Source organism: Vigna radiata, chromosome 5, assembly GCF_000741045.1.
Source record: "Vigna radiata var. radiata cultivar VC1973A chromosome 5, Vradiata_ver6, whole genome shotgun sequence".
Classification (NCBI taxonomy): domain Eukaryota; kingdom Viridiplantae; phylum Streptophyta; class Magnoliopsida; order Fabales; family Fabaceae; genus Vigna; species Vigna radiata.
Window position 1 is genome coordinate 826,897 of NC_028355.1, and position 52,018 is coordinate 878,914.

Genomic DNA, 52,018 nt, shown 5'->3' on the forward strand with positions numbered 1-52,018 from the left:
CTTTAGTAAAGGAAAACAAGTTAATGAATTTCTACCAAAAAAAATTAAATGGTCACGGAGCAAAGTTACGTAATAGTCTCAGAATCTCAGAATGTAAAGGAATGTAAAGGAAGGATGCTTATAAGTCTTGGTGCAAGTTGTGTCCGTTGGNTGTAATATATATAGTGAAGATAATGAAATTAAAGAGATTTTGAATGAACTTTTTTCGAAAGGTGAATATGACTCAACCCTTTACAAAAGTAAATCGTTTAATAATGAATGTTTTTTTAGTTGGGGCTAGTGCAGAGATGACAGAGAAAATGTTTGAGTGAGAGAGATGAAGGAGAAAGGGTTGAGAGGAATGAATGAGGTGAGTAAGGGTTTGGGGTTTTCTTTTTTTAGTTTTGAGAATGAAAATTATTAAAATAAGACAAGTGTTTCTGATTTTTTTTCAATTCGAACTAGAGTAGAAAATGACAGAGAAAAGGTTGGAGTGAAAGAGAAATGGTTGAGAGGAATCAGAGAGATTGGTAAGGATTTGGGGGTTTCTTTTCTTATTTTTTTAATTTTGAGAATGAAAATTATTAAAATACCCTTAACCTTAAAACTTAGAATTCATGATATATAGGGGTGTTTTTGTCTACTAAAACCCGGTACACATTGCTAAAATGTACCAACTGAAAAACAGACGTACGCAAGTTAGCAAACCCATATATATATATATATATATATATATATATATATATATATGAACAATATTTTAGAATTTATTATTTTCGCATTTTTAAAGTACTAAATACAAAAATATAAAATGAAGTGTACAATAATAGATATATTGAAATAGTTATTTAAGTGTTTATTATACGAAAATATTTTTTAATATACTTTGGACAGTGTAAAAGAATATATCGAAATGAAACTATTTTATTCTTTGTCATATTTAAGTATACATAAATGTTTTAATCAATAAATAATAGATACACGAAGATCATATATAGAATATATGATTGTACATTTATCAAACTTACTTGTAAAACATAGGGTAAATTACATGATTTTATTGAAGAAGGTAAGGCAAATTTAATAAAAAATTATTATGTAAATAGATGGTGTGTTTAATTATATGCATATTCAATCAACTATTTAATACAATTCAAAATCTATAATAAAAATCAACTCGAACAGATTTTAAAAGAAAATTTCATTACTTAAATATTATAATCCGAATATTGGCAGGTGTTTTATCCTATTTACTGTTTTAAACTTTTTTTTAATGAATACCCAGAAAAATCAAACTTAAACTAATTTTGTGGGCTTCCCTCCCCTATCTAATAAATTAATTAAAATACTAATACCAAAATAAAGTATAGAAATAATATAAATAAAATATATCTTAATAATATAAAATTAATATTAGTAATAAATAATAATAATAAAAAAATTATATTATATTTTCTCCAAATATAAAATAATAATTATATATATTTTTTTTAAATCTATCATACTTATCTTATTACAAACTTTCACAAATTTTTATCTCAAATCACAATATCTTTTCTTTAAATCAAAGATTTATTCACTTCATTTTCTTTTCAAATATATTCAAATTCACTTTTCTAAATATATTTTCAAATCCAAACACACTCTTAATAAAAGATAAATGTGACTTCATATATATTAAAGAGGAACAAGGAAGAAACATGGATAATTTGAAAAAAAAAATGATTTTGAGGTTGATTAGTATACATAACAAGAGCAACCTAGTAAGCAATAATTATATTATGTGGTAGCATCAACACCTACTTTTTTTTATAGCTACAACATAAAGAGAATCTAAGCAGTATCATAGCTCATACAAATCCACAATGAACATGTGTATTTAGTACAGAATGACTTGAAATTTTTGAAGGTAGAATCATGACGGCTGATAAGGAAATTTATTCTGCGATCTGACCTCAAACACTGGTGAGTCATACTTAGCTTCTCTCTTGTGATTCTGCACAAGATTTCGTGTATCAAAGCACCAACATGTCTCCAGATTGTGATGAACATGATCTCTGAGATGAGGATATCCTTGGTACAAGTATTTCATTGGATTGAAAACAGGAACTTCTCTCTCAACTTTATGCAGGAATCTGCTTCCATGTCTGTAATCTGCAGGATTGTACAGTGGAGACTCTTTCTTTGACATTAAATTTGCTCGCAGACACTTCTCTATAACCTTAGCCTCCTCCTTTAACATTTCTCTCATCTCTTTAATATTTCTCCGAACTTTGTAAGATCGTGTCGACCCATTGGAATTGCCAGGGAAAGGGACCTTTTTAGATGTACATGGAATTCTATTGCACTCAAAGCAGAAATTTTTAGATCTTTTTGAGTCAAAACCTTTCCTTTTTGCAGCATCAGACAGACACATATATGCCTACAGAAATTATCCAATCCTATCAGCGTTTAATTAACCTCTTTACTCAAGAACACTGTGTATCAGAAACTGACCTCAGATATAAGTTTGAAAGCAATTTCAGCCTTTGGATGTTTGTTCTTGTCCGGATGAAGTTGCAGGGCTGAATCAAAAACAACAGTTCTTGTTATGCAGGAGAAAAAAACCATAAAAAAAGAAGAAAAAAATGAGTTAATTAAGCCTACCAAGTTTATGGTATTGCTGGCGGATGGTGACCAACCCTGCATTTTCTTCCACCTATATGGAGAGATTAATTAGCATGATATCATATAAAAGAAGAGAGAAAAGTGGTAGTGTAGTATGTATGAAATACTCACTCCAAGAATGCAATACCAATCTATGAAAGGTGGCTTAGAAGGGTGGTTTGAGAGAAGTGTATGAACACAGCCAAGTGAACGTGTGGAAATGGAGCAAATCTCCAACACTAACTGGGTTTTGTGATCTGATTCTTGTCCCATTCTGGTGTGATCTGAAGTGAAGAGGAAGAAAGGGATTAGATATAGAGAAAGGTGATGTTTGTTTTCAATGTCAGTATAATAACGAACATGCATTACGGAATAGATTTTTTTTGAAGTAGATCAGTTGGTGGGAACAACAAACAGGTAGAAAGAGATGGAGAGATTAACGTTAATCTCTCCATATGGCAACATTTCACACATCAAGGCCTGTTTTTTAATTTATTATTATTATTAAGGCCTATGTTATGGTATTCAATTCAAAATCATTTCTGTTTCAACCAATAACACATCCTGCATATGAAAATAGATATTGTTAAATGTTATTTTGATTATGCATGCAATATGAATAAACGTATTTAAAGCTTCATTGTGATTTAAATTAATGTAAATATACGTTTAATGAATTGATTTTATAACTAACATAAACGTTTTAAGTTTTGATTTTACAAAATTAGGTCAAAGGCTAAGTTTAGCAGAGACTTCAACAGCTAAAGCATAACAACCCTTATATGAAACTTCTGGTTGTAGGTAGATGCCTATATTGCTTTTTACTGTTTGGTTAATTTGAGAAACTAAAAACCCTATTCAAGAGATTTATAATTCTTTTAATTTTTAACTCAACAAAAAAATATAATATAGACTACCTATGATTAATTATTGAAGAAGAAGTGAGTCTGATTTGGTAATATTAGATATAATGGTTGGTAGCATCCTAAGGTAAAAGTTTGACCTACACTTTGAATGCATTAAGAATGGTCTGTTCAACAACACTTCATGACTTTTTCAAAGTATCCAAGGTGAATTTAATGAAAAGGAAAATGTTTCAAGTGTAAAAATCGAAACTATATTTTAATTTGAGTAATTTTTTATATATATTTTTTTTAAATTAATATCAAATAAATGTATCTTAAAGTATATTTTTCTTTTTATTTACATTTTTATTAATATTAACATATTGTTAGTAGGTTGTTTTTAACTATCTTTGAATCACATTGATGAATATTTTCTAAACAATAAAATGTTGATGAAAATAAATAATGTTATTAATAATTAAACAATCATAGCCCAACACATATAAACTATTGAAATGAATCATTGATTCTAATACAACTCCCCTTTCTTGAATTCAGAAAAACTTTTAAATTATGAATTATTTGTATCTTAAATGTTTCAAATTGAGGATATGTTTGCCACGATTTTTCCGTTAGGTTCTTAACTCTCTTTTTTTCTTAATTGAAAAACCTTTTTTTCGTTAGGGTAAAGAGTTTTTTTTTTTATAATAATTTTAGAGATGTTTGTAATATTTTAAAAAATTGAACCAATCATTGAAGCAAGACATTGATTCAAGGTTTAATAATTCGATTGTGTTTGAGTTTTGATTGAATCAATTTTAATAAATAATAATTAACTAATATATATAAAAGATCATTTGATTTTATTTGTATCACACAAAATAAATACAATAGTCTACTAAAATGTATCATAATAAGCATATTAATTGATAAATTATAATAACTTACTTTAGAAAAACAATTTTATGAAGAAAACAATTGATGACATATTATATATATATATATATATATATATATATATATATATATATATATATATAATTTATTAAACAAATTTAATTTATATTTGAATTTTTTTAAAAAGAAAACATTAAATCACCAATACAATCAACGTATTGGTTTTCATCATTGGTTTTCACCAATTACATCTTTTATTATTTCCCATTAGGTATGACCGGGAAGTCTCATTATCTAATATTTATTTCTCAAAAATATATTTATCTTTATCTTTATACTTATATTTAACTAATATAATTTTCTTGTTATATTTTCGTCCTTACACACATTACTTATTAATCTTTACATACATCATATTATTATTTTCTTTTACTGTTTTAATATCAATTAATTGATTTTTATAAAAAAAAAATTTATGATAAATGAAATATAATATTATTGAATATTCAATATTAAAATAACGTATAGTAATTTCTTTAATATCAAATATTTAAAATAACATAATTGGATATATTTTAAATTATAGTACAAAATAAAAGTTCATGACAAAGAAAATATGGATTAAATTTACAAATTTATTGAAAATATGGATAAAATTAAAAATAGTTTTAAAAAATTATAAAAAATAAAAAAGTATTCAATTTTAAAATTATTTTTAATATTATTTTACATTCTTATTCTAAATTGTAATGAAATATTTTTTTATACAATAATAAATATTGTAATATACCATTGAACAAAAACTACATAAAAAAAATTAAACTAATAATAATATAAATTTAGGATATATATTTCATCTTTTGGAACTTTGATCTATAAAGGTGATAAATAAAAATTATAAAAATAATATTAAACTACTATATTATAATAAATGGAATATATTTCTACAATTATAGTGATAAAATTATATTTAGATAATATATAATTAAATGTATGATGAGATGAAAATATATATTAAATATCGAATGAAACCCTTTAGATATCAATCTAGTTAAATTATTGATAAATTATCAAAAATACTTTAAAAAAATAAAAGTTATTCAAATTTGAAACAAAAATTAAGAATAAAAAAATTAAAAAAGTAAGTAAATAAAATAAAAAAGTATGTTTTTTTTATTATTTGAGAATCAAAAAATAGACAATAAATAAAAATATTAAGAAAATTAATAATATTTAATGTGAGATATAAAAAATATTTAATTTATTATAATATACCAAAGTTAGTTATTATAATAGAAAAAGTACAAGTGAATTTTGTAAATATAAAATATATTTTAAAAAGAAAGGTCAATCGCAACACTAGTATTGTACTATGATATCACTTATGGGTTTTGTGGAAAAGGATTACCAAAAAAAATACAATAATAATGAGAGTCTAACCTACATATATAGAATTATATAGGATTGATACTCATTTTAATAAAAAAATTTAAAACAAATAAATTTATGGTCTTCTTATTGTCTTAATTTTTTCATTTTTAAAAGAGTTAATCTCATTAATTTCCAACATTAAATTCAATTTATAATATTTAACTATTTTCAGTTTTTCTTCAATATTTTGTTCTCATACTATTAATTGTTATTAATTATTAATTATGTTAACCTAATTAATCATTTTATGTTTTCATGTGGCATCTTATTTTTTTAATTATTTTTTCCTGCACACCGACACAGTATCAAACTAGTACATACCAAAATTAAGGTACTCGTAGGTAAATACGTATGTACACATTTGAATACACATTTGAAAATAGTATTTTATGTCCTTGTCCCAATTTTACATTCAGATTTGCATACAGAAGTTTAAGACAAAAATATCTCTGTCATTCCCAACTTCAGATAGATTTAATTATAAGAAAAATAAGAAAAAACAATTTCATCAAGCATATTATATTTTCAGTGTCCTTTAACTTTTATCACTAAGATTGATATTATGTTTAAATTAAAATATTTTTATGCATTACCAACCATTCAATTACTTAATATTTGCACAAAAAGATACTTGTTTTTGTAAAAAGAATTAAATTTTATTAATTTTATATAATTAAAATGATTAAGTGCTAAAAATATATAACAGTGGTTTAATTATTTTATTATAGTTTTTCACTAAAACAAAAATTGAAAGTAATTGTTTAAATATAATGTAACATTTTAATATAAAAAACAACTAATGTAATTTTTTGTGGATGAATTATTTAGTTCCATACACATCAAAAACACCAATCATTTTCAGCTTGCAGTGATTTCCAACCACAAAATGAGACATCCACCTTTTTTGTTTCTTTAATCTTATCCTATATATAGTCACATGATGTTATGAGAAACAAAACCATATTATAAATATAATAAACACCAAATTGGGATATAATTTTTTTTTTTGCATATTTTATTTATTTCATAGAAAGTGCTAATACTAATATTAATATTAATGATAAGAGTAACAGTAAAATGATATATATATTTACATTTATTTGATAATATTAATTATAAAAATAAAATAATTACAAAAAAATAAATCTATATTTTTAAAAAAGAAAAATAAAAAATAAAAAACTAATATTAAATAAATGTAAAAAATTTATCTATCAAACAGTGACCCACTTGAAATTATTTTATGATGCAGTGATTGTTGGGTTGGATCCAACAACCAACCAATTTATTCATATTGCACCGCTTATTTCTTGTCTCCTTCCTTTTCTATGTTCTATTAGTTATGCAATTTTACATTAATAACCTTAGAAAACAAATAAAAAAGAAAAGTGAGTAACAATTTCAAATAAAAACAATATTGAAATCAAACTGAACTTAGCATTAACTCTTCTGATAATAATAGACATTGACAAAAATCAAACTCAACGGTTTTAACATATTTGCACTGGAAGCAAATGATAATTCACCATAATGTCAAATATACCCTTGCAAAATGCACAAATATTCGAAATAAACAAAGGACATTATAGTAATAATGTCCAAACAGTATGCGAAGCTTGTTGTTTCAGATGATGTGTTCCCAGTGGGTAACCTTCCCCATAAAGAGAAAGAACACCCAATAGTCTATTTTTTCTGTCACGATTCTCATTTCACAACCCAAACCCCAAATTTATAATCTTTTTCCAAACCCCATTGTTTCCCCTAAAAAAATCCCCCCTAATTCCGCTCATTTGTCGCGTTTTTTCGATTCTTGAAGGGGTTTACTCGGCGCGTGGCCGATCTCCGTCAGCTCATGGCGGCGGGGACAATGGCGACGGCGGCCGGGGCGGCGGTGATGCTGTTTTATGTGCTGAGCCGGCGGCTGTCACGGAAGGTGGAAGAGGACAGCGAGGATCACGGAGGGGGCGGCGATGTCTCGAAATCTAGCAGATCGGTGCGCCGGAGAAGGCTTTCGAGGCGGCCGGCGCAGGCTCCGGCGACGCTGCTGGAGTCGATCGGAACGCTGTCGGAGACTTTGAGGTTCACGTATTCCGAGACCTTCGGGAAGTGGCCAATCGGCGATTTGGCCTTCGGAATCAACTACTTCATGCGCAAGCAGGTAAATTTTATGAGATTCTGATTAAGATTGAAAGTTTTAAGTGAAATTGAGTGGTTTCTGTTTCTGGGCATGTAGAAAGGTGCAGGCTTTTGGGGGGATTCTGACTTTGGGAATAATGGGCGCGTGTGTGTAATGGTTTGCATTTTGCAGGGTAATTTGGCAGTTGCAAGTGTCTATGCTGGGAGTGATTCTGTGCAGCTCAAAGGGGATGAGATAATTGTGGAGCTGTACGAGTTGTTGAGGCTTTTGACTCTGTGTATGCTTTTCTCTAAGAAGCCATTTCCTGTGTTTTTAGACTCTGCTGGGTTTTCCCTTGATGATGTGCTCATTCAGAAACCGAAAGCTGGGGTATGTTTTGTCCTTATCCACTCTCTCTCTCTCTCTCTCTCTCTCTGCTCTATTACTTTCTGTTTGTGTATTTTATAATTTTGAGGTGAGTGGTGGAGGGGAGTAGAACAGACCACACGCTCTCACAGAGAGTCTGACTCAGCCACTCAGATGAGTTTAGAGATAGTGGCATCATTCTCACCATTGTTTAGAAGAAACGACAACGAATTGAATCCACAGATCATTGTATTTATATATTGATCCTCACTGTAAATATTTTATATACTAAAAGAAAACTATTACCACAAAAACACAAGTTTTTCTTAGGGTCCTTTGTAGGTGACAAAAAGTGCTCTTACGTTTCCCATTTAATCTTTGTCCCCATATTTGGTTTTATATGGGAAAGTTTTGTTGACTCTTTGAGATAATAGGGAGCTATAGTTTGGATTACCTGTGGTGTAATGGGCATTTTGAAAATTTTTTACACTATTTTTTTCTTGTTTTTTTTAAACATTAAGAGATTAAGAGATAAGAGACTCCTTGTGGCTTGAGGAGATAGAGAGACAAGAAACCTACACACGGTTCAACATGTCACATTAGAGAATCCTTTCCCCTTGCCGTATTATTATCTATATGTAAAACTTATGTTTTGTAGTGGAAATGTGCATGTTCTGATAAAACACGGTGTACTTTAACAAATTTAAATCCCTAGAGATTGAAGACAAAATGAGTATACAAAGCCAGGCTACCTTTTTCAGATTACTATAATTTTCAACTGCTATTCTATTGTAAACAGTCAGTATTTAGAGACGTCTGGAATGTTGGCTTATCATATAGAGTAATCTGTTAAAGCAATCATAAGTTTGTTGTTGATGTCCAAAATAATCCGTTAGGGAGACTTGTGTTGTACGAAGCTGTGATGTTATAAATTCCCTGTAAGAAAAAGTGAGGTAGGTATGTTTTTGTTAGTATGAGATGATGGTTATTGGTTTCTAGAGAAACACACACAAAAAGGTGTAGACTTGAGTTTAAATTCTGAAAATATTTGTGACTCCATCACCTATTTTAGTCATTAATTTTACAAAATATGATCTACATTGTCTTCTACTATTACCTTGTGTGTGTGTGTTACTGTGATCTTTTTTAATATTTCCTCACGTTTTCCCAATCTTTTCTCAATTTGATGATCTGTGGCATGATATATTTTGCAGCTTCTGAAGCCTGCATTTACGATTATATGTGATACACAATCAAAATGTTTACTTCTACTGATCCGGGGTACTCATAGCATAAAGGACACCCTGACAGCTGCAACTGGTGCTGTAGTCCCTTTTCACCATTCAGTTTTAAATGACGGTGGGATCAGCAACTTGGTTTTGGGATATGCACATTGTGGCATGGTTGCTGCTGCTAGATGGATTGCAAAGCTTTGCACTCCTACCCTACTTAAGGCTCTTGAGGAATTTCCAGACTTCAAAGTCAAGGTATTGTTTTAAAGCATTTGATTTGGAAAAACTATCATTACATTAGTGAACTGAATTGATGATCCACTGGTAATGGGTTTGATATAGGATCCTATTTTTTTCTCTCATTTCTTTGTTCCTTACACTATTCCTTTTTTCAATATTTTTAAATTGTATTTCACTTTTTAATTTTATCTAATAACTATTGCATGTACACATGTATAAGTATCTTTATTAAACCGTAATCTTATTTTATGGTTCTATAGATTGTTGGGCACTCACTTGGCGGTGGTACTGCTGCACTATTGACCTATATTCTTAGAGAGCAGAAAGAGTTCTCTTCAAGCACATGTGTCACTTTTGCTCCAGGCATGTACTGACGAAGTTTTCATTCAACTAAGATATTAGATTATTTATAAGTTTCTGCAGTTTTGTAACCACATCTCATTATCTTGATTGGGAATGTGCGTGCTAGACTACAAGTTCACTGAACTTTTTGTGGAAATGAGAGATTTCCAATTACTTCAGTTCATTATTATTGTTCATCATAAGATGTACTATATGTACATGGTTTGTATTTTTCTTATGATTTGTTTGTTCACAGAGTTAATGGTTGTGTTACAGTTTTAGCACTTAATAGCAAACATGCCTATTTTGCATTAGAATGTAATAGTGTCTAGTTACTTCTTCAAATAAACACTAAAGCAGGGATGAGTGAAGAATGTAAACATCTCATGATGTTCATTTGTTTTGAAAATCCTTATTCACTGAAATTGTTGTCTATGATCTTGTTTGATTACTTTTCTTGCTCAATTTTCTTTAGAAATTGAATTTTCTATAACACCGGATCCTTTCCCATCTCATCATACAGCCATTACTAATTTTTTTTGTATCATGATTGTCTCTTTTGCAGCTGCCTGTATGACATGGGAGTTAGCAGAATCAGGAAAACACTTTATTACAACCATTATAAATGGTTCTGATTTGGTGCCAACATTTTCAACTTCATCCATTGATGATCTCCGATCTGAGGTGAGCTAGCTAGGACTTTAGATGGTTTTGACAAACTAGTTTTATCTAAACATTAGATTCAATTTGTGATGTAATCTTGCTTCTGCATCTTACTCGAGTTGGTTTGTTACTAGGTCACTGCATCATCTTGGTTGAATGATTTACGGGATCAGGTTGAACATACGAAGGTCCTGAATGTTGTCTACCGATCTGCAACTGCACTTGGATCTCGCTTACCATCTATTTCCAGTGCAAAAGCTAGGGTGGCTGGTGCTGGTGCTATTCTATGGCCAGTAACCAGTGGCACACAGGTAACTTCGACTTCAAGCTCTGCCATATCCAATTAACAGCTAGCACATAGTGCTATTTGGGATCTAGTTTTCAATATGGGATTCCCCATCAGTTGGTCAATTTTGTAGTTAGCTATCTGTACTTAATAACATGGACCATCCTTAATCTGATGTAGATCGTGTTTTATATTGCAGGTTGTGATGAGGCGTGCACAGAGTGTTGCTGAGGCTGTTGTCAGAACTCGGTCATCACTGTCATCATGGTCTTGCATGAGTGCACGCCGCAGAAATGTGGGTCAATCAGTAAACTCTAAATCAGAGGATTTAACTGAAGCATCTCTAATATCTGCAAGGAACACAGAATCTGTTATGACTGAAGAGGTAGTAGTAGAACCTATGCTTAAGGATGAAAATACATCCTCAAGTGGAGGATCTGGCCATGATGACACAGATGAAGAAGAGCCTCTCATTCCTGCTAATCAAGACATCACTGCAACAGCTGTTGAGGAATTAACAGAAGGCCAGTTATGGTATGAGCTAGAGAAGGAGCTTCAAAAGCAGGATAATGTTATGAACATTCATGCTCAAGAAGAAGAGGCCGCAGCAGCAAAAGAGATTACAGAAGAAGAGAGTCAACTTGTTGATGCTGCTGCAGAATGCAGTAGCAGTTCAATCACTACATCAGACAACTTGGACAGCCATCGATTTTATCCCCCTGGCAGGATCATGCATATTGTTCCTGTACCTTCATCGGATGAATCAAATTCAAATTCTGATGACCCTATAGAAGAACATGTCTGCTTATATGAAACTCCCAGAGAGCTGTACAGCAAGCTCAGACTTTCAAGAACCATGATAAATGATCATTACATGCCAATGTATAAGAAGATGATGGAACTATTAATACGAGAACTAGAGAAAGATAGCAACTGTAATATCTTGAATTAAAGGAAAAAAAATAGCAATTGCAAAATTGTTAGTGGACTGAGTACATACATATTTCAGTTCTTTTTTTATCCTTGCTGGCTACTGCCATGCTGTAGAAAATTTTGGTTGTATGAATTTGATTCTTTTATGGTAGGTACATGTATAAAATGAGAAATTAAAGATGTATTTATTGTTCATTTTATGAGGTTGTACATCTAACAAACGGGAAATGCAGTTTTTTTGTCCAATGCATTCATTCGTTTTGGAGGAGGAAAATTAACTTAAATACTGGTATTAGGCCTGTCAGGACCTCAGCTGATTAGTACACAGTGATGCTCAGGTATTCACGGTTTACGATGTACATGCATTATGTGGTCAACTTCGTATTCAAGCTTGATTATCTCTTGATGTAAAATTACTTAATGCATATTTTTCTAGGACAACTTAGGGATCGCGTTATCTTAAATATAATATTTAACTAAAATCTAACAACCATTGAGGATTAGCAATAAAATCATGATGGAAGATGGAGCTTACAATAAACTAATATTTTCTAGTTCATCCATGCCTTAAGGCTCCGTTCGTTTGAACAGATTATACTGTTTAAACGGATTGGAAAGCGAGAAAATAAAAAATAATGGTGTTCGCATTAACAGATTTGGAGGGAATGTATTATGCTGATTTGTGGAATAAAGTATTTTTTCTCATCCCAGCAATATAAAGAGATTTGAAGGTAAATGTAGTAAAATATCTTTTTTACCCCTGATACAAAATGCACAATTTCTCCTCCACTTTCCTGATGTCTACCTCTCTTTCTTCCACGTGTCGATATTTGTCCAAGCCCCAGCCTCAACTTTTTTTCATCTCCTTACTTTTATTTCTTCCTAATTTTTATTATTCAAATAAAACTTTTACTTTATTTCTCTTCTACTTCCATTTATTATATATCTTTTGCTTGTATACTTTACTAATAATAATAGTAATAATAATAATAATTAAGTTTAATTTTTTATTTTTTATAAACATTTTTACATTTATATAACATTAAAAAATTACATTTTATATTACTTTAATAATTAGGGGTATTTTGGTAATTTTCAATTTTTACCAATTAAACTAATTTTTTTAAATCTATCACATCAATCAAATCTTACACTAATTTTCACAAACTTTACCCTCAAATCCACTCTCAATTACCCACAAATCCACTTAAAAAAACAACAAAAAAATTACCCTTAAATCCACTCAAATTCATTCAAATCATCTCTCCCAAATCATCTCCCCCAAATCTTCACAAAAGAACACAGCCTAAGTTCTTAAGTCATACCACATGTATACTGCAGTACCGGGCTGAAGTAAATTGGTACTCATCACAATGAAAATGAGAAGTTGAAGCACATGGTTTCTGAAACAAAAACACGTTTGGATCTTGGGCGCTAAAGAATAATGTGCTCAACCAAGGAAACAATTAAACGATACTCAGAAATAAAGTTCTTTTAAACACATGCTAAGGTCAGTTGTATTAATACTGTTCTTAGACTTGATATTCAGCACCAAATCGGAAGAGTGAATATCGTGAATCATCAATTATTAAAGAGTGTACAGTTTTTATATTGAAGAATCAAGCTCATCAGCCCATCTGCCATCACTTTACATGATATATTCATTGCAGCTAAAATTATCAACCGCCATAGCGGTGCTTGAGGGATTCAGGGGGCTGCTCTTCCATGATACCAGAACCTGTTGTTGCCAAGTACTCGCGAATGGATGTTTTCCGGTCAGCAAGATAAGTGTGATCCAGAAAGTTGTTGTAGGCTGTTTCACCAAGATTCTTTGCTGCTAGAACACTACAAAAAATTTCACTAATACTGTCAATTTACAGGGAATCTAACTCTAGACTGGGTTTAAATAGTGGAAAGCTTTGTTCACCAATACTATTGTCAATTTCACTAATACTATTATGGTTTTGAGGAAACTAATAATTTCTTGTTTCTCACATTGAAAGAAATTTGAAAAGGGATATGTGAAAACTTGACAAGTAGACAGAAACTATAATGAGGAGAATTGTTGCCCGTGAATTTGTGACCTGTGTGAACAGGCAATCCAATTCACACAATAGGTATCGTCATTAGGAAGTAAATTGCTGTCAGTTGCATAAATGAATATGTAGAGTACATCTGACAGCGAGGTTAGATGATTAGAAATTTAGATGAAACGTGGTGATTCTATACTACAGAGAATGCTAACAAGAGTCCTTGAGACATTGGTTAAGAAATAAGAAAATAGAATGCTTTTACCCTTGTACTCTCCACTGTGATTTCCCACTGAACTCTTTTAAAGATTAAATCTTTGACTGGTGCCTTAGTTAGCATAACCCTTGTACTATTTCCCCTGTTGAACATCTATTAAAAAAATGACAAATGGGTTTTCACCCGGTGCTTACCAGTGTCTAAGATAAACCCGACAAGGTAAGACATCATCTCTCCAAATTTTATCTATATTCCACCGTCCATATTGCTGAAAATAGATTTCCTTGTTTCCTGAATTCAACTGTAATGTAAGAATGCATAGATGAAGACAAAAGACGAGAAATACAGAGAAACAATCTATGTATGACAAAAGGCATGCATAAATAGACAGTCCGGTTTTTTTTTTACGTAAAATATATAAATCACCTAGAGCTCTATGATTGGAGGAAAATCAAATTTAGTGAATTATCGCACCCTTCTTTCTGCCTAGCCAGAAAGGTATGAAATAGTGAAGAATGTCTAGTAATATTTTGATTACTGTAAACATCCCACCGAGCAGAATATAGAAAACTGGTATTGTTATAAATAATTCAGTTAGTATTGTATATTCGTTATGCAGTTAGTAGGCTGTTATTTAACCGCTTGTTATTCCACAATAAATAGTAATATGATGTATTACTATACATGGACGTGTGAGAAATAAAATTTTAGATTCAGTACTCAAATCTGTGTGTGTGTGGATAACACTTGAGACTTCATAAAATAAGTAGATTTTCTATTTTGATCATCTAAGTCCTCACGAGTTTTTCCACAAATACAACTCTATTCAATTCACAAGAAATTAGTTGGTAATCTCCCTAATCAGATTCTGGGTTAGATTTAAGAATAGAAGATACTCTTTAGTATGCCGGACACAAACATGAAAAAATAATTTGGAAAAACCAGCCTTTCAAGTTTCCAAAACACTACATGCCTCTTGCTCTTAAAAAGCACCACGCCAATGAAAAATTACCTTTACATCTAATGTTGAAAAATTCCTCATCACTGTAACGGGCACAAAGGACCTGAAAAAATTTTGCCACATCGAATGACCAATTTGCTAATGAAATGACCAACATTCCTTATGAGCAGGACAATTCATGTTTTGCCATAACAGTCATCACATACCGCTGGAAAATCAAAAGCATGGCCATCAAGCGTTTCAGGAAGAACCTACCACACAAGCAACAAAAGATCTCAAGCCACCACATACAAAATATATCAGAAGACTCAAAATATAAAAGCAGCAAGCTAAAAATCTGCATCTAGATGCTTACAGCAAGAAACCGAAACTCAACCTCCCTCTTGATGAAATCCGGAATCTAAAAATTCATCCACAGAAAATATTAGCTCCAGTGCTCAAACTAACAAAAAACCGGCACAAGCTAAATCTGAAACTGCCAGATTCCTGTATTTTCGGCGCATTACGCAGTCAGCAAATCATACCATTAAACAAAGATTAGACAACTCATTCCATCTTGGTAGATAGAACTTAAACCACTCATTCGAGATCAAAGCCGTCTAATCTTCATCCAATTAATGGCTACAATTCTCTGATTACGTGATGCATGGAAAGTTCGACCGCAGCAAATCCAGAATTTAAAATATTCAGTACAGTACCTCAGATTTTCTGATCTCAAATACTGTTATTACAAGAGTTTCTCCTTCACATGGCTCCACACTCAAGCTCGAAATCTCCTAATAACATTTTCATCACACACAGCATAAGCATGACAGTTCCAACGTCCCTTCCAATTTTTCCTTATTTTCAATTTCACAATAAAACAAATAAAAATGGGCACAATTGTTCTTCCCACACTAGTAAGAGTTCCGGTGTTGTCAGAACGAACCATGGTCTCGGGCTTTGCAATGCCGCGCTCGAAGAAAACCGGAGCGACGTGCGCGAAGACCCGCCGGAAGCTTTTCAACTGTGCGGTTCGGAAGTTCGCCAAATCGGGGAAAGTGCTTCGTGCGCTTCTCTCTGCGAAACAAGGAACGGTTACGTCGATGAAGAGGAACAGTAATAGTAGGGAAAGTGCACGTGGTAGTAATGATAGTTTACCGGAGAGGAGAGAGCCGAAGCCGCATATGGAGATGTAACCGTCGGGAGAGAGGAGAGATTCGAAGTCGGACTCATCGTTGAGTTCGGCGGGGACTGGAGTGGATGATCGGAGAGCAGCGGAGGCCATAGCGGTTTTGGAGACAGAACGAGGAGCAAAAGAAAGTGAGAAAGTGGCGCGTTGGTGGGACGGGCGAAAGGCGAGTGATGAGAGTTGGAAGGGGAAGTTTATGGAGACTATGTTCATCGTCTAACAGCGACTGTTATGACTTTTGTAATTTAAAATTATGTAGTTTGTCACTACATTTGTCGCTAAATGAAGCCTGCAAATTGGCATGGGACACCATACCACTGGTGGTGAGATTATTTTCTGATGGTTAACTAAACAATTACAAAGTCATGCTAGGATGGCTATATAATAACCAGAAAGAGAAAAAAGGATTGCTGCATAATGAGTATTGGACAGCTTGACGATTGGAACACCGCAACACCTAAGGACAGATATGTGATTTAGCATATCCTTACCAAGTGTTGTCAGTTTGTATGTAGTGTACATCTTAGTAAACTGGCGAAGAATAGGGTTGGTAAAAACAAGAAAAAGGAGGAAAAATATCTGAAAGTAAATGTCTGCGAATATTATTGAACAGATTTTTTATAAAAATTAAATTGATATAATTTTTACAGTGAACAGTTACAGATTACATTCTCTACAAGAATATCGTTGATTATACCGTGTCTCCGAACCCCCCCACCCCCCTTTTCTTTTTCTCACTGGCAGAATTGTAATAAAAAGAATTCTGCAGGTATTAAATTACAAACCCCCTATATAAAAATTGAAAAAGAAAACCCAAAATGTGTTATGTACTGGGAGACATCGTACTCAATGGAAAACTTGAGTGGCGTAGTATTCGCTTTCATTAAAAGCAGGTCTCAGACTTTCCTGACACATGAACTCCAAGGGAAAAGAGACCAGGTGACCCTTCACTGCTGCTAATCTCTCCAAGGGATCGGTGTTCTTAATGCCTCCATCACGATAGGATTCCAAATTTTCTGGGGCTATTCCTAAATCAATGGTCGTGTGACCAATCCTTTCTTTCCAAAAAAGCACGCTTTGTCTGAAGGCATGTCTGCAAAAACATAGGATTCAAATAAATGTTAGGGACTGACAACGGAGAAGTTTCATCAAAATACGATGGGCAAAATTATTACTGACATACCTGGTGTGTATCAGATCATTAGGTACGCAAGAAAAGACATCCTGGTAAATTGTAGTATTTGTCTGTAAAACGTATCCAAGGATAATTATCAGTTTTATTATTGAAAAAATTTCTCATTAAGCTATTCAGAATCATTATAAGATCTCCAAGAGGAACTCAAATCACCTAGAAAAACAAGTGCATGTTTGTTTTTGTGTTTTGTGTCCGCAATGTTACGAGGCTGACCGTTTAAAACCGAAAATATATAATCATAAATATCTTGTACAACTAAATAGTAATGCAACCTAAATAACTTCCCACGGGCTTTGGTGCATTGCAGTGTAAAAGGACTCTGGAAGAGTCAACGGTTAGGTGCAAAACTTTCATGCCATAAAGTTCAAGCACATACTATAGATCTGTGTCCTTTAGGCAGATCACAGATGTCATATCCAGTATTGTCCGTTATCCCCCACACTGAGATTAGAAGTTAAACTGACACGAACTGACCATGTTAGATATTTTGACAAAACCTTTTTTTAATATAGTTGGCCACATGAATCAAACAATATCATCATTTACTTGTCATAAAATCAAATCCTCAGCAACTTCATTAGGTTTCATGTCCTTTTTAATGATTTCAACAAGATTTTTCTTAGTTTACCTTTGCTTCCAACTTGCAAGGGTATTCTCCATTATATCCAACTTAAACAAAATTAAAGTTGAAGTAGGCAATTTGCTATTTAGCCAAAAAGATATTCAAAAGAAAAGGAAAGAAACCACAAAACATACACAAAATGAACAAGCAAATATGTATCAGCTATCATCAATTCCGGTCTTCAATAATTAACTAAATGGATGGGCAATTATATAATGAAGAAAGCAGAGGCCACTTTAAAGGATAACTATTTATGCGAAAAATACTTTTAGAAGAATAAATTTATGCATGAATATTTCCATATAACACTAGTAAGTTTATAAGAATATATCACTTAAAATACCATTATTCATATCAAAAGAGGTGAAATTAGCAACGAATATCAACATTCTATTGTTTTTACTACCTTTGCCGTAGCCATCCAAATATCCTTGTAAGTCGATTCAACAACTGGGTCCATTATTTGATTGTCCTGAGGAAAAGATATTAAAATAACCATTACAAATCAGGCACATGAAACAACTACTTACTAAGAATGTAAAATTAACAACCTCTCCTGTAGGGAGACCCAAGTGCTCGGACCATAAGGACAATCGAAGGGTCAAGGAAAACTTTCCAGCTTTCCAAGGTTTTCCATCCATATAAGAACCAATCAACTCTCTGTCTTCTATAACTACGGCAATCTGAAATCCAGTGAGAAGATTCAAGGAACAGAAAGGGGTTCAGTAATTATGCATTAACAGATAACTTAAACCAAAAAATAAGAATATAAAAAAAGTACATGGTAAGCAGACCAATTTATTTATTCAATACACAATTTTAAAGGTGACTAAAAGGGGGTTTGCAATAAGACAGACCTGCCAGTTGAAATTATTCATTCATTAGTTACATATTTTATTTTAGGGAGTTCCCTGAATTTGTTAATACGTTAAACTATAAAAATAAAGAGTAACATTGAACTGAAAACGTATGCTTTTGTGACAGCACGGATGGTTTGTTTATATTTATAAACAGAAATCAATAAAATAGAGGAGATTTTATATCCTCCACTAATAAAGATACGATCCTAGAATGATCTTGATATTTCTGATTATAAAGATATAATCATGATATCTATAAAGATACGATTCTTATTTCTGTAATTATCACAAACATTTGTCAAACTAAGGATTTTAAGAAAATTCAAAGTTTATCAAGGCTGAGAATTAGATTTGCAGTCTACACGCTCCCAATAAAATGTATACACACGACAAGATAACTAAATATCAGTTGCATTAGGAATCAAATGATACATTAATATATCCTGATAAAATGCACTTAGTGTTCGCGGGAATTAGTAAGTAGGCAGTTGCAGTCAATTAATGAGTCCAAGAAATAATCTCCCCTAAGACTACCAAGAGTCTACCGATATGAATGCTATGTATAATCTATGTACACATGCACATTCTCTGGAATAATAAAGTATTCTCATTCTCAATTCTCTCTTAAACATTTATTTCTATATTTCTCCTTTCCCCTCCAAATTCAACAATTGCAACTAACTTGTTTCTATAATGAAATTTAGCACGGATGAAAATTATTTCGATGAGTGTGCATGAAATGAGAGACAGAGAACTTAGTACAAGTTAATTTGAAGCCCTAGTCAAACATGTGCAGCATATAAAGTGAAAAGGGCATGGAACTGTACCTCAGAATCTCTGGAGCCAAGTAAGCTCCTATCATTAATATTAGCAGACCCAATCAAAGTTATACAATCATCAACAATCATGATTTTACTGTGAACATAAACCTGCAAAAGAGTTTATGCCATTAAGCTGACTGAAACAAACTCTGTACATAACCATAGATGTATAAGAATACCTGGCTGGTTGCCACAGGGCCCCCATTAAGTCTACCATAAGACCTTAGACCATAGAAGGAGATGTAGTCGTGTATTTTAGGACCAAGAAGTTCATAAAGATTATGCAAGATAGAATTCGGTCCCCTGCAAATGGTTCGATACTGCCAGTGCATTATGGCTCTTACAGATGCTGCACCACTATCATCAAGACCCCCCTAGATAACAGAAAAGTCAGTCTAACATTTATGCAAAAGCAATATTTACAGTGTTCAAATAAAAACAATAATAAAATTGATAGGAACCTGGAAGCCAGGCAGCAGTGGTATGACAATTATAACCCTGAAAGTTTTTTTGTCATTGTAAGCTCGCATAATTCGTCGGTATAAAGCTTCTAACACACGATTCCGTATCATCTCATCCCCAGAAAGACCTGAGATAAAAAACTGATTCTGGAATATGTGCCCAAGAATGAATTACAACAGTCAGAGAAAGATCCAGAACACAGTAAGGATGCAATAAAATATTACAACCACTGCTCCTTTAAATTTGAAAAGATGAAGAGAGGAAGCAGAATATATAATATTGCTTCATCAGTTCAAGAATCCATAAAACCTATCACACTATATATTTCTTAGAATATATATTAGCATATATTAGAATACAGATAAATAATTTTCTTTCATTCTAATATATGGTAATATATTCTAATGTAAAAGGAGGGAGTTTATTTAATACCTCAATGTAGATGAAGTATTCAGCTTTCTCAATAAGAGAACAATAAGCACTATGGATGCTCTCTTCAGTTTGACTTGTTCCTGCAGACCATTGACTCACGCTCCTAATAACCTATCAATTAAAAGGTTTATTGAGAAAAATATCCAACAAATGTTGAAAAATTAAAAGGATATTAAGACAAGAGAAAAAGGAATAAAACAGTGTTTAATACACGCCTGTAAAATTTAATAATTCCAGCAATATAGTTTACTCTTTATGTTGCAAAAAATGGATAAAAGCCAAGTGTTAAAAATATCTGACTTTTCTCAATAAATAATAGTTAACTATTAAGTAGGTCATGAGAACAACGCACTTGGCAACGGCAGGAAGCAAGAGGACCAACTTGTCCTGATTCTTCAGGAAAACCTCCCTGGTCACCCCGTTCTTGCGTCTCCCACCATTCTGGATCTGTATTCTGCAAGTCAGAATGGGCCACTCTATCTAGAGACATTTTCTCACGATCATGCTCAGAATCCAGATCATCTACAAAGCCCTTCATTGGTGTGTCTGAACCAAGTGCTACAATTTTAGCCTTGCGAAATGAAAAGGGAAGACCAGTGCTGATCCTTCTTGGCTTGTCCAGGCAATGTGAAGAGGAGATTACACCATTCAACTTTTGGTCTCCTTCATGAGCATCTGACCCATCAGACTCCTGGGGCAAAAGTAGAGGAATATCTTGGTCTTGGGAAGATGAGGAAAAAGAATCTTCTCTTTTAAGAACTGTTTGATTGTCTATGTTCCCACTTTGAATCTGTATCTCTCGGCTTCTTCCCAAGTAATGTGGAATAACCATATGATGCTGAGGCATTAGTAATGGTATTGCTTCCTCATATAAAGCTTTGTTCCTCTGATTTGAACAAAATCAAGATTATTTCCTATTGGGAATATAGGAATAGAACTAGAATAATTCAAGGCATCCAATGGTAAAATATGACAAACCTTTGCATAATTCCATCGCTGAACAAAGTGCCTAGCAATGTCACGGCAAGGTGGTCCCCAAAGGGCACAATGAACATCGTGCCAAGGCATACGAGGATATTTCTCACGATCCAATTCATCTTTCATTGTATCTTCCCATGAATTTGGTTCAGATTCTCTGTCAAAATTGAAAATAAAATGACTTGTGTTCAACAGGTAAGAGCTAGTCTCTAATCAATCAAAGATGAATGACATATTGTAACACATTCCAAGATCGACCTTGCCAATAATTTTCTTTGGAATTTCCATAGATATTTATTGGGGCACATCATATATTATATATGTAAAATGTTAGGACCAATCTTAGGAACTGATATAGAATTGTATACTTGTATAATTAGGAATACATATTTTGCGACCAATACTAACACAACTAATACATATAGGGTTCAACTGTGGACACTCTGCATAAAATATTGTCTCAGCTAGAACAAAGCTTAATAGTGTTTAAAGTATTGAAGAGAATTTGAATTGCTATGGGAAATGCACTAAATGAAACATTAACAATATTCTGCACTTAAACACACAGTTGTAAACAACTATTAGTTTTAGGGGGTCTTTCTTTTTTACCAAAAAAAATAGCAGGTGTACAGAGAAGGGTAAGACTAGGTGTAAATGAAGCATTTTCCATGAAATGTACAAGTTCGACATGAATAGCTTTATGAGAATATTGAGGTATTACTATGTTCTTTGTCATCCCAACTGTGTTGCCACAACAAACAACATCAATCATATGCAGCACCTTAAAATATCGTAAAGAAAGAAGAAAATGCAAAAAATGAGGGGGACCAAACCTGACCCACTACTCCCTAATACTACAAACGGTAAAATAAATCTATCCCTAAAAAGCTCAAGAGAAATAAAGCTAGGAACATTATCCCACCAAGTATAACCCTGAGATCTACTACCAAACTAAGATCTTATGAACTTATAATTTTTAGAATTACTTTCTAAAACCATTTCTATATAAAAAATTATTGGAACGAAACATTTTAGTTAAAAAATGCCTTTTCTCCCAATTTCTGAGTTTGCTCTTCAGAGTGCAAGTGGACAGCAGATATTAGGGGCCAAGATCCCTCTCTCCCATTTGTGCCTCCCTTCCAATATAGGATGTATATGTAGAGAAAGAGAAATGATTTATATGTTTTGGACTGTCTTGACTATATTGACCTATGATTTTATTTTACTTCCACACCCCACGTAAACCAAACAAGGGACCCTCCCCTCTCCTCCTTTGAACCAAACCATGCATAATATAAGCATCATTTTTTTAATACTCTATAACAGATTTTGAGCTACTGCTGCTGCATATAAACACTCCCATTGTCTAAACATTTTTCAAGTAATTAAAGTGTTTTCCCTAGAATAAAATAAGAATCTTACAATCTCACAGCATGCTAAGCAAAATCTTACAATGTCCCTTCGTGATTATAAACTCTATTCACAAAACTTACCTTGGGTTATAATAGTCTTTTCCCGGCCAGATTAGAGGAGGGAAATCTCCCACTTTATGCTCAGATGTGTCATAACGACCAAAGCATAAATCCAGTCCTCCAATAAAGCAAATATGGTTATCAATAATGACAAGTTTTTCATGGTGTGACCTGTATGTAATAATCACAAACAAATAAGAAACCAAAAACGTGTAGTATAAATGATCTTTTCTTGGAAAAAATATAAGTTTGTTATAAGACCATATAGACTAAACACCAAGTTTTCGGTAATTCCATACCACAGGTAAACACCAGTAGAAAAGTGGTCAGGATAGCGTAATACCCTCACATTCTCATGAATGCCAAGAAGCTTTTTCTTGCTATAAACACTGTTGATTTTCAGAGCAAGAGCCACCTCTTTGTAGAGAAGAATGTAAATCTGCATTAAAATAATTCAAGCAAATCTCAACACTTCCATGGAAATTAAACCAGGTGGCATACAACACAGATGAGTACCTTTGCAACTACGTTTTGATAGTATACACTGTACTGATCAGCTATTAAGTTATAAAACCAATTCATCTACTCCTCTCCATTATGACATTAAAATCATTTATAAAAAAATACAGTTCTATATGTGGTATGAACATTCAGCCAGAACAACACCATTCATAGAACAAACAATAAAGCAAATTGTGGACCTACTTGTTCTACCAAGAGAGGGGAGATCAATAACAAAGTTTTACTGAGTCATTTTCAGAAATATCCTAGCACTATACAAGACAATTCAAAGACAACAAGCAATCATCCCTACCTACCTAATCACGTAAAATGCATGGATTTTGGCTCACATACGACAAAAAGCAGAAGCATGGACACTCACAAAATTATTTGACAGGTTTTAATACATTGCTTAAATGGTTTTTGACTGCGTTCTTAAAGTCCATGATTCATGCTCTATGTAATGAACTCAGAATTTATAAGCAGGATAAAAAACTGTTGAAACAAGATGCTCATACAGAAACCTGGGAGAAGAAAAATTGACCATAAATTTAAATGTGTACCTACAGTGAAATTTAGGCCAATGTCCAAGGATGAACACAATATTCACTTTTATTAGTGAAGATTACAAGGAGCAGTTAATCAAATTTCAAACCCTTAGGCCACACAAGCATATTTACGGGTCCATATCCATTTGCTTCAGCCAAACCAAGGGTTCAAAGACAGGTCAAATGTGGGCAAGGCCCCAAACTGAACACAGACACTTTGCTAATAAATAAACTCAGGACAGGAACAGCAACATAGAACAAGGAGTCCTCCAGTGAAAGACAAAACATTATTACATTGGAAAACGATTGCAGATAAGATGACTGAAAGCCATCATACTAAAATCCTTGGAATGGTTGTATTATACTTGTCTCTTACAAGTTAAATAACCCAGAAAAAAAAAAGAGTCCCTTAAAAAGGCAAGGCATTGTGTACGAGCTCATATAAATTGTTACCTGAACCCCTTGCTTAGCTTTTCCTTCCAACAAATTATCAAGCCTTGATGAAGCATGAGTGTGAAAAGGTCGCCGTAGATACAGTTCTGGGCACAGCCACCACCCACAGATAAATATCTGCATGAATATTTCAATAATTGAGCATAATCTTTAAAACAACCGTTAATCTCTCTCTCCCTCTCAGTCTCTACCTTTCTACCTATGTATAGGTGTGTATGTTCATATGTCACAAAAGTGGGCCTGAATGTTAAGGCAGTAGAAAAACAAACCTCTGATTTTGCAGCCTCAATTGCAGAAGCAATGGCCTCAAATGCTGCTCGCCCATCAATAAACCACTGGGCTTGACTTCCATCTTCAATTAAACCTCTTGGAGGAGCAAAGGAACCATAACGGTGAGGATGACACCAACCTTCCGGAGGCCTGAGTCCAGCATCATTAATTGCAGCAACCCAATCTTTGACTTTACTTCTATTTTTCACTCTAATTCTGATACTGCGGATTCCACAAGCCACCTATAATATTTAGTTAGGTGTTAAAGTTTGAAAAGGTATGTTCCTCTGTATAGTATTACTATACATCTGATAACAACCACTCGTCAGTTAATTGTTAGTAATTACAGAAGAATAAACCTCAATTCGGTCCTGAAAAGAATTTTGGAACATCAATTTGGTTTTCAAAAGAAAGCTTTCAAATTCCCAAAATTACTAGTTTACTGGGATTGAACACTCAGTGACCAAACATTAACATTAGAGGATCCGCTTGATGTTCTGAAACTATTTGAAAGACCAAATTGGGGATTTACTCAAGATAAGATATAAAATAAACATATTTAAGCACAAAAGAGCACCCATCTCACCTTGAATGAATGGCGTAATGGATTCCGTTCCTTCATTTCACTTGCCAGTGATAAACGACCATCCCCATTCCCATCCGAGGCCGGCAGTACATCAAAAACAATTATGTCCAGAGGCTGTGTATCAAAAGGATCTGCCAGCAATGCCAAAAATCCAGGTTTCAGTACAGCCCATACCTGAACATAAAAATACAGGGAAGTAATGATGTAAAATTAAACCAAATATAATAAAAGTTACCAAAACATATATAAATAATGAGATAAGTGAAGCATATCCAAAAGCAGGATTCTTTACCTTTTGCCAGTTGTCATTACAGCAACTGAAACAGTCAGACAAACAACACTTTCTGGAGTCATCATCCTTCAGGATTTTGGGCAAATGTTTCACCATCACATATTCTTCCTTTAGCTTGGGGCCATATTCAGGTGAAAAAGACAACTTTGATACCTCCAAAAACTTGCAAACCTAGAGCACAACACTTCTTATAGTAAAAACAGCATTTAGTGATCATAAAAACAACAGTTTCAACAACAAATCAAATGGAGAAGATAAAAAATCCAATAAAACAGCTAAAAATTAACTTAATTAGGCCTGGACTTCAACTGAAAATAAAATATGTTGTACAAGTTCCAAGGTCCACATCACATTGCATGTATTAAATATGGCTGCCAAAAACCATGGCAGTAATTTGTTTAAATTCAAGCCCTGCAGAACCAATAGGCAGCCCAGAGCACAAGCTCCCACCATAGTGGGGACTAGGAAGGATCAAATACATGCAACTTTAACCTTTAGAGTGGAGAGGCTATTTCCAGACTAGAACCAGAACAAGAACCAAATCAGCCACACTAGAAACAGAGTCATGATGTCAGCCTTCCTTGCCAAATCTAGCAATCAGATGCCAGGATTTCACAAGCAAAGTGTGTTGACGAACTTGGATGATCAATATTTATAATAAAACTAATATCCCATAGTAAGTTTTGGTGCAACAGTAAAGTTACTAGCTTGTGATCTAGTACAGATGGATTTTACTCATGGAAGCCCCTCAGCTAATAAGGGAGCATAGATGTCTACATCTGAGTATCTGATACTTGCCACCCCCACAATAGTAGGATAACATGCATCTGGTTGCTTTTCAATGAAACTAATATAAAAAATTAAGTCATTCCATTGCCACAGTGGTGAAGAGACATGTCTGCATTTGCTTACCAAATAACCCAACCCATAACATCAAACTGTAATATTCTATGCATACGTGAAATGTCTAACACAAAATGACAATGAATCAATGATCGTGGTTCCATAACATGACAGCATAAATTTTCAAAAGCTCATGCACAAAGCATACCTCATGAGAGTTCACAATACTGATATTTCCCAAAAAGTGATTCAAATATCCTTGCATTGCTCTCTTTGCCCTCTCTGCAATAGACTGCTGTCTTCCCAAGGCTGGTCGTATAATTGGTAGAGCAGCACTTGATGGAACATCTCTGCACAAGAAACAAACGTATAGAATACTATGATCACAAATCAACATGTTACAATTATAGAGTGCTCCAAAGAAGTTGCACATGGGGATCACCTGTCCCTAGCACTTTCATGAGTTTCATCAGTATGCAATGGGATTGTTTCATCATCACCTTCATCGTCATCTTGCTCCATAGCATTGTGTTCTCCAATTCCTAGATTTTGAAGCCATTCTTTAACCTTTAATATAATGTTTCAGTGAACATTGCATCAAAATCCAAACTTAGCTAGACACAAACGATATCGACAAATAAGACAATAATGTACTGTAGCCATTGTGTATGTATCATTAAAGAAATATAAATAACACTGCTCACCTGTTCCTGCTTCTCATGGATTTCCTCAATGAAGGCACGTTTTTTTAATGCGAAATGCAAAATAAATACTTGATGAGCTTTCTTCATTAACTCCCACTTGAACTGGAATGCAAATGAGATATATAAGTATCCTCCCGTAGGAATGAAGACTGAAAGAAATAAATATTTAACAAACAATGCTTCTCTTCCGTACAAATATCTCCGGGGCGGCGACAGCCACATAGGCCAGGCCAACATTTAAAACTAACATACCCCAGTGCCAGAAGTTTCGAAGCTATGCAAAGTTATAGAGGATAGTCATTGCACGCAGTCTTACCCTTGCATGTACAAGGAGACTACTTCCGGATAAGAATTCATGACAAACTGGTCACTAAGGCTCAACTTTACAGCCAAGTCTTGGGCTGCCCCCTCAAACAAAGCCAATAAAGGTTTAAACTATTGCTCACACCACCATTTTTTTTTATTTTTTTATTTTTTGTCTTTTTTATACGCACTTCAACTCTAAACAGCTCCAAAGCCGATGAACAGCGACAGTAGATGCGTTAAAGCTTAAAGTGTAGTTCTGAGAAAGTAAAATTAATAGGAAAAGTCCAAAGCTAACTAAGTTGCAGTGTTAGGAAAATAGAAACAAACTACAGAGCCATTGCATCACGAATTTCTGGTTCAAATTAAACCCTACGATAAACTTGCCAAATACATACACACTTAACACTTAAGTACGTACATATATACGCACACGTACAAACACAGCGTATGAAGAAGCAACCGGATTCAAATAAAGGATCCAATTCGCTTGGATTTCGCACGCTTTAGCTTCACACAATTGGCACCAGTGCTTGCGATCAGAGATTTCCATTTTATTTAGAATTGAATTCCACGAAATCACGAGCACACAGTGAGTGTGAGACAAGATGGCACGTTACCTGTCTGTACTGAACCTGAATGGTGTAAGAGAGTTGCATGGGGCTGATATCGCTGGCGTCGGGGCGAGACACGGAGACGATGGAGGCTTTCGGCAATTCCTCGAAAATCCGATTGGCCTCGGCGCCGCTGTGCCGGAACGACGGAACCGACGACATCTCCTCGGCAGTCGCAGCCGGCGGAGACGGCGGTGGCGAGGATTTCATCTGAACGTAGCGAGGACCGCCACTGGACATCAACTGCTCCGTGGCCATTGAAATTGAATCGACGTCGCCGGCGATAGGGAACGATTAGGTAATCGAACGCGACACGTTTCAAGGAAGAGGTGGTGCAACGACGTCGTTGGTGGTTTCGGATCCAAAAACAAATTCAGGGAGAGAGAGAGAGAGAGAGAGAGAGAGAGAGAGAGAGAAAGAGAGAGATAGAGAGAGAAGAACGCTAGTTTTCTTAAGAAGAGGAAAACTCGGAATAAGAGTTGAACTGTGAACAATGCCAAAAGAGTGCTCACAAATTTGATTTCTTCTTCACTCCTTCTAGTCCTTGCCTTTTTCCTTTTCAAAAATTTCAATTAATTATATAATAAATTTAAATGCTAAAATATCTTAGGACTAAAAACTATTAAATTCTACAATTTTATGTTAGGAAAGCCATTCAACTCTTTTGACGTTTTCAATATTAATTTTTAATTAGGTTCGAAATTTTGTTTTATAACATTTGCAATAAATTAAGGGAGAGGAGATGCTTTTACATTTTTAAAAAATTAAACATGACATATATAATTGATAGTTCTAAAACTTAATCAAGGGAATGTATGATAAAAAAAAATATAAAAGAGATTAGTCTCCATATTAAAAATATAATAGACCAAATAGAAAAATTAAAAGAAAAAAATAATAATACTATTTCGATTCCAATTCCATCGAGTGACACATAAAACTATTGAATGTAGTTGAAACATAAATTTTTTTATGGATAACACGGTTTCGATTCTAAATATGTCGAACAACATTGTTAGCGTCAATTATTATACATTTAAGTTATTATGTATTTTGAAATGTGAAATTTTATCACAGTTTTGTTTTTAAAAGACATTTGAGATAATCAAATTAATAAGAATAATTAAATCGTTTTAGATCTCGACTTTTAAACCATGTAAAATTATTAAATATTAATATAAAAATATATAATTTGGTAAAAATATATATCAAATTAAGGTTAAAACATGAGGTAGAATGATTTTTGTTAGTGTGATTTAGAAGGGTATTATTATTTATTTTGTTTGGATGCAATCTAGAAGGTAGGGTTTGAAAAGTTGTAGAGATATATGATATAAAGAGTGGTTAGTTGATTTTAGGGTTCAACGTTTTTGAATGGTAGGTTTGATGATGGGTCAAAAGACGGCTAAAACGGATTTGTTTAGGAAATGAAAGTCGCAAATTCTATGGTGGCTCCTTAATTTGATCCATTGCTGAATAAATGATCCAACGTTTGACTAAAACACACTTGGCACTCAAGTTATACATAATAATGTAAATTATATTTTTCATATTTATATTTATCTATATTATTTAAAGTTTTGCATCCATTAATAATTGTTTTCTAAATAAAATAACAGTGATATTTTATATTAATCACCATATTTAAAGTGTAATCTATATTTTAGAGTTGAAGTTTCTATCACACATTTGTTTTTAATGAGAAGTTGTTATCACTTGCTTTGTAAGAGCTGAAATTGTAAAAAGAAAATTAAAAAATAAAACAATAAAGATGTAGTCATTTGATTATTAAAACTTTAGTAGATGCTCTTAGTTTCTTAGTCAAAAAAAATCTGAAAATATAAATAGATAATCATATTAGTTCGAAATTAAAACTGAAATTATCAAAACTCTATCATATCACACAAAAATAATTATTTTAGTTTCTATACAGTGAGTTATACCCTTTAAAAATAAAAGGCTTAATACCGCTTTTGGTCCCTAGTTTGGGAGGTTTTGTTCAATATGGTCCTAGTAACAATTGATTCACTTTTTGAAAAAACTGTTCAATTGACTCCTTTTTGGCTACGATGTCAATTTTCTAACAGTGCTGGTGACGACGTCAATAAGTTCTTTCATGCATTCACCTATTCAAATGTTATTTTAACCGTCCTGACATAATGTTATGTTAAAAATCATGTCATCATCGTATACAATAAGAACTATAATAAACAATTTAAACTTGAATATGGGATCACTATGACCAAAAAGGACTCAATTGAACAGTTTTTTTCAGAAAATGGGATCAATTGTTATAAAACAAATGTAGGATCATATTGAACAAACCCTCCCAAACTAGGGACCAAAAGGATATTAAGCCAAAATAAAATTACTTAAATTGTGTTACGTCAATTTTTACTATGTTTTTTATTCTTAAAGATAAATAATTACTCAGAGTACACAATAATTCGTGGATAAGACTAAAGTTGGATTAAAGGTCCAACATTTGGATTCGTTGGAGTTGGAGAATGTAATTAAAAAAACTCATGAAGTAGTTTAAAAATTAAGTTGTGAAATTAATTATTATATAAATCATTTTAGAAAAATTTACTAGAGGTGTATTTGATTGTACTTTCGTCTTTTTTAACATTTTAGAAAAATAGTTATTTGAAAATAGTTTTGAGAAACTGTAATTTAGAAAGTGACAATGAGGATGAGTTTTTAAATTTATTTTATGAAAATAAAGATGCAAAATATGAATAAAAACTTTTCATGATACGAAAAAGTTTGTTTAGTTTTTTAAATGAAGAAACAAGTCTTCTTAGACACGTAATTTGCCTGATTTTCCAAATTTCAGAGAAGAAAGAAACTTATCAACAACTCCTTATAAATATATAAGAAAAATAACTCATTATCTCTAATAAGTCATAACTAAAAAACTATAAAATAAAAAAAAATAATCAAAAAACGAAATAAAAATAAGCGTTTGAAATTCTACATAAATTAAAAATAAAAAAAATTATATATATTAAAATATCTCGTGTTTAAAGTATTTTTTTTATTAATAAAGATTTTTTTTATCAACTAAAATTTGATATAATTATATAAGTTAACAATATATGTATATAAACAAAATAATTTTTGAAAATGAATTAAAATTAAAATTTTATATATGAATTTATTAAATCCCTTTTAAATGTCGTACAAGGTTAAAATTTCAATTGAATACTACTATTCTTCCTCGGTAGAGATGGGCTGGGCATAATATCTATTTACGAACCCACACTGACTACAAAATAAGGCTATTGCTTTCTGAACCTCCACAATTAATAACTACACCATCCAATACTAGGAAAAGACTCCAACACATCTTTCACACTCGATGGAAATAAATACATAAAAAAAGAAATAATCAATACACATAAAAAAAAAATCATATAGCCTCAAACATAAAAATATTTGTAAATGTGAAAGATAGAGACTCATCCTTTAATTTCAATAAAAAAATAAAAATAAAAACTTAGTTAGGTGGGGTCCGATTTTTCTATATGCTTTATTGAACTCAACTTAAACTTAATTATATCATACAAGTTAAAATATTTTGTTTAGTTTTAACTAAGTTTAAAGCCTTTTATAAATTTGAGTTTTTTTTTAATTCAGTCTCTGTGATTTTAGTTATTTATTGAATATTTAAAAAATATTTTTTTCAATTTAATTTTTTAATTCATTAGGTGACGTGATGGTTAATTTTTCTGTCAACTTACCTTGTATCCACTGTTAGAACTCCCACGTTGACTAGAGATAAGACCAATTTATAATATATAGATGAGGTGCAGACCTCATCTTAAAAGCCGGTTTTGGTTTTGTGGCGTTAAGTTAGGCTTAAAACCCATTTCTAACATCCACATAGTAAAAAATGTAAAATTTTGAAATTAATATAAAACAATATTCTAATTAAAATGATAAAAGTCTCTCCTCATTCCACATCAACTCCAATATTATTGTACGCTAAATACAAAATCTCGTGTATTTTAACATGTAAAAACAAAAAAGTAAGATATGTGACAACTAAAAAATAAACTTCAAATACTCGATTGAAAAATATAAAAATTAGTAAACATTTAATAAAATAAAAAAATTAATTAAGAATATTAAAGTTTATCATGATCTTATAATTAAATTATCTAACTCAATTAAACGTTCAAATTTAGACCAAATATAAAACGCAGTTTGTAAAGAACACTTGCAAAATTTGTTTTTGTGATTCCTGCTAACCCTTGATATAATAGACATTTGACCTATATTCTATTAGGTGTTACCCTCTTTCAAAGTAAATAGTATGGTAGGTTAAAGTGAAAAAGTAATGTCTCAAAAGCCTAATTAGAGGTCTAACTGCAAATAATCTCAGTATGAAAAAACACGAGACAACCAAACTTTAAAAAAGAAAAAGCTCAAGAAAACCAAATTTTTAATAAATGGAAAATATTTTTCCAATTTATATTAATTTTTTATTCTTCTTGAAAAAACAGAAAACAAAATACCATTTTAACTCATTTACATTATTTTTTATTTTATACATTTTAGTGTAAAGACATTATATAGTTGAAGGATGAAGTTAAATCAAATGATTAAATACATATATTATGGAATAGTTTTTTTAACGAATTTCTACAGGGAATATTGTACTGACCCAACATGACAAGAAAGATAATAAGATAAAGCAAACTACATATATTATGGGTACATTAAACAACTAATTAAAATGGAATAAAATAATTCATCCTATCTTAACATATATTCTATATATCTTGACTACCAAAACTAAATTTTGTTCTTAATATATACTTAAACAAAACATCTACAGAACGGATAATTCCATAAATCCTTTTTGAAAACGCAAAACGTGAAAGCATAATTATAATTTCGATTATTCAATGCAAGTTTTTGTCTTGTTTTCTTTCCTTTTGCTTTTAGCATTGAAACACAATGGAATCTACTGCATATATGAAAAGGACACTTTGAACAACTACGTTAAATATCTGATTATACTATGTATGGGGTCCCACTGATCTTGGGAGGTCAAAAGTTAGGACATTCATGTTGGTTCATGCACCTTCTAATTTTTCTGTTCTTTTTTCAACTAAAAAATTATTGAATTCTATCTGTGAGTCTTGAATGTGTCATGCATCATCAACTCGAAGATTATATGCATCGATTTACAACAGTTGCACATGTGCATGTTCAAAAAGTTTACATGTTGTTCCAGTTACATTTCGTGAAGTTTCCTCTTACGTAGTTTTATAATACTATATTGTCTGCATGTTTCTCTTTCAAACTATTCTTGTTCTTATTTGACATGCTGCTTCTCTTTTCTTTCATTTTTTCTTCCATTCTTTCGAAAAACATTATTCGTACGTGATGCACAGTCAAAGAACAAAGAGGGCATAGAAATTTCTGTGCTTTTGACTGTCAACTGTGTAATGGTCCAAAGGTTTTCTGGGTGATGATAATGGTGGTTGGGAATGGAGAAACAATGATGTAACTTTTAACACAGCGAAGATGACTGCTAAATCTAATCGTACGAAATATAAGTTCCCTAAATAGAAAGATATTTTAATGATACGAGATTTCGGATCATATAAATTTTTATTAAAAAGTATACTAAACTTATAATAACAATTATTTTTCCTGAATCATAAACAAACTATACTTTTATAAAAAAAAATTATATAAATACATAAAGATAAAATATTAATTTTTTAAAACTAAATAACTTATTTACACATTAATTTTTCTCTTAGCTTTGATTTACGTGTGAAGTTAGTACCTAGGTTTTTTTTAAGATTTAAAAAAAAAAACTCTTGTTAATTAAAAAATTGCAACAAACTAAAGTACAATTATTCCTTAATCAAAGTCTCTAAAAGTTTTTATTATGCTCAAAAACATAAATAATTTTATAAACTCATTATAAAAATCTACACCTATATAAAATTTAAAAACTATTCACATATTTATTTTGATTTTCTCTAAAAATATCAATACATCAAGCTAAACCAAAATAACTTACACACCATTTCACAGAATAACATAAAGTTAATTAACAGAGCAGAACTTACCATATTACATCATTAATTAACCACATCATCTTTTTGAATTTGAATGTTGAAAAATTTTAACACAAAAAAATGGAATTTGTGTTATTTTGTAATTAAGGATGATAGGAAAGAGAATGTGACTTGGACTTTTCTCAAATATAATGTTTTACTTATTTATGTTTTTATGTTTACCTTTTTTATTTATTTGTGTCTTTATTTCTTTCAATATTATAATTGAATATTGAATTTCTTATTACATTTGTTCTCATAATTATATATATTGTTTTAAATATTAATTACATATTTTTCTATAAAATATTAAAACATATTTAATTGTAATATTTTAAATATTAACTTTTCTATAAAAACATAAAAATCAAACATGATATTATCTCAAAGATATTAAGATTAAAAGGATATGCATTATAAATATTAAATTAAAATATCAAATAAAATATCGCATAAAAATCGTAATTAAAAAAAAAGATAATAATCGAAATCTCATACCTTTTCTCATTTTATGTAAATGTTGAAAGAGAACATACAATGTTGAACTTGATGTGAAGAATGAAAAAATGTGTAACCAGGTAAAGGTTTTTTAAATGAAAAAAAAAAAAAACTAAAACCAGGGAGAGAATAAAAGAAAATTTTATAAGTTATTTAAAAAACTAAACGCTTATATAATTGAATATTTAAAATTGATGGTTATACGTTTTGATTGACAAAAATACTAATAAATAAAAGATTAAGAGAGAAAGAAAAGATGAAATGATTAAATATATATCATAAAAAAAAAGGTAATTTAATAAAGATAAAATTAATACAATAAATATTGTGAGTTTCAACCATACTTAGCAAAACAAAAGTATTTGTTAGACCATTCAACCATATATAAAGTATTGATCTATGTTGGACCATACGTTTGATACATAGATAATAGACTTTATAGATGTTCTATTTCTATGATGATAAAAAAAAAATACTTGCAACTTATATAAGAATCTTATTTAATATATTCTAAATAACCTTTTTTACATGTGATCACAAATATCTATAATCTATAATTATTATTATTTAATGTACCAATATATTTTTTTATGAAGCAAACTATATCATATCACTCTCTTTTATTTATGACGTATTTCCCAATTCCTTTAATATTTTAGATACATATTAGCACAATAAATTATGTTTTTTCAATAAATTTTATTAGAATATCTCATTCTTAATTTATTTCATACATTAATTATTTGTGAGAAAATTGTTGCGTAGTTCATGTTTGATTGATTCACTTGTTAACTGAGACAGTTTAGGAAACATGATTTATCTTTTTTTATTGGTATAACAGCTGATTCTTCTATTAATTAGTCAACTTTTTATTGTTAGATAATTGCTCTAATTACTAAGCTAGTTTTTGCATGCGTTTATTAAGACTGTTTGTATTAAAAAAAGAAAATCATTTTCCTTAATCTCTTTTACAATATTTAAATATTAATTCTGTATTATATTATTTAACATGTTAGTTGCTGAAAACTTCTCAATCTCCTGTATCCAACAGAAATAAAACTACTATTTTAAAACAAAATTATAAATACTAAACTTTTACATAATTTTATAATGAAAATAATAATATACTTTCCCCCCTCAATTGATATGTTTATTTTTTTTCTATTTTATCAATAAATGTTAGTTATTAAGATTATATTAGATTTGTGTTAATGAATGGAATTAAACCCAAGACATCTTCAATTTTCCTTTCTATCTTTATTACCAAGTCCATTTTATAACTTCTTATATTGTTTTGTGTTAGTAATTTTTTTCTACTTTTCTTTCTCCCCAAACTAATTTCATAATTTTAAATATGTTTGTAATTTCTAAAATTGGGCTCAAATTTGAAATTAGTCGGATTTTATAATTTAATACATTTTAGTTTTTAAATTTTAAAATGAAGGAATATAATTTTTTTAATTCATTGTTAAATTTTTTATACGTATTAACATCTATTTATTCAAGTCTTCCATACAATACAAACATGATTTTTTTTTCCTAAAAAAGATCGTGTATTACAAAAATGAATCACTTTAGTGTTTACAGACTAACAAAAAAGGAAGTATATATATATATATATATATATATATATATATATATATATATATATATATATATATATATATAATCTTTTTTTCTTTGGTTACTTTGTGTAGCTTTTCGTTTCACTGGAAGGTTTAAATATTCTTACATTATTAAAACAATCTTCAATTTGGTCAGCAAAGAAGTTTATTTATTTATTTATTGTTATACTTAAAATAAAACCAAATTTTAACCGGATTACGTAATTTAATGAATATCATGTTCACAAATTGAGAAGTGACAATATTTAAATAAAATAAAAATATTACATTTCTTACGTATTTATCATAATTGCTGTGAAAAAGATATTAATCATATTGTACTAATTTTTTTCTAAAATATTTCATTTTTTTTTTCAAATTTTTGGCTGTTTTAGTCTTGAGATGTTTTTTTATTCAAGACACACCTTTCATCGATGACATAAGAGTAGTTGGCAGTTCACTAATTTATCACACGACGACCATGTATATAACTTTTTTTAATGAAATTAATATTTAATTGGTTGTCAATAAATATGATATTTAAATAAATATACAATAAGAGTGATCCAATTTAATGCATATAAATTGTTTTACCATTTTACCTTCAATGATATTTCAAAAACACAATATATATATATATATATATATATATATATATATATATATATATATATATATACACACACACACAAAGAGAATTTCAATAAATTTAAAAAAACAAGTTATCTTCCCACATTTTATATACAATATTGATGAGTACTTATTCAAAATGTTTTGATTATATTTATTTCTTTATTATGACATTATTTCGATAAAATATATAATAAATAATATATTTAGTTATTTTTTTTGTATAATAGCTAAAATCATATGAACTAAATTAATATGACACATATACACGACATCACTAAGTCTATCTAATCAATAATACAAATTGGTATAAAAAATATCACAAAAGATAGTTGAAGATACAAATAAAATGTAGGATATATAAGAGAAGGAAAATGATAATATTTGTGTTTATTATTACACGCAACACATTTGATTAAAATTTTTTTATTTAAATATAGACGCGAAAATGATAATAAATGGGATACATATACACAGGCATTTATTTGAATATATAACTTCAAAGGACACATGGCTAAAGTGAAAGGGAAATTACATTTGTAGGTTTGTTTTTAAAAATAAATTTAATACTTTCAACTGTATAAATTGCAGCAAATTATTTTGATTCCATCAACTTTCAACAAGTGAAATAAATAAGCATTTGAAAAGAACAGAAACAGAGTCAATATATGTAAAGTTAAATTTCCAAAGTCAGAAGATAGATAGATAGTGATTTATATATTAACAAGTTTGATGTTTGTTTTTTTATCAATATTGCAATCATGTTTAACCAAAATCTTAATTTTTTATTTCAAATTGTTATATATTAATATATTATCCATGTAGATGGGGACAAAACTTAGCAAATTGGAATAACTTTTAAGTGATTTCATAGGTATAAGTTAATTCTTAATGGGATAGAGGAAAATAACATTTACATATGCTAATGCATATATAATAAATAAAGGAAGCACGTGTCACAAAAATTCTTAATATTTCACATTATTTGTTGTCAAATGCAATATTTCTTTTTAATTACAAAAATCAAACCCTGCTGGTGCTGGATGAATATTTGAATCTCACCAATAAAACATCGGACAATGATATTTTGACAATTCTTTTTTAACAATTTTTTTATAACAGGACACGTGTCATTATTTTATTGGTCTATTTGAATTTATGTTTAAAAAGATATTTAAAACGGACCAATCATAAACTGCCATATATGTGTTGTCAAAAAAGAGTTGTTAAAGAGATTTTTTTTTAAGAATATCTCAGTACATTATGATTGAAATAGTAAAAGTGGCACTCCAAACAAGACTCGTATTTATTGCATGTCTATTTTACTTTCTTTTTTTTAATGTAAATAGATGTTTTAAATTAAATGACTAGCAATTGTGTTTGGTAAACAAATAAAGGTTAAAGAAAATAAATAAAAAATTATATATTTAATTTAGGAAAGATAAAAAATATTTTTATGTATATGTTTTCACTAAATTTTATCATTAATTCATTTTTATTTTTCTCTACAAGTCTAATAATTAAATAAATAGTTTTTCGGGTATAGAATTAAGTATTTCTATAAAAACACACTTTTACACTACTTTTATATGTTTGTTACGATAAATCTATACGTTTTATAGTGAAATTATTATTAATATTTCAAACCGTTTAAAATACTTATCAAAGACACTTTTATGTTTAAATTGGTGATTAGTCTGAACAACAATAAAATTTTAAATTTTTATAAACTTATCTTTTATTAATGGATGTAAGATTAATAATATATATATATATATATATATATATATATATATATATATATATATAAGTGAAAATTACTTAGAGCATATAAATTTTAAATAAAATATATTTTTTAAAAAATACTTATGGACATCTTATTGTTCCCTAATTCTAAGTATCTCAACAAAATTTTATAACCTCATTTAACGTGACTAATTAATCAACGTACATAATCAAACTTATCCATTTCCAAGATTATTATTCATTTAGTAACTAGGTACGACAGTTACTCCCACCCTATATTTCCTTTCTGTCCATCTCAATTCTGAAAATAATTATTAGAATGGAACAATCTATTGTATTTTTTAATTCTTACACAAACAACCTTAAAAGATAAAAAAACAAAAAATAATCATAGAAGGAGTACTAATAACGGAGTGGGCATAATAGTTTAATCACATATTATTAACAAAGTAGCTTTATTTAAATAATTAACTAAACATACATGTTAAGACAATCGAACTTGGTCCACAAAATAGACATCAGATTCATGCACCAGAATCAAAAACTAGGTTTGCACAAAACGACAAAGTGGCACCTTATAATAATGCCATTAATATTATTTACAACACCAACAATACATATTTAGAATCATAATTACGCCCTAACTTACCTTTATTTAGAATCATAATACACGATAATCTTCCCGCTAATACGGTGGGCCTAATTTTTCAAACATTCGACCGTCCAAGGCAGGAGTTACCAAAGCTAGCGAGAAGAAGGGACAACACAACATAAACTGGAACAAAACACACCAACATAGTTTTATACAACATATAGAAAACACCCCACATGTTCGATAATCTTTCCTATAAAAACCCCAAGAAGAAAACAATAAAATAAATCGAGATTTAATCACAAATTAAAACCAACTTATGTATTTTAATTTTAAAAAGATGGACAATAAAACTCACATAAGCCGATTTTAATTTGTAAGAAAAAACTCAGTTTATTTTATTTTTATTATTTCTTCTAATAATACAAGTTTTTAAGGAAAACATTTTTATCTAAACATGTTATTAATTATTCTCATCTAATAAACTAGATTACGGTTGGCCACGACGACGTCGTCGAACATCCACAAGTCATCCATCATGTAACCGTTCTCCCACTCCACACCATTGTTGGGCAGAGGCTGCTCATTCTCTAAGCCAAGAAAGAGTTCAAGTTGTTTGAGGTCGAGTTCCTCTCCTCCGCTGCTGTTTCCGCTGTAGGAGTCGGCGGAAGGCGGTGGTGCGGTGGAAGAGGAGCTGCTCTGTTGAGGGAGGTCGGGGCTGAGGCAGCGCTTCTTGGAGGGTGGTGGAGTGTCGTCGGGGAAGTTGAGTTTGGCCTTGTCACCACGGATGCGTTTGGCGGCGTCGTCGTAGGCTCTGGCGGCTTCCTCGGCGGTGGGGAAGGTGCCGAGCCAAACGCGGACACCCTTGTGTGGGTCCCTTATTTCTGCAGCCCATTTCCCCCATGGCCTTTGCCTGATTCCTCTGTACACGTTCTTCCGAGCACGCTCAGTCTTCTTCCCTGCATCCACGCTTTTCTTCTTCTTGGCACATGATTCCACTGCCACGTACAGACAAACAATGCGTTAATCCTTGCCACACTTCCCACCATACAAACTTCTTCCGTTAATGGCTGTTTTTGTTTTAGTCTTCTGTCATAAAGTTTGCTTTTTAAAAACTCAAGCTTTTTTCTTTTTACCATTACCATTCAACTGAACAAAAGAAACGCTTGCGTCTTCTTATTTTTTAATGTAAATTCGTGGAAAAGCTTCAACTTTACTCCATTTTCTCTCTAACTTCTTCAACACACACCACTTCTTTATCTACCACCACAAACCAAACCCCAAAGGTAAAAAAAAAAACTCTTTTCAGGCCACCCAATGGATAACTTCAACTTACTTTTCATCATACGTTCAGAAAATAAAATCATCAGTAGCAACTCAACGTCAAGCAGATTCCTTTTTTTTTTTTTTGCGAAATAAAAAAAAAAATAGACACTACACAAAGATATCTTATTTTTCGATTGCATGCTGTATTATCCAAAGATATTAACAAAATTAGTAACTCAAGGCAGAATCTTTACATTAGAAACTATAAAAAGCTCATACGTTTGTGGTTGATACAGAAAATACAGAAAAGAAAAATAATATACATCATTTTTGGATTAAATAAATAAAAAAGAAAGTTAAAAGCTTAGATTTATTTTGATTTATGTCCACTGAAAACAGTAGCGAACAAGTTAATTGACTGGGTAACAAAAATTCAGACAGGAAAGTTGGAACATGGGGGAAATAGAATAGGCACATGGAACAACCTAGAACAAGAATAAAAAGATAAACAGGCAGTGGTAGGTACGTAGGTGTAAAAAATTGAACTTGATTTAGATTAGGTAAGAACTAACCCTTTTTGTCTGAAATTACGGGGAAGGGTGGTTGGCGTTTGGAAGTGGTGATGGTGGTGGCGTCGAAGCCGAGGAGGTCAGAGAAAGGGTCTAGCTCGGACCACAGTTGCTCCGCGGCGACGTTACGGTCACGCTTGACACCAATGAAGTCGGAAATAATTGCACCTCCACACATCTTCTTCTTCTTCGGAGAATAAGAACTACTGGCACTGTGAGTCTCGTGACGAACATCAAACGAGCAAGTGAGAGAGAAGAAGACGATGGATGTGTCAATTTATATAGAGAGCTTGGGTTGAGTTGATTCTGGCGTGTCCAGTGGGTCCCACCTGAGACCAGAATCATAGAATGGTGTGTGGTGATCAGACGGTGGAGACTGAGGGGTGGTGACGTGGCGGAATATGGTTGGTTTGATGGAGACGGTGCTGCGCCTTGTTTGTTTGGGCAGAGACGTATTTAACGCTCGTCGCCATGATTTAACGGCAGAGAGAGATGAAACGGGCTTTTGGTGGGACCAGTGCGTTTTGGAGTTACGTTGGTTTCATGTGTCACCCTCGAAATGAGCAATAATAACGCTTGAAGCCATCGATGCAACGTTACTGCTATAAGCCAATCACTTACCAACCGCTGTGAAACTTTTTTTCTAGGTTAAAACAGCTTTTAACTTTCACTGCTGCTTTCATCCTAGGGATAACTTGAAAGGGAAATCACTGCACGTGACAGTAGATCAGAACAAAAATAATAATAATAATAATAATTACAAATATATATGTATAAGAATAAAGTTTAATTAAAACTGGTGAAATTATAACTTGGTTGGGTTAAACTTGAAGAATATATCTGAGATAATTAAGAGTATGTGATTTTAATATTATACCGGAATAGTAAACTAAACTAACTATAAAATTTAATTTAAAAGTAAAATAAGAATTCTAAAATATATTTTAAAATAAATAGTATGATGATATTCCAGATTTATTATCTACAGTGTATTAGCTCTTCTTCTTTTCTAGTTTTCATTTAAAGAGTAATAAATAATGATAATTCAAAATATATAGCATTTTCATTCATTTCCTTTTTTAGAGTGTTTCTTGTATGTTTTCCATATGCATAAAAAATAGAAAGATAATATCAGTTGAAGAGTGGGAATATTTAATGGCAAGAAAACGAAAATATAGTGTAGTAAGAGTAGGAATACGTATAAAAAAGGTAGGTACATGTAAAAATGTACGTATATAACGTACAGTAAGTAGACGATCATCCCAAACATGAAAAATAACGTAAGCATAGAGATAATTACAGGTTGTAAAATTGTAATAAAAAGAAGATAAAAAAAAATAAAAAAAAAAAAGAAAAATTGCAGAAGAAAACAAAGGAGTTGCAGAGTCTTTGACATGGCATGCATACGCAAACAAAGCGAAGGACTTTGAGATGAGACTTATCAAACTGTCCTAAACGATTTAGATGAACACCTTAAGATAATTATGTGAAGAACAGATAAATAAATAAATTAACGAAAATGCTTCAGAAAATGAAAAAAAAAATACATATATATTTTCAACCGCCAAAGAAAATATGAGGTCCCCTGCTTAGCTTTATAAGATTACATTGAGTTGATTTTTAGTATATCATAATCGTATACTACTATTTATTTTATATCGAAGGTTTGTATTTTTTATTTATTTATTTTTTGTTTCTTGTTTGCAAGTTGTTAAAGTTTAAGATATTTATTTCTCAGGCACTATTAATTGTTGGAGAATGCATTGGCATGGCAAATATAAATGGGGTAGGATCACCTTTTTCTTATAAAGTTGGAAAATGAAAAGGAAAATGAAAATGAAATAATGAAAATGAAAAGGAAAATGAAAATGAAACAGTGGTCCTGCTTAGGATCTCAGTGTAGTGAGACAACTTTGGGATTCTATATATCATGTCGTCATTCCAACCTCACTCACTATTCACAATAAAAAACCATCATATCATTTTTTTAATATTTAGATATAACGATTAATTCATTTTTAATATAATATTAAAATTATTGTAAAACTATCTTAACCGGATTTATTATCTTATGTCTATTAAAAATAAAGTAAATTTAAAATATATAAGTAAATATAAATTTTATTTTATAAATTAATTTTGTAAAATTTAATTAAACTTAAAATTTATTTTTTAATTATTTTTATCAATAAAATATATATTAAAAATCTGAAATGCTTTAGATTTTTTTTTTTTTGAGAAATCTAATTACAAACTTTATTTTTCTAAAAGTAAGCTTCCAAGCAGGAATTAAAAATGAAAGTCTAAAACAATTAAAAATAATACATATATGAAATTTGAATTTGACTTTATGTAGATGCGATTTTGTTGATTGGAATGTGGTGTCTGCAGCGATCAGAATGATTGAAAATGGTGTACCCTATGCAGAAGTAGGGTGGGCCCAAGTAGTCAAAACTGCTTACAGAAATCTTCGACTTCAGCTGGTTTTCTCTCAACTAAAACAAAATTATTGTTTTTAACAAGGATAATGATACATAGACAACATTTTTTGACAACATTTGAACATCAATCATATGTATCATTGTGTGATTGGTCCAAATGACACAATGATACCATCATGAACCAATCACACAATGACACAAATGATGATGTTCAAATGTTGTCAAAAAATGTTGTCTAAGTATCTTTATCCTTTTAACAATATTTTGATAACAAAACTTACTATTTTATTTATATGTCTAAATTTATTTTAAAAAAAATATTTGAAACGAGTAAATCATAAATTAATACATATTTATTATTAAAAAAGAATTATTAATTTTTTTTTTCATAAAACAAACACATTGTATCAAATAAATTTGAATTTAAATTAATCTTTTATGCTATATCAAATGAATGTAAAAAATTTAGATGTATCAAAAAATCATTTTTCATGTCGAATAATAATACTATGACACACTTTTATACTCATTTAACACATAAAACAAAGGTAAAATAGTCAAAAAAATGTAAAGTTTTGTAATTTTTCAAGAAAGAAGAGAGTAGAAAGTAAAGATAATGTCAAATGAATGTAAAAAATTTAGGTGTGTCAAAAAATCATTTTTCATGTCAAATACAGCAAAATTTAGTTTTTATGAAAACATTTGTTTGCTTTTGGAATTTTAAAACGTTAAAATTTCGTTTCTTATACTGTTGTTATACCCGTTAAATGCACGAATTTAGTAAAAAGTTGAGTGATGATTTTCAATAAAGTTAAATAACTTTTTGTTGTTTCTAATTTTTTTAATAATTTTTATATGCACTGTGTAAATTTGTTTATGATAAAATTATCAATGTTCGTAACATCCTTTCGACAATGTTACGTCTTTCGACAATGTTACGTGTTAGTACATATAAAAATGGCTATATGTTTATCATGTATGACATATGAGACTTGTGGGAGCAACAAGGACATCCATGATTTCCAATATAAAAAGATTTAAGAAAAAAAAAATCTAAAAAACTCATACGAGGAACAAAAAATTGTAATTGATTATTGAATGTTCTTCTCCACAAGTAAAAAAAAAAAAAAGGAAATCCTTAACTTAAATAAGGTTTCCACAAAACCTAGGAAGAAAAAAGAATGGTTACTTCTTCTAAGGCAGGAAGAAAAATAAAAAATCATCTCTATACTTATAATATATTGTCCGTTTTGGATCAAGCTTTCACGGATTTAATTTTGATACCATTTCAAAAGATCTCTCATCATTAAAGGTATCTATATATATATATATATATATATATATATATNTATATATATATATATATATATATATATATATATATATATATATATAAATTCATGACCAATCTTTCTTTTACTCGATGTAGAACCTTGTTTGCATCGCAAGATACATTTAGATAATTAAACACTAGGGTTGTACATAACTCATGCTTCTTAATTACATTATTGTTCAACTCAGTAATAAGTATATTCCATTTTTATTGGTTAAATATATCTTTTGGTCCTTATATTTGTGCCAAATTCTCAAGTGGGTCCTCATATTTTTTTTGTCCCAATTAGAATCTAAATATTTGTTAATTTGAAGCAATAAAGCCCTATCCGTTAACCTTTCCCTGACGCCGTTTAATTGTGATGACATGGATCGGATATTAGTAGGTCATTTAAAATGATTCAATTGCGTGGAATTTTTATTTTAAAAAAATAGTTAGTGACATTGAAGAAACCCAACACGTGCAATCAAAAATTCAAACAAAATCACCAAGAAAGAACCACCCTTCATCAAATATCCTTCATTAAACTTGTATGTTGTTATTTAAATTTGTATGTAAGAGAATGAAAGAGAATATTATTATGAATATTTTTGTTGTTAATTTTTAGGATTGAATTTGTTATTTATAATAATATTTAATTTTAGTTTCATATTATTCTTTCTGGTTTATTATTAAGCATATTTTATGATAATAAAATTATTTGAATTAAAAAAATTACATTATTTTCATTATCAGTGATTTTGAAAACTCTAACTACGTCAACTCAGTAGTTCTCGACGGTTTTGAGAAACTTTCACAATTAGGTTTCTCAAAACCGTCGATTTTGAAGAACCCCAACAAATATTGATGGTTTTATAAGAAAGTCCAACAAATAGCGGTGGTTTTTGAAAAACCTCCGCAAAATCCCGCAACATCTATGTGACTGGTGGTTTTCCTAATGGTTTTGCCAATCCCAGAAAATGTATTTACCAGGGATTAAAACCCCTGGTAACGCAAAAATAACCCTTGGTATAAAATTTGTTATTTCTATAGAGATATAATTTTGATTTTATAGAATGGAACAACATATTTTTTCTCATGGGTCACATGGTCAATGACTACTATGTCTACAATCCAGAAAAAAATACTTTATTTGTCTCCTAGTGTGTTTCTTTGCACTTGACACTATGTAAATTAAAAACATTGTCAGTTTTTTCTATCATCTCGTTAACAACTTTTGTATCTATTCTAGAGCGAAGTAAGTGAGAGAACTGATAATGTTAGCTTGTTGGATGGTTTAGGTATCTGGGGAGGCAAAATCATCTCTGCAAACATTAGCAAAGCTTCAATCACTATCTCCTACTTTGTCTTGATTGTTGTGGATGTCATTCTTCTTATACCGTGGTGGGTAACCATGTTTGGAGTAACATTCAGTGGTGGTAGGAGCATTGTTTCCTATAATAAGGATCTCTTCCCCCTTCTTCTTCCTTGACCACGTGAGATAATACCACCTCCTTAAGACTTCTAGCTTTGTTTTGGCTTCCAATGGTTCTATTTATTAACAGTGTTGGCCAACATATTTCTTTTTGTATTTTGATTGGTGATGTGGACAACTTATGTTCTCATAGTATTATAGGTGTCATTCAAGCTTTTTAGAAAACAAACAATGTGTTTTATTTCTCTGTATTTGAGAGAAATCTTAAATAGGTCACAACTATAAGTACAACATAGTATAGGTTTGAGAGAATCCAATTCTTCCTAAAGAATTTTCAAGTCAGTAAAAAAATTGAGTTACATTCCTTTCACTTTGTGTAATTGAGTGAATGTCTCTTGAAGTAAATATTAAAACTTGAAGTAATCTTATTTGAAGAACCTTTCTTTTAATACATCGCACAAATCTTTGTCGTTTTCTACGTAGATAACATTTTACGCAATATGTGAAAAAACAGTTTTAGTAATCCAAGATAGAACTATCATGTTGGATTTTTTCCCAGCACGAAACAAGGGGTTGTTTCTTTGATATTTTTTGATACATCTATTTATAAACTTGATCTTATTTATGTTTTTGCTCCAAGAAAAATAATTATTTTCATTTAAAATCTGATAGATAAAAGTAAGACTTGAATTGTTTTAGGTGTAGGTAGAAAGAGTTAGAGAAATTTAACTATCAATTCATTTTATCCATTATACCAAGAATTAAACTGTGAGAAATAATAGAGCTAGAGACAATAAACCTATTATGATACCATATCATATATGACATGAGTCTTGTGGAAGTAGTAGAGACATCAATGACTTTTAGTACAGAAAGATTGAAACAAAGCAGAAAAAAAAAACTGTGATTGTTTATTGTGAATATTCTTCCATACAATTTAAAAGAAAATCTCTAACTTAAATCGGATTTCCACAAAACCGGAAAAAAAAAAAGAGAAAAACGTAAACTAACTGATTAATCTATAACATATCTAACAACTCAACAATCCATTTAATTGAAAAATATTGACCTTACTTTTGAAATTAAATTTACGTAATATTTATTAATGTTTCCAATCAATAATTATATTTTTAGAGATTCTAAATTCCTTATCAGCTAATTATGAAAATACAAAAAAAATATTTATCCCTTTTAAATAGTATTTTAAAAACTACATTGTATAATATCAATATAGAATACGTTAAAAAAATCTTAAATAAATATATTATACATATTTTAAGGTAAACAGGCTTAAATAATCTTATTTTGTATTTATATGTTATTAAAACCGTAAAAAAAAGAGAGGAACTTAATCAAAACCGCAACTTTTTATAATAATAAAAAATAATTTTAAATTATAAATTTTAAAATGGTTAAAAAAATTTATAAAATGAAAATCAAGTCACATTTATTTACAAACATATTACGTCTAGAATAATTTTTAAAATGGCTATATATAAATTTTATTTTTTTAAACTTATTTATGTTATCGAAATTGTATTTTTCATCTTAATATTATTATGAAAAAAAAATACACTTTTAGTTTCAGTTAAAAATTAACTATAACAGGCAAAAACATAATGTCGAATTTGCATATCGAACTCTAAAGCTAGTAACGGTAATTCATTAATATTTTTTAAGACCGATTATATGTAATGTTGACTACGTCAATGTTATTTTAAAATTTATTTTAATTTAACTTTGGTTAATAAAATTTATTTTTAATATTAATTTAATTTATACTAATATTTTAAAAAATTGTCATATACAACATTTTCCTCTTCAACAAAAACAAAACTAAAATTTATTGCAATGGATGAAAGTTGATCACAAAAAAAAGAATATGATGAGAGAGATAAATATAGAGAGATTTACGTTAAAAAAAATGTGAGATATGAAAATTGTAAAAAAGGATATTTTTCATCTTTAAAATTGAGTTTTTAAATTAAAAATAATTTATAATTTCTATTCGGTTTCATGACAATACACAAATTTATAATAATAAAATTTATACTAACTTAAGTAGACATCAAAGATATATATGTTATTATACTATATATTATTATCAGTTTTTTTGTTGATAACTTATATAAATAATAAAATAAAATAAAATTGATCATATTAATTTAAATAAATATAAATACTAAAAATAGAAAATATCAATGTTAATTTGATCAAATTAAAATATCAATGTTAATTAGATCAAATTATTTCAAAATACTAAATAGAATCTAAATATACTAAATAAAATGTAAATAATTTCAAAAAAATTGATTTTTTTATGTCTAAACTTTTCACGAATTCAATATGAATAAACCGAATTCTTAAAGAGTGATGTTCACTTTCTAACTTATATTAAAATTTGCAAAATTATTTTTAACTTAACTTAGTTTGAACCTAATAAGCTGGATTAGGGTTAACTCATTTTTACGGTTCTAATTCGTAATTACAATTGTTAAAAAGCAGTGATATTATGAAGTGTTCACCTTCTGACACTTAATCAGTAGTAAAATCACTAACCAAAAATTACATATACTTTGAAATTCACACCTCTCAGACAGTTAATATATACATGAATTCCTGGTAACACTTTGAAAAAAGATCTCTCTGCAAGATCTGCTGAATTCTTGAGGCAGTGAAAATACCATTAGAATTGCGTTTAGAATAAACTTAAATATATTAATTGTTGTAAGAAGTTAATGTAACCGTTGTGGATAGTTAATATATCTGAAATGTATTAACTGTTGTAAGAAGTTAATGTAACCGTTGTGGATAGTTAATATATAACATTTGTTGATAATCAATGTATTAATCGATTTTAGTTTTTTTTTTTTTTTTTTTTTTTTTTTTATATATGGTCAGGAATATGTGTATATACAATATATGATTGATTGTATGAATAAAATAATAATATAAAGGAAAAAGTCTCTTTTATAACTCTTTTTTTGACAATTTTTTTACAATGCATACATGGCAGTTTGTGATTGGTCCGTTTCAAATATTTTTTTAAAATAAATTCAAACGAATCAATAAAATTGTGACATGCATCCTATTGTCAAAAAATTATTAAAAAAAAATTGTTAAAAAATAATTGTCCTAACATAAATGAATCAAGTTTGTTCACAAGATAAGTCTGTTGTCTACAGTGACATTCTCTTTACAGGTAAGAAAGTTCTTAAGTACTTTATATACAATTTCTGATTTTCTTTATACAGAGAAAACTTAACTGGGATTCAAAAGCATCCTTGTAAACCTTTTCCCCACTCCTTACATGTGTCGCATGTTCTCCAATTTGGTCTAATAACTGTCAAAAACATGCAGTTTAAGATGAGGCAGTTATAGACAACCTGGTGGATTTTGCAAGCCCTTGTAAATTGGTTTAATGTTTGCACATCTAGATCCGGTCGGCTTGGAATTAAGCGACAGGCCTATGTTCTCAAGTTTAATACTTTCACAAGGGAACTTGCTGCTACACCTTAAATCCACTGCAATTGGTGAAGTAGTGGTTCCCTTTATATTAGAAAAAACAACATCTTTTATCTTTACAAGTGAAGCCTGCATGGAAATAAATGAATGTTCATATACATGTTAACGTGTTCCTAATGGAAAGGCTTGTTTATCATAGGTGAGAATCAATTTATAATAACACACAGAGAATGACATAAACAAATAAACTAACCTTGCATTTTGAAGAGCACTGATATTCTTGGTCAATGACGATAGGGTTTTTAACATTTTGCATGCTGATGTCACTGAAGGTGATGTTTGATGCATTGACAGCATATCGATCTGGCCATGTCTTGATTCTCACGCCATTTTCTGTACCAACCATCGACACGTTCTTCACTTGAATGTCTTTCACTTCTAGCTCTTCCTCGACCTTTCCAAGACTACCAATACTGCCATGCACATTCAACACCATGAAACAGAAAGAAAAGTTAAACAGCAAATTCAAATATTATCTACATGATATACAAACACCCTTATTACAAATCTAGCAAAATGTTACTGTTTACTTATCCTTGGCGAATTAAGGAAATGTTTTTTCGACATTACTTACATCAGTGGTGAATTGATTTTTACCTTATACCATGTCCAGGACCACAACTCACATTGTCGATGGAAACTTGGTGGGATCCGTGTAACATGGCAATACAATCATCTCCAGTTTCAATGGTATTTCTGGCTACTTCAACATCGATTGACTGGCTAATATGAATTCCATCGGTGTTAGGGCTTTCTTCTGGTGCACTGAGGTTTAGTCGTCGGAGTCTGATGTTAGCACAATTAGTCACAAATATGTGAAAGCCTTTGGGGTTTGTGGATGTAACGTTCTGTATAATTCCATTCTTAATTCTGTGGAAATATATACTCTGCACATCCAAATATACAAAACTCACTTACTGCTAAACTCTAAGGATCTGTAGAGATCAAACCCAACATTTTACGAAAAAACTTATTATTGCATCTGATTTTAAGCTCCAATGAGACTAAAATCATGTTTAGATGATAGAATTAAACAGGTAGATTTCATTATTCAGTGGTTTAGGGTTTATGAAATACTGACTTACAGAAGGGTTTCTGATGCAGGTTGCGCTGGGGTCTGCTTTACAGTCGGTAGCCGTTTTCCATGATTCCTTACCGACACCATCAAAAGTACCACCACCGATGATTTTTATACCATCCATGTCCTCAAAAAAAAGCCATTCGTTATTCTCATATTCACTGAGATCTGTTGTAGCAGCAATGGTGCCTACAACTTGGATCGTTACGGGCTCTGGAGTAGAACATGGACCTGCGAAAAACATGGAAGAAAGCACAAATGTTCCCTCTGGAACCAGAAGCCTGGCTTGAACTTTGGAGTGGCAAGTTGCTCGCCATGCATCCATGAAAGCCTGCACTTGTAATCATGATTCAAAACAAGGAATTTCGTGTTGCAGTAATAATCATGATTGAAAAAAAGATATATATATACCTGAGTGCAGTCAAACTTGCCATCAGCTTTGGCCCCAAAGCTTATGACATTGTTTATCTTTTCCCCTGGAAGAAGTATATCCTGATCTAAGTTTTTATTCTTGTAGATATCAGGACCAGCAACTGGCATTACTTTCTTGGCAGCACCCACATGATAAACCAGTGCAACGTACAGAATAAGAACACCTACTCTCTCTTTCATGCCCATTATTGTACCTAATTAAGTTTTCTCTACGTATAATTTTAAGTTTTTCAATTTTCTTTTTTTTTTCAATTTTTTTGATAAAGGCCTCCGGAGAGGCTGGATAGGAGAAAAATGATGTGAAGAAAATGAAGAAAATGATCTTTTTATTTAGCTGAGTTTCTTCGATTTTGGTTGAAAGAAATGGTTATTACTGGTTTGTAATATTTAGCAGCATCTATACGAGCGGAGAATGTTAGGTTTTGTGGTTAAGTTTGGTTAAGATAAAATTCGTGATTCTCTTCTTTCGTTTTACCTCCTAAATTCTGGCTCTGAT

At 30.7% G+C, this 52,018-nt stretch overlaps 6 protein-coding genes across 6 annotated transcripts; 1 reads left to right on the forward strand and 5 right to left on the reverse strand.

Annotated features, from left to right (window-relative positions):
* Positions 1-1,752: 1,752 nt before the first annotated feature.
* Positions 1,753-2,901, reverse strand: LOC106760032 (dnaJ homolog subfamily C member 17-like). Its single transcript, XM_014643470.2, has 4 exons — positions 2,758-2,901; positions 2,626-2,677; positions 2,476-2,543; positions 1,753-2,401 (listed from the first exon to the last, which is right to left on the reverse strand). Exons 1-4 carry the CDS (start codon positions 2,896-2,898, stop codon positions 1,895-1,897), a joined length of 768 nt encoding a protein of 255 aa, XP_014498956.1. The 5' UTR covers positions 2,899-2,901; the 3' UTR covers positions 1,753-1,894.
* Positions 2,902-7,409: 4,508 nt separating this feature from the next.
* Positions 7,410-12,171, forward strand: LOC106760141. Its single transcript, XM_014643585.2, has 7 exons — positions 7,410-7,956; positions 8,107-8,304; positions 9,495-9,767; positions 10,013-10,115; positions 10,660-10,778; positions 10,892-11,068; positions 11,243-12,171. The coding sequence occupies exons 1-7, from the start codon at positions 7,651-7,653 to the stop codon at positions 11,993-11,995; spliced, it is 1,929 nt and encodes a 642-aa protein (XP_014499071.1). The 5' UTR covers positions 7,410-7,650; the 3' UTR covers positions 11,996-12,171.
* Positions 12,172-13,435: 1,264 nt separating this feature from the next.
* LOC106760187 lies at positions 13,436-16,801 on the reverse strand. Its single transcript, XM_014643649.2, has 8 exons — positions 16,325-16,801; positions 16,113-16,243; positions 15,883-15,960; positions 15,540-15,584; positions 15,391-15,435; positions 15,236-15,287; positions 14,418-14,514; positions 13,436-13,821 (listed from the first exon to the last, which is right to left on the reverse strand). The coding sequence occupies exons 1-8, from the start codon at positions 16,566-16,568 to the stop codon at positions 13,656-13,658; spliced, it is 858 nt and encodes a 285-aa protein (XP_014499135.1). The 5' UTR covers positions 16,569-16,801; the 3' UTR covers positions 13,436-13,655.
* A 134-nt stretch (positions 16,802-16,935) lies between these two features.
* On the reverse strand, positions 16,936-28,829 carry LOC106760117 (phospholipase D zeta 1). The gene is made up of 20 exons (XM_014643550.2): positions 28,318-28,829; positions 27,395-27,496; positions 27,133-27,257; positions 26,899-27,040; positions 25,848-26,018; positions 25,556-25,729; positions 24,969-25,211; positions 24,700-24,816; positions 23,497-23,636; positions 23,219-23,368; positions 21,726-21,882; positions 21,100-21,633; positions 20,748-20,858; positions 20,315-20,461; positions 20,033-20,227; positions 19,860-19,961; positions 18,724-18,855; positions 18,579-18,644; positions 17,539-17,600; positions 16,936-17,448 (listed from the first exon to the last, which is right to left on the reverse strand). The coding sequence occupies exons 1-20, from the start codon at positions 28,567-28,569 to the stop codon at positions 17,202-17,204; spliced, it is 3,369 nt and encodes a 1,122-aa protein (XP_014499036.1). The 5' UTR covers positions 28,570-28,829; the 3' UTR covers positions 16,936-17,201.
* Positions 28,830-39,399: 10,570 nt separating this feature from the next.
* Positions 39,400-41,560, reverse strand: LOC106760197 (ethylene-responsive transcription factor RAP2-3). Its single transcript, XM_014643660.2, has 2 exons — positions 41,303-41,560; positions 39,400-40,462 (listed from the first exon to the last, which is right to left on the reverse strand). The coding sequence occupies exons 1-2, from the start codon at positions 41,475-41,477 to the stop codon at positions 39,942-39,944; spliced, it is 696 nt and encodes a 231-aa protein (XP_014499146.1). The 5' UTR covers positions 41,478-41,560; the 3' UTR covers positions 39,400-39,941.
* An 8,302-nt stretch (positions 41,561-49,862) lies between these two features.
* LOC106760033 (exopolygalacturonase-like) lies at positions 49,863-51,708 on the reverse strand. The gene is made up of 5 exons (XM_014643471.1): positions 51,502-51,708; positions 51,098-51,421; positions 50,610-50,899; positions 50,206-50,425; positions 49,863-50,081 (listed from the first exon to the last, which is right to left on the reverse strand). Exons 1-5 carry the CDS (start codon positions 51,706-51,708, stop codon positions 49,863-49,865), a joined length of 1,260 nt encoding a protein of 419 aa, XP_014498957.1.
* Positions 51,709-52,018: the final 310 nt, after the last annotated feature.

Excerpts from the sequence above, each read along its gene's own strand:
- LOC106760032 (XM_014643470.2), bottom strand. The coding sequence starts at position 2,898 with ATGGGACAAGAATCAGATCACAAAACCCAGTTAGTGTTGGAGATTTGC. Across the intron at positions 2,544-2,625 it reads CCAGCAATACCATAAACTTG|CCCTGCAACTTCATCCGGAC; the intron begins GTAGGCTTAATT and ends TTTTTGATTCAG. Across the intron at positions 2,402-2,475 it reads CTTTCAAACTTATATCTGAG|GCATATATGTGTCTGTCTGA; the intron begins GTCAGTTTCTGA and ends TAATTTCTGTAG.
- LOC106760141 (XM_014643585.2), top strand. The coding sequence starts at position 7,651 with ATGGCGGCGGGGACAATGGCGACGGCGGCCGGGGCGGCGGTGATGCTG. Across the intron at positions 7,957-8,106 it reads ACTACTTCATGCGCAAGCAG|GGTAATTTGGCAGTTGCAAG; the intron begins GTAAATTTTATG and ends TGCATTTTGCAG. Across the intron at positions 9,768-10,012 it reads TTCCAGACTTCAAAGTCAAG|ATTGTTGGGCACTCACTTGG; the intron begins GTATTGTTTTAA and ends ATGGTTCTATAG.
- LOC106760187 (XM_014643649.2), bottom strand. The coding sequence starts at position 16,568 with ATGAACATAGTCTCCATAAACTTCCCCTTCCAACTCTCATCACTCGCC. Across the intron at positions 15,961-16,112 it reads TTGCAAAGCCCGAGACCATG|GAGATTTCGAGCTTGAGTGT; the intron begins GTTCGTTCTGAC and ends AAATGTTATTAG. Across the intron at positions 15,436-15,539 it reads TTGAGTTTCGGTTTCTTGCT|GTTCTTCCTGAAACGCTTGA; the intron begins GTAAGCATCTAG and ends CTTGTGTGGTAG.
- LOC106760117 (XM_014643550.2), bottom strand. The coding sequence starts at position 28,569 with ATGGCCACGGAGCAGTTGATGTCCAGTGGCGGTCCTCGCTACGTTCAG. Across the intron at positions 24,817-24,968 it reads TTGAGGCTGCAAAATCAGAG|ATATTTATCTGTGGGTGGTG; the intron begins GTTTGTTTTTCT and ends ATATTCATGCAG. Across the intron at positions 17,601-18,578 it reads TTTGGATGGCTACGGCAAAG|ACAAATACTACAATTTACCA; the intron begins GTAGTAAAAACA and ends TACGTTTTACAG.
- LOC106760197 (XM_014643660.2), bottom strand. The coding sequence starts at position 41,477 with ATGTGTGGAGGTGCAATTATTTCCGACTTCATTGGTGTCAAGCGTGAC. Across the intron at positions 40,463-41,302 it reads CGTAATTTCAGACAAAAAGG|TGGAATCATGTGCCAAGAAG; the intron begins GTTAGTTCTTAC and ends TGTACGTGGCAG.
- LOC106760033 (XM_014643471.1), bottom strand. The coding sequence starts at position 51,708 with ATGGGCATGAAAGAGAGAGTAGGTGTTCTTATTCTGTACGTTGCACTG. Across the intron at positions 50,900-51,097 it reads CCTGCATCAGAAACCCTTCT|AGTATATATTTCCACAGAAT; the intron begins GTAAGTCAGTAT and ends TTGGATGTGCAG. Across the intron at positions 50,082-50,205 it reads AGTGCTCTTCAAAATGCAAG|GCTTCACTTGTAAAGATAAA; the intron begins GTTAGTTTATTT and ends ATTTCCATGCAG.